The sequence below is a fragment of the Calypte anna genome, chromosome 1, assembly GCF_003957555.1.
Source record: "Calypte anna isolate BGI_N300 chromosome 1, bCalAnn1_v1.p, whole genome shotgun sequence".
Lineage (NCBI taxonomy): Eukaryota > Metazoa > Chordata > Aves > Apodiformes > Trochilidae > Calypte > Calypte anna.
Genome location: NC_044244.1, coordinates 6,813,409 through 6,878,414, shown reverse-complemented (window position 1 = coordinate 6,878,414; position 65,006 = coordinate 6,813,409). Strand labels below are relative to the sequence as shown.

Sequence of the window (65,006 nt, the reverse complement as noted above, 5' to 3'; positions counted from 1 at the left end):
TGAGGTTTAACCTTTTTTTGGATGAAGCTTCAACACCACCTGAAGCTTCATAAGCAAGGGGAGGTAAATTGTCCTGTGTGTGAGACTCTGCTCTCCCTGCCTGGCAGAACAGGGTTGTGTTTGTAAACTCCTTAAAATGAATGGGAAGTCTCCTTCGTGTCTGCTTTCCCTGTCAGGTGTTGGGAGGAGTCTCCTTTCTCTGCAGCAATGGTTCCATTCTCTGTTGTGCTTGAGTGTATTTTCCCTAATTTAAATCCCAGATAACTACTCCTGCTCCAGCAGCAGCTCATGGTAAAGTTCTTATTTCAGTAAATTGTATCATTTCCTACAAAAATAAAAAAATAAACTTATAATTTCAATCCCTATTTAATTTTCCCTATTTTGTTTCTGCTGTGAGGAGGCTTCTCACTGATTCTCCCTCAGATGCTGTCTGGAGCTGCTGATTCCTGGCATGGCACTGTCCTGTCAGGTCCCACTGATTCTGGAAACAAATGAAGTTATTTCATTAAGAGTGTGTTTTAATTTAGTCCCAGCTTGGAGGGATAAATTTCTTATTGCTCTGTTTGCTGTAGATGGTCGGGTTCACACACTGGGGGGTATGTGTGTGCCCCCTAAATTGTAGTGCTGTTATAGCTAATTGCATGGGACATCTAGAAAAATTATTTCCAACTAATTTAGTGTGTTTCTGCAGTTTAGATCTTTGCACTATGTTCACTGTCCCTCAACTGTTTCTTTTTTTAAAGCAGAATTCACATTTAAAAAAGAAGGATGCAAAATAAGACCCAGTTGCTTGCCCAGCTATCTGCACTTGGGTAAAACCTCACTGGTTAAGAAACTTTTTTTTTAAGGCTTGACATTTCACATGTGTTGAAACCAAATGCTTCTTGGAGCTGGGTGGAAGACAATAAATACAGAGAAGATGCTTTGGACTGAGTTTGTGTGCTATTTTCCAGACTAACAGCTCAGAAATACCAAATTTAGTCTGACTCCTGACCTTGCTGACAGTGGTTGCATGCTCAGTGCTTTGATATGAAGACACTTGAATAGGTGCCAAAGGAAAGATTTTGAATCCTGGCTTTGGCTTCTAGTGCTGCAGATCATAATCTGACTTCATACAAGAGAAGTAGGGGGGAAGCAAGTTTAATTAACTACACTGTAGTTTTTCCAAGTTGATTTGACTCTTCATAAGCTCTTTCCTACTCCGAGGCATCCAGCTTCTGCTCAGGCACAGAGTATACTGAGTAATTAAAACATTCAGTTTGCTCATGGCATCCCCAAAACTCTACAGAGCAGCTGTGGATCTGAGGATCATGTCTGGGCTCTTCCTGTGCCCTTAGAGAGAGATTTAAACTCATTTGGCCTCAGAACTGAGTGCCAGGAAGGAGCATGCTTAGAGGCAGTGCTTCATCTCCAGCTTTGGAGCACCTTCTGGGGATGCCTGACTACCATAAGTGATGTGAGGTTGCCCAAAACAATTCTGTGTCAGATCTAAAGTGCACCAAGTGTCTTTTTCAGTGCAGCCACCCACATTCCCTGTGTCTCAGATAACCCAAGCTCTGCTTCCCCTTCCAGCCTGTGGCTCCCATCATGTGCTCCTGGGCCACATGGAGAGGGGTGACCAGGGCAGTAGCTGTGGTTGTGCAGCCAGGGACATGTGAGGAGCCCCTGAAGCCTCACAGCTTCCCAAAGTGGGAAGCAGGGGTGTTTGGGGAGGGTGTGGATCAGGGGGCCACATTTTGGCTAGGGGTACATTCTAACATGGTCAGTGTCTGAAAAATTACTGTTACAAACTGGGTTTTGTTCACACCTATCATTTTTTTGTTAACACCCTTGTTTTGCTATCCTGGTGAATTCTGAAGATGCTTTCACCTTCTATGAATTCATTCCTGCCAGGCAAACATTTTTATTTTCTTGTAAAACTGCATGATAAACAGTTGACCAAAATTTAATTTCAAGACATTATTTTTCTCTGGTGATGACTGTCCTTGGAGCAGGAGTCTGGACTTGACACCCCAGAAGTGGCATCAGGCAACACTTGTGGAGCTCCCCTGTGCTCTTCAGTCTTTCCAGTGGAGAGAAGTTTTTAATGGTTTGAATTCAGCTTTTGAAAGAAGATGAAGAACATTTTAGTTGTGAGATGGGGATTTCTAACAGGGGGTTGCAGGTCAAAAGAGAAGGTGAGCAGAAAATTTCTATTTTATGTGCTATGTGAGGTGCAACTGAGGAAGCTGAACCATCAGCATCTCTTCTCTTACACTGAGAAACCAGTTTTGTTCTAATTTTACTGAATTATTTCAACTTTTCCTTGGTTTCCTGAGTCCACCCATCAAACTTTTCCATGGGCTGCTGGATTATGAATCCCAGGGTTCACCTTGTCATGGAGAAGGCAGACACAATGTTCTCCCATCCCCTGCTGATTCATGGCTCCAGAGCAAACAAGAGATCAGATTTCTGAGAAGTGGGAAACCACCTCCAGATACAGCTGTCAATATTTATTTAGCTGCTAAGCCCCACCAAAGCCTTCTTAACTAAGATCTAGTTGCAAAATAAGTGGCTTGATGCAACTGTCTGGATGCAGAGTAAGAACTGTGATGAACACACACTCACCTGACTTCTCTGCTTCCCACTCTGATTGCTGGTAATCTGAGATCAAACTGAAGTATTGCTCTAAGTCACAAGTATCCATGATCCAGGATATTTGAGCTGTTTTCCACTGGCCATTCCTAATCAATGTGGTAATGAGTGCTGCCCAGGTTCCTCACCCAGAGAGTAAACTCTCACTGCTGCTCCACTGGCGCTGAGGACATGACCCAAGAGCACCTAGAAAAAAGAAGTGGCTGAAGTTGGACACACAAAAAATATGCAGTGACTTCTGCTTCAAACCTGGCAGCAATGCTAAATCATGACCTTACCTTGTAAGTAGGAAGAATTTTTGGCCTTTTTTTTTTGCTGATTAGGCTGCTTCTTGCTGCCTGCCTGCCCTCACTCTCCAGACAGCTTCTTCACTCCCCTGGAAAACTGCAGAGGAGCTCTGCAAGCTCCTCCTCCAGCTCTTCTTATTGCAATTCCCACCTCACAGATGCCAAAATTGATTTAATCCACACACCTTGCCACCCTTCAGTGCAAAGCAGCCCAGCCAGGGCCAAGTGACACCTGCAGCTGTTTAGATGAATCCAACTGAATATTCATGAACAGGAGCAAAGTTTATCCAGCACCCATCTGTGGTGTCCTCTGTGCACAATACATTGATCTAGTGAGCCCTTTGGCTTATTTAAAGTCTAGTTTTGTGTGTGGGGATTTGTAGCTTTTTATTTGAGTTAGTGTTGGTTCTACTTTCCAGCTGGAGGCTTTGAAGAGACAATGGGTTAATGGGTATTTTTATGAACACGTGGCCAAATGGATGAACTTATGCCAGGAATCTGCAGGAAACACTGTGTCCAAAGACAGTGGTTTTGAAGTATTTTTTGTTTGGTTGGTTGGTATTAATTTATTTGGGGTTTTTGGTTTTTGTTTGTTTGTTTGTTTGGTTGGTTGGTTTTTTTTTGTTTGTTTGTTTTTGTTGTGTTTTTTTTGTTTGGTTGTTTTTTTTTTTTTTTTTTTTGTTTTTTTTTTTTGTTGCTTTTTTTTATTAATGCAAGCTGTTTGGAAGAAGCAAGCAAAGATCATGCAAAGAAAAAGAATTAATCTTTAAAGTGGCCTCTGCAGACCAGGATGGAAAACTTGTGCCTGACCATCAGCTTCTGAGGAGCCAAATTCGTGTTCTTTTGGCCCTCTATGCAAGAAGCTGTCCCAAATGCTGCATTACAAAATCACTTTCAGCTAATACAAAATAGTTGCACTGGAGCTGAACAGCTGATGTACTTCAAAAAAACCCCTGACCTACAAAAACAGATTTGCTGTGCTTATTTTAAGTAATCAAAGAAAAATGATGATGAGAGATGTGCTTTACTTCTTGATTATTTTGTTCTAATCTCTCTCTTGATATACTTTCTGGCTGATGCTCTATTAATGTAAGGTTATTAATAATCTTAATAGAATCATTATTATAGATGAAATTAATTAATCTATTTTAATAAGATTCAATGCATGATTATGTTTTTAAGGCTTCTAACATTCTTTTTTCATGCTTCACTGAAGCAGAGTCATGGCCATTCCCATTGCAGCAGGTGCCCCTCAAAAGTTTCCCATTTTGGGATGGAGAGCAGAAGTTTTGCCAGGTCCATGTGTGCCCACAGGGCTTGGTTGCATTTTTTGGCTCTGATGGCTGCTGTAGTTCACAGGTGCTCCAAATTATATTGACCCCATTGCCCCTCTTGTGATTTTGATTATATTTGGTAGTGTCTAGGGTATGGACTTTTTTTTCTTAAAGATTCAATTCCAGAAATTCTCTGGTTCACATGAGGATTTCAAGAATTAGAAAAAAAATGGGAAACCAAAATGCTACCTGCAGTGTTTTGAAATATTTAAGTTTGTGTCCTGGTTTGGGCTAGGATAAAGGTGATTTTCTGTCTTGTACTTTTGCTTTTAGCTAAGTCTCTTTAAGTAGTTGCACTTGCTGAAATTAACAGCAAGTTTCTCAGACAGTGTGTGCTTCTAGGACTGATAACACTTGATGTTTATAGTTACTGCTAGAGACTGGTATGCAGAGCCAAGGACACTGCTCAGCTCTGAGGAAAACATTTTACCATCCAGGAGGATACAGAGGTCCCACCTGAGCCCTCCTTTGGGAAGGAACAGACAAGATAGATGCCAGAATTGACCAAACAGAGTATTCCATCCCATATACGTCACACTCAGTATAAATTTGAGGCATCACGAGGGCCGAGCCAGATCTTTTCCGGATTTCCCGATTTCCTGCTTCCCTTCCTTCTCTCGGCATCCTGGAAGGATCCCGTCCGTTCGTCTGCCTGTGGTCCTGTTCCATGCCAGCCCATATCTGTGTGTTCCTGCCTCCGGTTCCCGACTGCTGCCGACTCCAGGAGTCCAGCCTGGACTTTCCCAGGGCTGCCCTGCAGCCTCGGTGGTGACGTGAGAGTTATTGGGGGAGAGAGGGGAGGAATGTGGTTTCCATTTTCCTGTATATTTGTATATATTTAGTAATTTTATCTATTTATCATTACTGTTTCATTAAAGTTGTGTAGTTTAGTTTCCAACCCATAAGTCTCTCTCCTTTATTCTCTCTCCTTTCTCTATCAAGGAGAGAGAGATTAATAGAGAGCGTCTGTTATTCGGTTTAATTGCCGGGCCAGAGTTAAACCGTGACAGTTTGAAAAAGCAGGACCCACCCTCAGAAAAAAGAAAAGTAAAATTTGGATTCTAAAACTTCAAAACTATGAGAGGGAAATGAAAAAAAAGAATCCCCTTTCATTTTAGTTTTAGCCCTTGTGATTCTTCAGGCTGGTTTAATTGATGTGGTGAGGTCCATTCATAATATTCAGCACTTGACAAAGCTGCTGCTGGATGATTTTGTTGACAAGAAACATGCACCCTCTGATATCTAACCATGTGCTTTGGCTTGGGACCTTTCCAGATGTTCAACTTCAGTCTTCAGCAATTGTTTCTATTGCTGTGTGAAACAGGATTTCCTCAAAGAGTTATTCCATGCTTTATCTGAAAACTAAGGAAATATTCAGGTCACCTTTTCCAGAAATCTCCCTTGCAGGCTGAGACCTGGCACGGGGAATTCCCCCCCAAAAACTGACTTTTCAAAAGCAGGGGAAAAAAAAAAAAAAAAAAAAAGAGAGAGAGAGAAAGCATTTATTGCCACAGTTCCCAAGTGATTTCTGGGCAGAGACCCCACACTGAACTGCAACCTTCTCTTAAGAGCAGAGCAGCAGTTTCAGGGATGAAAGAGCACTGAGGTGTTGGGGAGGGCTTTATGCAGACTCACCCAGTCTAACCACAGCTTTCAGGTACTTTATCACCACTTTTATCAATCTCCTCATGCCAAGTAAACCAGACTGACAGCATCAGGCAGGCTTAGCACACAGGTCATACAAGTGCTGTCATGCGCTGGCAACTAAATGATGCCTTCATTTTAGGAATTAAAACCTGTGGCACATGCGTGCTGCTGGTGCAAAGGGTGGGCTCAGCCACAGGAGCACCAGGTGTCATGATTTGCCCATCATGGGCTCCCATCCAGCCCTGGACCTCCTTTAAGTCTCCCTGTTTACTCCAGCTCTCTTGAGAGGAGGAAGCTGCTAATTTTATGCTCATTTATGTTTGGTGTCACATGTCCTGTCCTAAAATCAGCACAGCCAGCATGTGCCAAGTGATCTGGAGCACAACACAGCTGCTCACCTGGTCAGCACACCCTGTTGGCACTGCAGCCTGCACTGAGGTCACTTATTGCATGTTTTCACATCTTTGCTACCCCCCATGCTTCTCCCAGCCCCTGCCTTGGATTACCAGCCCAGACCCATCTGTCCTCCAACCTTTAGCTGCTCTGGGGAGAAAGAAGGAGCAGTTACCTTTTCCTCTCCTTTCTCTTGATTACTCTCCTAACCCTTGTCTGTGCAAGTGGTGTGGGTACCTCAGAACCAGAGCTGCTCCTCTCTTGCCCTGCAGTCTATGAAGACAGAACAGAAAAATAGAATATGAGCAGTTGTGCTGAGAAGGAAGACATGGAGCACATTGATAGAGCAGCAAGTTGGGCTGCCAGGGCTGAGCTGTCAGGCAGCCTGCAAACAGGGCAAGTAGGAAAGTCTAAAAAAATAATCTAACAGCAAGGTGCAAACTTAGCAGTGGAAATAATTGTCCTGGGGAAGCCAGGTCCTGAGAGACATTAGGGATTTCCTTTCCCTCTGCATTTGCTGGTTATCCTAAAGCTCAGTTTTTGCATTTTTGGCTAAGGAACCATGGACAAAGGTTATTTTGCCATGTCTGAGCCACTGTCTCATAAAAAGAAATGAGCACTGATCATCCAGGCTGTTTTTTCATCTAGCAGTGCAGGACCCCCAGTACTTCCTGCATGGGCATCTGAGGGCTGTTTTCAGGGCAAAATGATGTGTAATCTGCAACACAGCTTTGCACTGGAAATCAGAAGGAAAGTTTTACCTGCGCTCTTGTTCCACACACATTTAATTTTGGGAGGGAAAAGCCAGGCAACAAGTGGGTTGGGAATAATAAAATGATGTGAAGTGGCTGGGTGAACCTCACTTGTTGGGGCACCAGCAGGTGACAGGCCAGGAAGCTGTTGCACAGGCTCTGCTCTGAAAATCTGACAGGAAAAATAGGAAGGTCCTTTATTAGCACATTTATTGTGAGAGGGTATTAAGCTTTCATTAAGCTGGCTTTACTTAAGCATTAATTAACCTAACCTGCTTAGTGCAGAGAGAAAATGCTAAAGGTTTAATTTTTTCCTGTAAGTGTTTGTTGAATCCAAGGAAAGATAAAGTGTAGCAGCAGGGTGAGGTGCACTAAATTAACACCTCAGCAGTAGCTGAGGGCTGAAGACAGTCAGGATGCTTAATGTACCTAAAACCCAACCCTGACTTCGTAGGAGGCTATTATGAGGGAAGCTGGATATTTTCCTGCCCATTTTCATATCTACACAAGGCACTTTGTAGCTAGAGAAGCAGCCTTGCAGACAGAACATTTCCTGGCTGGGGAACAGGCTGATTTACTAGCTTACTACTCTGCAAATCTTAATAATGGCTCTGAGAATGCACTTTCAGCACTATATTTCCAGTGCAGTTTTGCTTAATGATTTAGGGCACATGGCAGCACTGCTGGCTTGATTCACCAACTGTGCTAACAAGTGCTGGCAGTGGTTTCTGCAATCCTAATCCAACTCAATGCTTTACACCTAATGGTGGTGTTAGGGCAGACTCACACCCCTCAGCTTGCTGAGTGCCCTCTTGCCAACACAGCCTGGCAACCAGTTGGACCTCTTTGGTGCAAGGTTGGAGGTCTTTACATCGTGTTCCCAAAATTGGGACAGCTTAAGTGACAGCACAGGTACAGCTGGGTTTGTCAGGTCATGCCTGAGCTGCTTCTCATGGGTGTCTGCCTCTGCTTTTGTCCCCAGGTATTGGTGGAAATGGATTACTAGCTCTGTATGGGCTGAAGACCCTGCAGGCTGCTTTGGCACAGTGCACTCACATGGCAGCATCTCCCAGCAGGTAACTCCTCCCCTGCCTGCTTCTGCTGGGCTGGAGCCATCTCTGGAACAACATTATGTCCAAGAGTAGACTGAGGGACATAAACCCCACCACAATCTCCCTCTCTCCTCGTTTACTGCTGGGGTTTAAACAAAGCAATGAGCCTTCATTCCTTCATCCTGTTCCAGAATCACACAATTGTCAGAGTTGGAAGGGAGCTCTAAGTCCATCAAGTCCAACTCTCCCACTCAGGTAGGATCACCTAGAGCACATTTTTGCAGACAAGAATGAATTTAGCATCTTGCTTCCTAGGCTCCCATAGAGGCTCCATCATTCCTACATAGCACAGCTCTGTGGGTATTTATGAAGAAAAAGCATTGCCTCACCTTGGACAGTTTAATTTTTGCTCCTTTTCACTGGCCAAAGAGATAGGAACTGGAAATAGCCTGAAGGTGCCAGCTGAAGGCTGATCCTGATGTGGAATTTCCTGCTGGTTTTGTGGACTCTGAGTGGGAAACTCCTGTTGGAAAAATGTGTGGCAGGCAGAGTTATGGACCACAAACCAATTCCTTTTGGTGATTCAGTACTGAGCTCTTTGGAAAATGAAGGTGTTGGGCAAGCAACTCATCTTCTTCCTCAGAGAAACGATAGCATACAGATCTGGGCAGGACTTTATTGTACACTGTATTTATTCTGAATGAGGAATCAACAGGAGACATGGCCAAGCAATGCCACAGTTACAAATTCAGTCACCTACCAGTGACACCCCACTCATCAAATGCTATCAGCATGGAACTGAGACAGATGTAACATGCCAAGCAAAGTTGCCCAGCAAAAGCACCAGTAGATGAGGTAAATTACTGAGGTAAATCTGTCCCACTGCTTCAAATGAAGTAACATTTCTTTTCCATCCCCTGTGCAGGCAAACAAAAGAGGTATCTGCAAGGCCACTGGGACATGCAAGAGTGTTGGTGGTAGTTTCATGAAATCACTGAGGTATTGGAGGGTCTAGGCACTTAAAAATATCCTGTGATCCTACTGGGCACAAGGTAGGGGCAGCAGATGGATCAGGTCCAGGAAAAGCTGGACAATTGCCACAGGTATCCCTACAGAGATATGTTTTCAGTAAAACATCTGTATGAAGACAGTCAGCCCTTGGAGATGGAGTCCTGCTTGGTCTGAGATGGCAGCTGTGCCAGCAGCCAAGGTTGACATGGCAATGACTGGGAGAGATTTCAGAAAAATTTAAAATGCCAGGAAAAGGGTAAAAAGTTATTAAATGTAACCACTCAGCTCTTTAAATCTATTCACAAAACGGTGCCAGGTTCATTAAAATGCTTTCCAAAGTAGGAGCTGCAGGTCTGGAGCCATAAAGGTGCTGTGGTGTGGAGGGTGCTGGGAACCTGGTGTGGGCTGTCAGAAGAGGGCTGCCCAAAGACCTCCTGTGCTGGTCTGCAGGGTGGACACTGCTGATTCACAATGCCAAAGCCACTGAAGGGTTTTTTTTAAACATATGCCAAGGAGGTAATTCAGGAACCATTTAACATCTGTTCTGAAGGTTTCAAAGTGAGTAATTCTGGAGCAAACAACAACTGCTTTGTGGCTACAGTCCTCTACCACCCCTTTTCAGCTAACAGCGGAGAAACCTTGACAGGCTGTCACTTAGGCACCACAGCATGAACTTCACAAGTGCTTATGGAGTCTACAGTGCTCACAGTTCATGATGATTTGTCACATAAAATTCTGGTGAAGTCACCCTGCACCAGCCTTTGAACATAAATTGTGGGATTGTTAGGATATCTTGGTACAAATTCCTTCCTACACACCTCATTTCTAGGTTAAATCTTGCAAACAAGTTGTTACTAAGAAAGAGCAGGCATGAATATGTATTTTATATACAGCCTTATTCAGTCAATTTTAAAAAAGATCAAAGCTGAATATCCGTTCAATGATCTGCTGGAGACTTTGTAGATGTCCTTCTCATCAGGAATTGATTCCCCTGCTCATTCATCCCCAGGCCCAGAATCCTCTTGACATTCCAGAAAAGAAATGTGTGTTTCAGACACAAAAATCTATCTATAAGTTGTGAAAAAAATCAACTCCAGGTCACTTAAGACTATTGAGAAATTTTGGTTGTTCCTCTCCTCTTGGTAAAAGTGTTTCCCCACCAATCTTCGGACCTTTTTTCTCCTAGAAACAGGAACCATGAAGAAGATAAAATAAATGTGTTGCAAGATGTCTCCCAAACATTGCTTTGACAGAAGTTGTGGCAGGGCTAAATTACTTGATTAAATACTGACAGGCACTCTAGGAACGTTGACATTTGGAATTTTTACAGCTTTGGTCCAAAGCAAATTCCCCACAGAAAAATAAAACAAAGCTTCAAGAACAGAAGGCAAGAAAAGTCTACTAAAACACACAGCCTGCAGGTACCTGTGTGTCCCTGACAAAATGCAGAGCTGCTTGGTTTTGCTGGCAGCTGTCAGGGCACTAAAGCAATGCTTAGAAGAAAAGCACCAAGAGAAGCAGAGTGCTGAGGAACCCAGAAGCTGCTGGCTCACACTTACCTTCAGCATCCCATCCCGCTCCCACTTGAAGAGACCACAGGTACTGAAAGACGAAGACATGAGGTGAGGGTCACTGTGGGGTGTGTTTGCTGCACAGTATGAGGGGGGTCCAAAACTAATCCCATGCCTTTCCCACACTGCTTAGCACAAGGGCTAAGGTTCCCACTTCAGGACATGGTTATGTGACTCCCAACAGAGCAGAAAAGCCCCTGTCACCATTGCACGAGGTTCATCTCTTACCTGCAGGGCTTTTTTGGGAGCCTGTCAAGGGAAATAGTTCTGTTTCCACAAGGACATTTGAAAAATCTCTTGATGGCATCGTGCCAGTGGTAGTCATGGTTTTCCTGCACACATGTCTCCAGAGGTTTGAAATAGGTGTAATTACACTGTCAGGGAGGATAGAGAGCTGTGAGTGCTTCCCCAGCACCTGAGACTGGAAGAAAGCACCTCTGCCTTCTCCCATCCTGAGGAGCCCCGCCCAGTCTGAGCCCACCACCCCAGGCTTTGCTACTCTTCCTTCTAATGCCATCCTCCTCTTGGCCATCACCCTGTGGACCAGCTCCCAGCACCTCCTGGGACACAGAGTGGGACACACAGTGCAGCTCCAAAAGAGATAGGAAAGGCAGCAAGAGTGAATGTCCAGCAGGGGCTGAGCCTCTGGAAATGGGAGATAATCCCTCCCCTCCTCCCAGCACGTTTAGGATAGTAACAAAGCTCCACTCCTTCTCTGATGACAAACTCCCTGGGAAAGGCAGATAGAGGAACCCCATCCAGTGCAGTGTTATCAAGGCACTTCACTTCTTTTGTCATGTAATATGAGAAACTGAGGCACAGGGCACTTCAGGGAAGAATCTGATAAATGTTTTCAGGACACCAAGACCCAAAGAACCCACTGCCATAAACATCAAGGTGAGGTGTTCACCCCAGCACTGCCTTGCCAGTGCCTTCATGTCACTCAGGGCTTGGGGCTGCTCTCAGCAACAGCTGTAAGGAACAAAAACATCTCCATTTGATACCTGCATTGGACTATGGCCAAAAGAGTGACTAATGGGCAGTCTGCAGGATGCTCCAGCAGCATTTTAAGCAGCACATGGCTCTACTCCCCTTCTGTCTGTCACCCTGGGTCCCCTTTGCTCACCGTTTTACAAGTCACAACTCGACACTTCAGCTCTTTAATGCTCCTCATCTTGTCTTCCATTTCCTCCTTTTTCACCAGGGGCTGAAAGTATTGTTCCTGCAGTTCAGCCTCAGCCTGTGGGGGCAAAAAAAAATGGGAGAGAAGCCACTCCATAAATATCCTTAAGGAAAATTATTACTGGCCATGCTTGAAGTAGAGGGCTGTCTGGGAGCCAGAGAACCTAAGGGCATCACAGAAGAAGGTGGCAGCTGTCTTCATGTGGCCAAAATGTCAAGAAATGAGGGACAAAATAAGGACATGGCTGATTTGGTTTTAAGGCAAAAGGATTTCTTTGATCATCCTCTAAGCAGGAAGCTTCACTGATTGTTCCAAACACAGCAAAACCAGGCAATGGCAGCTTGACCTCACCATGGCTGTGGCAATAATGCTGACTTGCAGGCTGCCCTGGTTTGGGCCACGTTAAACCACGACACAGGCACCGTGCCCTGTGTGCTCAGAGACCCCTGGCTCTGGTCATCAGGACAGGCTGGTGCCTGGGACATGTTTGGGTACCTGCTCATAGCTGACATCATCATGAGCAGCCCAGGCAGTTCCTTAGTTCTGAGCCCTCAGTCATGGCTGGAACAAGGCCATACCTCTTTCAGGACACCTGTGTGCTTGGACTTAGCATTGAGGATCTTCTGGAACTCTTCTGACTCCAGATAGGCCAGCTGCCCACGTTGTTTCTTTTGAGCAGGCTCCAGTTCATCCATATCTAGGGAGACAAAAAGCCTCAGTCCTACACAGATCAAGCTTGAGATCTCTAAGTGTGATCCCTGAAGGAGATTTTGGAAGTCCTGGTTTCTTTCAGGCAGATGTTCAAGCCAAGGGGCAGTCTTTCATAGTTCAGGAGAAAATGAAACCAAGTTCAAATACAGCTTTAGTAAAACAAAAAGCATTTTTAAAAACAACATTTTATCTTCTTTCAAAGTCCCATACAGGAATTTTCACATCACTCTCAAAGTAGTAAACAGTGCTGCATCCCTAACACATGGAAAAGCCTTAAAGGGAATTTAAAAATTAATCCAAAATCACACATTAAATAAGCAGGAAAAACTCAAGTTCCCTCAGAAAATTGAGATACCTTCATAGGTGGGACTACTTCTTGGTTTCCCTTGGTTAAATCAGCCCTGCATTACAGATGCTAGAGGAAAGGGACGAGAGATGAGGACAGGGAGTTACTACAGATTACATCTCACACTCTCTCCACCACAAGGTTAGAGTATGCTTGGCCTTGGCATCAAACCTTTGAAGTTCAAAACTGACCTAACTCAGCCTCCCTTAGGCACAGCAATTAAGTCCTTAATCCAGCAACTACTGCTCTGTTCATCAGAACATAATCAGATTTTCTCTGTTCTAGAAGCAAACATCACATACCATACAGTACAATACACACAAACATTCCTTGCTTCTGTACCTTGTGGCTGAGCAACATTTTTCTCAACTCTTTCAACAATTTCTAGGACATCATCAACATCAGCTCTCTTCCTCTTGACACTGTTGGGATCAGTTTTAGCAAGAACCTGGCCTTTTGCTCGTAGTCTGTGTATTGCAGCCAGCTGGAAAAAAGGGAAGAGCAATGAATGTGCTGGTGACCAGAGCAATGAATGTGCTGGTGACCAGCTTGGCTCCCATGTTCCTACTTGCAGAAGTAGCAGATGAAGTCTGTCAAAAGGAGGAGACAAGATCCACTGGCATGAACATAGTGCTGGCTAAAGAGAAGCTCAACAAAATTCCCAGCTCTGCTGTACATCTGAATCACCACCTCACCCAAACCACAAAACTCACTTCTCCAGGGGTGTTCCCAGGCTTGTTATCTCCTCAGCTGTGCTTTAACTGCTTAAAAAAACCCAGTAAGTTTTGCAGAGGAATCAAAGCACTTGAGATTTCCATATAAAATGGTAATGATTTGGAACAAATAGAAAATTGCATACAACTCTTCCTTTACATAGTCCCAAAATGCTGAGACTCCTTTGTTGCTGGAAGAAAAAATTTTCTTTGACAGACATATGAGCAGATTTATGCCAAGGGAAGGCACAGTCTGCTCTGGGTAAACACCAACCTTGTCCCAACTCATGGCACAACATAACTAAACCAGTTTAACTCCCTGTTGCTGGCAGGCAGAAAACACTGACAAGACACAGCAATAGCAATGCAAAAGAACAAATGTGCACAGTTTAGCACTTAAAATGTCCAAAACACAAGGGCAAAAGAGCAGCCACTGGTGGACAGAGAAGCATGAAGAACAGAGTACAAGGACAGCCATGCAACTTCTCCAAACTGCTTCTCCAAAGGGTGACAGACCATGTCAGGTCATGAAGAATGGAGTCAGATCTACACAGACAGGCTGCCAGCATGAAGAAGTGTTTCTTCACTTAAAGGATTAGCATCAGGTTCATGACTTAAATGAGATCTCCCCATCTCCTTTTCCCCAGTCCCATCTCAAAAGTCTGCTCTGTCCCCTGTCCATGCTCAGTTGACATTTGCTGACATTGCCAGTTTTATCAGAGGCTTCAGTGACATTTTCCTTCACAGAAGATCCAAGAGTGACCTCATGAGCATCACACACAAAGATAGATCACAGCAACTCACTTCTGACCCATCCAGGTGGATTTTTAACAAGGAAGAGACATCAGTTCCTGTGTCCAGAAGTTACACACACAGCCCCCTCCTTAGCAGCTGTTCCACTGCTCTGGAGGTTGACTACAAACCTCAGTAGCACAAACCTCAGTACTAAGAGCTGTCAGGAACTGCAGGTCTACTGTGTACTGTATGTAACACAGGCCAGTCTGACCCCACAAATCAGAAACTTCACCAACATCAGAACTGAGCTGGCCTAATCTGATCAAAGACTTCTCTACTACCACAAAACAAAATTCCCTTAACCTCCCCTTCTGAATACTTAAATGATTCAAGTTGCTGTTACCTTTTTGGCTTCTGCCAAGCTGTCTAGCTTTGGTGCTGGAGGTGGAGACCCATCAAAGAAGAGGATATCTTCTCCTTCTGAGAAGCCTGTGCCCAGCCTGGGCCTTTGAGGATTTGACTTTTTTGCAGCTTTGGGAAACTCAGCTCCGGGCACCGGGGAATGGAGCGAGGGCTGTCTGGAGGAGGATGGGAGAGCAGGACTGCCAGATTTACTTGTGTTTTGGAGAAACCTTGTAAGAGAAGAAAAAACTGAAATGGGGACACAAGCCTAAGAGACAGAAAGGTCAGAGAAACAAATAGGAGTGGAAGGGATGCAGACTGTTTGGTCACTAATTGGCTTTTTATTGCTAGAAAACCATGCAGAAATTTAGGCATTGAGAGGAGTAAGACAAGGCTGGTAAGGAACTCATTGGATTGCTATCAAAACTAAAATCAGAGAGAAATATCAAATGAAGCTGTTAAGTGTGAACTGAAAGCACTTGGCTTCTTTGCAGAACAGATTCTTAAGCAGGGGGACTCCTTGTCACAGAGTCATATAAATGTTCCTGCTTACACAGGTCACAACAGAGACTGGACAGGTTCATAGTAAAAAAGAAAATCCTTTCAGATATTGTAGCAGACACCACCTTTAGCTTGGAAAGCCCCTGAAATACACTGTTCCAGGCTAGAAAATTATCTTGGGGGAAATGTCATCATGCCTGTGACTAGCATTATTTTCCTTCAGGTTCTGTTTTGGCTCCAGTTGAGTCTTTTGAGGCTACTTGGCTACACAAACCTGTCTTACCCAAGGTGGCCTTTAGGAGCTTCTCCTTTTTCTTAAAAAGATACACACAAAACACTTGGCAAACCTTAAAGTTCAGCAGAACCACATAAGCCAGCAATGAACCAAACCAAGAATCCTGATCTCAGTTTCCTACTGTAATCAGCCTCTTCCCATCATACTTTTCAGCTGCTGGCCACTGTGCTGGAGCATTTGGTTCTCTGCTGAACACTGGGGTATTTCTATACAAATGAACTTTTTATTAGAACAGCAAAGCACCTCCCACAGTTACCCTTAGGTCATAATAAAGGAACCCTTCCTGGGAATCTCAGAGTGCATTTACCTCCTCTGAATCTCTTCAGATCGCTTTTTTCTGGCCTCCAGCAATTTCTGTTTCTGTTGCTTGAGCAATGCTGAAGCAGAGAGAGACTGGAAACTGGCCCCTTGCTTCTTTTCAGCATCTGGGAAAAAAAACAACAAAACAAAACCAAAATTAAAGCTACTCATCTTTGCTCAGAAGGAGCTTGAGTGGCTTCTCCTTCAGGCAGAAGGGCAATACCTGCTTTGGTCCAGTGTTTGCAGAGGTTTCGTGCTCCAAAGGTTGGCTGTGCCAGCAGTTCCTTGAATTCCTCAGAACATGGCATGGGTCTCTTTGCTGGACCTGGAGCAGAAAAGGCAAAGATCCAACAGGTTTGGGGCTGGGAAGGAACACAGGCTGGGCTTCAGAGTAGGTTGGATTAAACCTCTGCAGGCCACCACCAAAAGCAGGGCCAATTTCTAGGCTGTATTTGGTTGCCCAAGGCCTTGCCCTCACAGAACACATCACACAGACATTTCTACCCCTTCAGCAATTTAATCAGTTGGTCAGTCAGTTCACCAATAGTCTTGGCTGTCTGTGGTGCTCCCAGAGTTCCCATTTGCAGCTACCACACCTTATGTCTGGGGAATTATGAAGAGCTGCAAGCTAGAGACAGGACACACTATGCCATCTGAAATGGAGGTGAGTAAGAGAACTGAAAAATGTGAATTAAGGCATCCAGGAGGCATCTAGAGCACATAGTTTGAATAATTTGTTATCTGCTCTCTACCAAGCATGAAGAGGGAGTAATATGAATTGCTTTACAAAACCAAAATGGAGGCAGAGATCAGTGATGTCCCAAAGGCTATGGAAAGAATTTGCTTTGGAGATCACAAAAGAAAAGCACTAGAAACAGGTCAGGTACTCAGGATGTCCCCTGCATTGCAGACCTGACTGATTTATACTTAGTATTCCTTGGAAGATTTCAAGACTGGCAGAAGTAATTTATTTCAATTAAAAAAAAAAATTGCTGGTTGAAAGTTCTAAAAACTTCCAATTCCCATTAATCTGGCAAAGATCTTCTGTCACTGTCCAGAGACAGAACAGGAGACTTAATTCAGGGGCACTGATGAAAAAAGATGCATGGAGGTTGCTTAGTTACATTTTCCTTGCAGCTGTAAGAGAAGAAAGAAGGAAGAGAAGTTTTGATCAATTGAGAAAGCAGCCTGCAAATGGTATCTCTGTAGCAAATCAATTGCCAGATTAATTCAGTGGGTATCAGGGTCCTGGGACACAGCTACACATCAAGATGGCATTATCTGGGAGGTGAAGAGACTGCATTCATAGTTAAGTACCAATTTTCTGCCTGGTTTCCTGGACAATTGCATCAACTCCTCTCACAACCAGATTGGAGAGAGTGGTTTGAATCTTCTTTTTTGGTACTGCAGCTGCTGCACTAGAAAGAGGAAACAAAAACAGAATATCAGAGGTTTCCCATGCTTAGAGCAAGGACAGGAGCTTAAAACACCCAGTGCTTCAACAAATCCCTAGCCACTCTTTATTTAATCCAAACTGGTGCCTCTCTGCTGTCATCTGCTGGGAAGGATGTTGATCTAAATCGAAATTCTAACACAATGCTCGGGATCTTCCATTTTTCCTGGGTTGAGATACATATTTCCCATACATTGGGAGAACACTGAACATCAGTCACAGCTCAGTCACTTCCAGGCATGGAGAAGAGGCTGGAACTGTTTCATTATTGTGGAGTCACAGCAGTGACCAGAGGGCAGTAATAAGGGCATGAAAGCTGTGTGCAAGCACAGGGGCTGATCCAGCTGTGACTCCAAGGCTTTCCACAGCTGTCTTCAGGGCAATTTGTATGAAGGATCTGCCCCCTCCTTGATAGTTATGAGATACACACTGGCCTAGGTCATTTCATAATACACAGGGTGTACAACTTCTTCTTTATTAACACACACAGACAGTGACTCAAAACACTTGGGATCTCACAAGAAAGTTCCCCTCATCTACTAAAACACAGTGCTGCCTGGCTTCACAGCGCACTGTGAGGTTCATTGAGAGGTTCAAAACATCCCTTACCATATCTTGGTAGCAATTGTTAAAAACTTTCCTGTCAAATAACAGTTCTGCTACACCATGGGGCCAGGAGAATCACACCAAACACAGGACAATTATTTCTATTTGGTGAGTGCAGTGAAGTGAAAGGGCTCTCTAACTAAATTCAGAATTTAAAAGATGTGCAGATGCAGTGCTTAAGGAATGTGGTCCAACCATTACCCTAACAGCTGAGTCCAGTGCTAAACCATATCCCAAGAGCAGAATAAAGATTTTAAGTTTTCTGTACTGCATTTTGATACTAGAAATCATCACTTGGGGTTTAAGTGCTACATTAATGATATTTAGCATACAAGGTTATACAAAACTGAATTTACACCTGCGAGTCATCAAATACAAAAGCTGTTTTCTACAGGTTTGTAGAACCTGAAACACATCTGAAAACAGTGCAAACGTGTAACACAGCTGTCCCTAGACTGGATGTAGGTCTGTAATTAATTTGAGGACCTCTTCTCATACCACAACACTCAGGAAGAGCTTTTCCAACCGGAACAATGCTGGGATTCTGTAAATAGACCCCTCTAGAGATAGCTCCAGGCTGACTCGTATGAATGTGAAATTCTGCTGATGAGCAAGGGAAATAAATCTTACACTGAGGCTGCATATGCTGCTGAAGAGACACCTCCATAGTAAAACCCATCTTGACACAGCCTCTCTTTCAAACTGGGATTTTTCCGACCAAATTTTTTGGGGATGCGGCCCCCGGAGAAGGTCGACTGGAGGTCAGCCCGCTTTGAGCTGAGCTTCTTGTACTGGGACTGCACATGATACTGACAATATTCACAGTCATTCTGGAAAGAAAAGGGAGAAGACTGTTGCAGAACACAAGCCATCACAATTTATTTATTTATTCCCCTCACTCACAAACAGGCCCATGCTCCAGCAATGAAAAACAAAACTAAAACTGTCCATGCTAATCACTGGGGAAAAAAAACCAAAAAAAAAATCTGTGTCAAGCACTTTTGGTATCCCAGAAATTTTAAGGCCATTCCTTGGCTTGAGTCAATTGATGCCCCAGATCCTCTTGGCCAGATTCTGTACTCTTGGCTCTGAACTGTATGCAATTTCCTTACTGGTGTGAACACAAAGGAAATTTAACACCAGAGCAATATATTTCATGCACTCACTTCAATTAATTAATTAGGTTTCAGAGTCAATTCAGGGGAGTTTGGAACTGAACTTAAGTGAGCCTGCCAGTCAGATAGCAGTGCCATAAGCACACTCACTCAGGGTGTTATCTTTTTACAAAAAAAGAAAAATAACCCCATTCTCATTGATATTAATTTGCCCCAGCTTTGTATAACTACAATTATCCCATAAACATCTTTTGTTAACAATTAAACTGACAGCCAGTTGTTTTATCAGGTTCTTCTGCCAGACAGCTACCTATGGTTTTTCCAGGTGGCACTGGAACATCTCCCTGACACTGAAAGCCCTGTGCACAGCCACCTCCTGGAGTGGATCTGCAATCACAAACTTGTTTTGCCACAGGTATCTTCTGTATTTGTCTTCCTTCCAGTCTACACACTTTGAGTTCCTCCCCAGTTCTTCATTTCTTCATTTTATTTCCTCTTGCTAAGTGCTACCATCCTAACTATAACCCTTCCTACTTAGACAGGATTCCTCTCAGGTACTGTAACATCACCAGGGCCATGAAATGACACACTCCACATGGCTCAAACTAGTACAGGCCAGTACTGTCCTTAAAAGAAGAATCCCAAAACATTTTCATCTTTATCACCTCCAGTGCCCTACATTCAGGTTTAAATATTGTAGCAGTTTGTGGGAACACTGGATGAGGGAACCCACTGGGTTAAAATAATCTCCAAAACCCACAACCATGCCCAAGAAAATCCTCCTATTGTTTTATCTGGGACAAACTACCCAGTGCAGTGCATGGAAGACTGCAACAGCAAAAAAGAGAGTGAAAGGGTGTGGAGACAGTGACAGTCATGGGTCAAGGCCACCTCTTTCCACTCCACCACCAGCTTTGCATTTAGGAAACTACTGTGCTGCTGCTAGAGTGCTGTCACAGAAGCAGCTTCCCTGGATTTAATTTCTCAGCTTCACCACCCACTTTAAATAGTTACAAGTCAGAATTCAGAAACAAGTCAAAGAGTCAGAGCATCAGTACAAAATCAGCAGCCACATTTTTACTGGCAGCTAAAGGATGCCCTAACTACTGGGATACACACCAGGTTCACAATCTGTGCACAAGGATCACCATTCTTCTTCCTGGCTTTGCAGGTGCCCATGTCCAGAGCCTCACCCATGAGGAGGATCTTCTGGGGATGGTCAACAGACAAACACACCTAGGGGGAAAATAAAAAATAAAAAATAAGTCAGAAAATGCCACATGCCTGGATGGGCTTCTCTCTAGATGTCACTGATACTTTTGGTGTTAACAACAGTTTCAAAATGCAAGCTTAGTTTAAGAAAGCTACATGTCCTGCTTAGATGGAGAAAAGGCTTGGTTAAAAAGTAAAAAAGAAAAGATAAATTGCTTTCCCACAGCGAGATGCAGGACATGGTATTTCTATGCTCAGAGCCCTTAGGAAACCAAGGACCAGTGAAGGCAGACCCAGATGTGCTATAAATGAGGGTCCCATCCAACTGCTTGGGTCTGACACCATCATGGCAACCACACTTGGCAGTGGACAGGAAGAAATGTTCTCAAGTTCTCTGACACTCTCCATATGTCTAGGTCCAACAAAAACTGATGTCTGTGATACAGTAAGTGTCATCTTCACACCACCCAAAGATACTGGGACTTGTATCTGTACTTGAGAATACTTTGAGAAGTCAGTTTTAATGTGATTCTACATGTGGATACTTGGCAAAGAAAAATCACTCTTAACAGCAAGACACAGCCTTGACATTAAATCTGGTGTGCCTTTCTACTTATCACAGGACTTCCTATTGCTTGTTCATGTTAATTTAAGCAATTATACAGCTTAATAGACAATTGATAAGACATTTAATTTTTCCATTTGGAGAATTTATAATGCAGAACACTATCACCAGTTAGTAGAAATTCCACCAGACAAAATTCAGTAAAAACGGTGTTCATACCAGTGTAATTAAAAAGACATTAAAAAATTAATTTATTAGCAAAATGAAGCCACCTTAAATGCTTTGATACATACAGAAAAGCAATTCATCATGCTGTATTTTTTCAGTAATTGATTAAACAAGTGAACCAACTTACTATACATAATATATCACTTGTTTAATAAATCAAATACTGCTTCTTCTCAGTTATGATATTGGAACCAGGAAGCTTTTTGCAGTCACATCTCATGCTAAAACTAGAATAGAGAAATTAGCTTCCCCACCTTTTTCACCTTTGAGGCTGAAATAGGGACTGCACTGAAGTGACAGAATAAGCAGAAACAAAAATACACTCCCTATACCTCTGGAAGAGCCAACTGCTACCAACAGTAAATACTTGACTAAACTCTGGCTTAAGATGGCACCTCTTGAAGTTCTGCTATCCAGAAGGCCAGGAGCAAATACAAACCCTGCAAACATTTGAATGCAGTTCAAACTGTCTAGGCAGACTGTTGCAATTTCAACCTCAACATGTGTTATGAAGATAAATCTCCAGCAAACTGGAAAAAGTTCAGCTATGGGGCTTTTTATACAGTTTATGAGCAAGTGAAAAATCCTCTCACCTCATCTGAGCCTTCCTTAGGCTTCATAGGATTGGCATTGAGCAGCCCAATGACTGTGCCTTGGTCTGTCTTCCAGTGCTCTTTGTGGACATCACCAAACAAGAAGAGTGAGACACACTGAGTGAGATCTCGCAGGTCGTTCAGCCGCCAGATACTGAAGGTTCTGCCCTGGAACAGACATTTTCTTTCCTTTCAGCTCTCAGCAAGGGGCCACTGCCTGCATCCCCTCTTCCTCTGGCTTTTAAATAGTTATTCTGATTTTTTTTCCCCTGGGTTTTCCTGATATAGGAAAGCACAGTTTGTAACCTCAGTAGAGGTTAGATATGGTATCTCACACCCCACCACACAGCCAGTTCTGGGATTCTGAAAGGCCAAAACAACACGCTAATATTGCTGCCATCCATCTTCCTCAGATTAAAGCTGGACAGCACTCTTGCTTGCTGCATAAAGAGATTTTTTTACCCCACTGAACAAACAAAATCAAGGCATGTCCAGATCTGTGTCATCCATGACTTTTTATAGGACACGTACACCATCTAAGGCAGAATGACCTCTAGGGAAATGATGGAAGAATGTGTTGGCACGTGTAAAACACAAGGGCTGGGTAGAAATACTGAGAGCCACATGCCTTTTTCTCACATTGCTTTTGACATGCAACTGTGAACGACAAAGATTTATGCCATGGTTACATTAGGCAATGCTGCTCTCTGGGACAGCTGCACCAGATCAGTACTTACCATGAGGAATAAAAGCAGCATTACTGCAGATGAGCCAAGACTTTAATACAGGAACTTTTCATTAACTACATGGAGTTGGCTGATTATGTTGAAGACCTATTCAGTTTTTTAGGAAAAGAAGACCAGCAGTTCACTTGAACTGAGCAAGGGACACAATAAAACCACTTACATTATTAGCACTTTGAGGAGTGACCTTCTTCACTATGACTCCAAATGTTACCCAGTCTATTTCCTCCAGATTTTCTGCAGCAAGTTTACTCTTCAGCTGGGAGAGTCTGATGAGCTTCCTGTTAGTCATTTTTCTGTCCATTTCAGCTGAAGACACACGAGGTTTTCTAGATGAAGCAAAAACATGTGAAAAAGAACATCCCTTGACCTAAATGGACAATCAAAACCATCCAGCACTCTCCTGGGCAGATGATGTCTTGCTGCCAAATGCCTCTGTGCATTATTGCACCCTGAAGTAATTTGAAACAAACTCCCTCAGTTCAGGAGTCTACAAATACCAGAAAGCTACTGATCACGCTGTGTTTTTGTCCAAATATCTTTACTGCAACTCAGCCCCAAGCCTGCACTAACTGCTTATTGCAGGAATATCAGTGTATGACTGCCTGAGCATGGTTTAGAAATCCAGCAGTTTCTGGTGAGGAAAGACACAGTGAGCATTCAGAGACCTCTCGTGGCCACATGGAGTATGGGGCTTGAGAGTAGAGCTGGAGGCTTCACAGTGTGGAGCAAAATCTGCTCAACTGGAGCAGTTGGGCTTTGCACATGCCCACTGCTTCCCTCCTCCTCCACCACTGAGGACATCCCAGGGAAGGCAGCACTAATGAAAAGGTGTTTTTTTGTTAGAAAAGAGTAAAGGTGAAAATAGAAACATAGTCATAAGCCAAAAGTCAATTTTGCCAGTTTACTGATCAGCCAACATTGTAGCTTTGTGTAACATTCCATAATGACAACTGACTAACCTGACATGGTTAAATAATGTATACACAGCAAATCATACAGGCAGTCCTCCATGCACCACTAGTGTGACTTGTATCACAGGACAGGGGGCTGATGGTTTTTTCTCTCCCATTACTGGGGATGGGATCACCCTCTGGTGATGTCCCCAGACAGAGCTCAGTGTTGGGCTGCTGACCTTAACCTCAGTCCTGAGAAGGTTTCCACAGACACCAGCTGAGTTGTTGCACTGGAACATGCAGGGGTATGAGGTGTCTTCTCTCTGGTCACCTTGCTGGGTTTGTTCCCTACAGCAGACTTGAGAGGCTGGAATGCCAGACTGAGGACTTGTTGTGGGGGAGGAGTCTTGTTCTCTTTAGCAGGAAAAAGAGCAAGGAAAAAAAAATCTTGATAATGAAAGAAAACTTCTAAATAAATCTTACACCTGACCAGAGACATGAGTCTAAGGAAACACACTAAAGAAAAAGGTGTAAACTGTCTTATTTGTAGTGACTGGGTTTCCCAGTCAGCTGGGCACTAACAGGCAGCTCCAGGTAAGTCACATGGAACTCAAGCAATGAGTTCTGCCTGGTGAGGAGATTCCCAGAGCTGCTGCCTATTTCCAGGCAAGCCAAACTGTGGGATATGAAGATGCAGGTGAGACTGTTGTCAGTGTCCAAGTTATCCATAGCAGTACAGAGCACAGCCCCCATTGCAAAGAACACAGTAATTAACTCTGTAGTGAGCTCTATTCTGCTGTGATCAGACTGCTACAGGTGCACTGACCAATGTAAAACTACCCTGGATGTGCCTACACCACTGCTGTGAACTTGACAGGCTTCTGACAAAAAGTCCAGTGTGTTTCAGTGAGAATGGTACCTGCTGAGGTTGCTTTTGATTTCTGGATTCCTCGCTTGGCTGGTGGTAAAGGATTGCTCAGCTGGGATGAAAAACATGGTGACTCTTGCAACTTCTGAACTTTCCTTTCCTTCAAGGGTGGACAGGAAGTTTTACCTGGCCAAGAAAATGAACAAACAAAAAAAAAGAAGTATTTGTGAGATCTCAGGATCTGGACTCAAAGAACTGCTCCAAATTAATTGTCTTGATAACAAAACTATATAAAAGACCTTCAGATAAACTTCCAGTAACTGAAATGCAACAGCTGAAAAAGCCCCAATGCCTCTTTCTCACACTGACAAAAAACTCTGGATGTCACTGATACCACAAAGCTGTGGAAATCAGGAACACTCCTTTGCTTTTCAGCTGTTCCATGTAGTTTCATTACTACACCCAACGTGCTACAGTAACAAGCATAGCTGTGTTTTCTGAGTGAACCAATGTCTGTCAATAAGAATGGACACTTCCAGCAGAAGACACTTTAATATTTGTTATGAAAGCTGCCCTTTGTAGAACTAACCCATGATGCAGATATCAGAACTGCAGCTCATTAATTTAGTCTGCAGCCAAAGGAAATAACCTGTGTGGGAATACACCAGCCTCAATTCCTCCTCACTGTTCTGTGCCCACTTAAGGATTATTTGGAGTATTGTCTATAAACTGCACATTAGTAGGCCAACAAATCATAAACCCATTTAATTAGACTCATTACCAGGGGTTTTCTTCTCAGGGCCTGAACTGGATTGCTGCCCAATAGCAGTCTTTTGCAACTGCTCCTGTAATGTCTTCATCTGTTCTTGCAATTTTCTCAGCTCAGCTAGGAAGGAGAGAAAAAATGACAATGAAAACAGTAGGAAGTCATTGCAAACAAGGATTTATGAGATCCCCAAAAGTCTGGGTTGTTTACTGCATCAGAGGAACCTAACAAATATTCAAGCAACAGTACAGATTTACTTCAGTCTACAATGAACAGACACTTTTTCATACAGCCTGGAGTTCACTCAAATATTTTATTTGGTATGATCCTTGCCATGTTGTAAGGAAAGGCCATGTTGTTGTGGCCTTTCCTACTGAACATGAGACAATTTAAATGGCTCATAACTGTACTCCTTCCTATAAGGAAATGCTTCCAATATAATGAAATATGTGGCCTGGACACAGAGAGGCTCAATGGCCAGCTCTGCTTCCACATGGTATGGTAGAACCTTCTGCTGGTAAATCCTAAAGGTGAAGGGACTGCCTGTCCAGGGTGACAGCCCTGAAGACTGAAGCTACATTTCTCTTTATCAGACAGGACACAGCAAAATAGCAACCTTTTCTGTCCTGCTCACCAGAGCTGGATTATTCTCCCTGGCTCAGTTCAGTCCTCTTTTTTCTGGGAAAACAGGCTTGGAGAATTTGGCTATTGAGCATAGAAAACCAGACTTAGAAACTTCAACAAGGTCCTTCTGTATTCCCCCTTCCAGGCACCATCCTGAAGTGAGAAGCAGCATGTCCTGCCTTCAGCCCTTTAGCTCTCTAGAGACAAAGTATTTATCATAAATCTGGTAAAATTTGCTGTTACAGATACCTTGCAGTTCCTGGTTGGTCTTCTCCTTTGCCTGACTGGGAGCTGAAGTGAGGACAGTTTCCTCAGCTGCCTCCTCTTCCAGCAGGTCATCTACATCTCCAAACAGCATAGCCAGGTTCTCCTTTTGCTCATCAATCACGCTGTCCTCAGCATCAACCTCCTCAGTGTAGGAATCATCATCTTCTGCATCAAAGAGTTCATCATATTCATCTGGTTCTCCCCTCTCATCCTTTGGAGCCTCCTCCTCAGGAGAATTGCTGTCCTCAGTTGCCTCATTTTCTTCCAGGAGGGAGGCCAACAGATCCAGGTCATCATCAGCTGAACAGAAATTAAACTCAGCATTATTTATCCACTTAGAAGAAAGCTGCCATAGAATAAAGCATACAAGCTACTCCAGTTACAATCAAAACTAAATCAGAGCAGCAAGTGGTATTTTTTTAAAAATTACTTCAGCTTTGGCTAAAGGAAGATAGAGCAGCTTTTTGCATTCTGGTCTGACAGAAATGTGGTTGCAGACCCTCTTGGATTGTGCTTCAGGCTGGCTAGTAAGCAGAAACCTTGCAGATCACTTAGTGCTGGCTTTTCCTCCTTTGCAGCTGCTTGTACAATAGCTGCTGTTAAAAAGAAAAGCTTTCAGATCTGTAAAGGTGCAGCCAGGAGCTCCACAAAGACACACAGTCTTTGCCAACTGAAGGTGAAGAGGAAGATACAAGGTAGGCAAAAAAGCTTATTGTCAGATAAGATGATTTGCTCAAGAAAGAGAATAAATAAACATGGACTGAAGGGACAAATATTGGAAAAAAAGAAAACCAAGTAGAGAGATGAATGAGACAGAGCAGAACTGAAATTCATACAAGCCAAGAAATTTATTTAGCTTTTGCTGGTAGAAGAAAACATACCCAAAGAGCAGCCTCACAGAAAGGTGACAATAATGAAGGTAAAGAGCAACCTCTAAGGCATTTTATCACTGCAAGTGAATCCAATGCAACGTGATTTCCTTTGCTAAAACATTTACCAAGTTTTCTTAACAAGTTTTTTTTTACTAATATATTGATCAGAAGACAACTTTCCTACTGAAGGTAGAAAAGTACTTTTCCCCTTACCATCCATGACTTCACCAGGATTTCATCCAGAGCCCCTCAAGGAAAAATATTCTCTGTTGTGGGGAGAACAACATTGACACTGTTAAAGTAGTTTGGAGCCTAACTAGAAATACACATTGGCTCCTTATTTGATGATTTGCAAACCACTTGCTTATTTTTCTTTAGAGCTGCAGCTGAAGATTCCACTAAATTTAAAATCCTCTTCTACACTTTCTTTATCTGAAGTTCTACCTATGCTGAACTCCCTGTAGCGTAAGGGCATTACTTTTAGAAAAAAGCCTTTAGGAGACACAGATTTTAAGAAATGCCTGCCTTGTTCTCCTAGTAATAGACTTTCACCTCATCAGTCCTACACTATCATCCTAATTACTATTTAACTAAAGCAAATGCTCTGAAATTGATCCAGTCTTCATCTTAAAGTGGAAGGAGGTAGCAAAGCTTTGCTCTCTCAATAGTTTTTATTATTAAAAGCACGTGTTTTACATTTCTTGCAGATCCTCCATTCCACAGACACAGGGCACGAAAAATAAACAGCACAGGCAGACACAAATGTCCAAGGAGAGAAATCCAGTGGGGATGGATTGCTCACGAACCCAAACTCTGGCTCTGTGCTTTGCAGGTCCTACATGCTGCAGGGACTTCTGTTTCACCCAAAAAACTCCACTTTTAACACTTCTCTTTTCTCGTGCTCCACATTTTCCACGAAAAGTGGTGTTCCAGGAAAGAACACCACTCAAAAAGCTCACACGAGCAGGCGCGGGCAGTGACCACCACACAGCTCCGGGCCCCCATGTCCCTCTGGGGACACCGGCCCAGGGCTCACCTCGCCACCCCCTGCCCCACTCCTGGCCGCCAGCCCGGGGCTCCCAAGGCCGGGCAGAGCAAACCCCGCAGACCCCTCCCTTCCCATGGGCCACAGCAGCCGCGGAATCCCTATCCCTGTCCCCAGAAGATCCCTGATTCTCCCCCGAGATGCTTCCCCCCCCTTCTTTCCACAGGGGGCTCCTCCTCCCCCTCACGGCCCCTCTCCCCTTCCCGCCCGCCTCCTTCACACAGGGGAACCCCGACCTCCTATACGGCTTCTCCGTGCGGATCTCCGATCCGTCAACCCCCACATCCTCCCATTCCCCATTCCCCATTCCCCATTCCCCATTCCCCATTCCCCATTCCCCATTCCCCATTCCCCATTCCCCATTCCCCATTCCCCTCTCACCGCTGCTCGCTCACTGCCCGGCACCCGCCAAAAATCCGAGTCGGCCCCGCCCCTTGGCGCGCATGCGCGGAGCGCTGCGGAGAGGGCTGCGCGCGTCCCCGCCATGGTTAGTCCTGGCAGGGAGACGCCGCCCGGCGCCATCTTGCTTGTGGGCGGGAAGCGGGGTTCAGGCCGGGGGATGGGACGATGGCGTGAGGTCACGGGTGTGAGGGTGATGACGTCATACCGCTGTTCCTGCTTGCGGTGGAGGGCAGTCCGGTGTCTGACCTATGGAGCAGCCCCGGGGGGTGAGGACCGCACAGCTCTGGCTGTAAGGAGCTGACCCGTGTCTGGTCAGGGTGACCTCCTCAGAGTAAGCATCTCATATAATAAAAATAATCTCTCGATAATAATCTCAGCAGTTGTGTTAAGCCAGCAGATTCAAACCCAGGTATTGATGTGCAGTCACCAGGATTTTGTAGTACGGTTCAGTACTGGTATGAGCAACCATGATTCTGTGAAAAATCGTATTTCTGAGTATTATTATCTGACTATTAGAGGTCATTGCTCAAGCCCTTTCTCCTTGTATCTATGATATGCAGAAATCACCCCAAAAATGCCAGAAAAAGAGAAGGATTTGAATTCAAATCTCAAGGCTCTTGCAGTAAGTCCCTCTTCCAAGTCTGTCCGTATTTATGCTATTTAAAGACCAATAGTACCAGTACTGGGTCAGTAAAGATAAATTAGGGGCAGAAATTCTTCACTATGAGGGTGGTGAGACACTGGCACAGGTTGCCCAGGGAAGCTGTGGATGTCCCATCCCTGGAAGTGTTCAAGGCCAGGTTGGATGGGGCTTGGAGCAGCCTGGGCTGGTGGGAGGTGTCCCTGCCCATGCAGGAGGGGTGGAATTAGATGATCTTTAAAGTCCCTTCCAACCTAAACCAACCTGTGATTCTGCAGTAGTTGGAGGAATAACTAGATGGCAAGAAAAAGTTCAAGATCCATTCAGATATCCAAAGCAAAGAGAAATGCTTTGCTGAGCAGCTGAAATGCTCTTCAACAGAGTTGTCAGCCGGGATCTTCTGTGTGTGTCATGTTCTTACTTTTGGGTTTTCTCCCCAAAACCACGTGCCTAGGCCAGGCATTCCAGGCTAACTCTTTCTGGGTGCACCCATCTCTGTAGTGCTCCTTCCAAAGGTGTTTCAGGGGAGCTGGGAATAATGACAGGAGCTCGGGAGGGGTGCATGGGCACTGAGAGCCCAAGGCAGCTCCTCCGTATTGCTGCTCATCCAGGGTGGCAGTGAAGAAACACCTTTTGCTCCACCCTGGCAAGGTAGGCATTGGGACACTGTGTTTTTCATATTTTCCACCTGTCTGGCTCCTAATTGCCTTTGTGATTAATCTTTGCCAGATTAATCACACAGCATCACCAAATGCCCCTACCCTCCTGATCGAAGTAATTCCCACTCCCGTGACTTGAGCCTTGCAAATTCAGGGACACCTTCCTGCTCACAAACTTCAAGCCCATCCCAACCCCACTGCTCTGGGCCCTTCCCAGTCTGGATTTCTAAAATCTAAAGTGGTTTGAAATGTTTCTGGCTTCTGTCCTACACTGAGTAGGTACTGCACTGGGTATCTACATTGGGTGTTGGTTGAAGGACACTCTGCTACACCAGGAAAGTCCTTTTTTAAGAACAGAGATAAATGGATGGCATTTCATGGCCATGAAGTATCTACTGATTTTGGAACACAAGTACATTTTATCTTTTATCTAAGGGAAAACAAAGGGGTTGAACTCTTAAACCTGTGGTAATGAGCATCTACTGGCTGTGGCCACCTGCCATGATAGCAGCTCTGTCCTCTGGACTGAGGTAATGGTGACAATGACAAACAGTCCTGGCTGTATGAACAGGTTTAAATCCATTGTGGTTTTATTCTTTGCAGTTCCTTGTCCCTCCTGATATGCATTATCACACAGAGTATCTTATCTTTCTGTGAAGACCTCTGTAGCTAATGCCCATGTCCTCCTGTTAATATTCCTGTCCTAAGTTCACTTTTCTTTCTGAAGCCTCTTAAAATGATTAATTTTGTCTTGATGGGCACACAAGTAATTCCTCCTTTGGCTTTTACATTGATTTGCTGTGTTTTCATTAATTCTGCTCAGATGAAATCAGCTCTGCTACCATTCTATTAGTTTGATTTTGGCCTTGCATCATTTCCATCAGATTCTGATCATTGCAGAATCCATAACTATCACAAAACTCCCATAATAAAATTGGATTCAGGAAAAGAAGCCCATAAACCCTACTGTCACAAGGAACCAATTAAAAGCCAGTAAAAGATTCCATCTGCTGGGAGTACTTGTAATTTATGAAAAAGGTGGCAACCAAGCTGATGAATACCTCTTCAAACGGATTTCAGTCAGCTCTTGTATTACCTGAAATTATGGGAGATGCTTTATGAGAATATGAGCTATAGCCAACAAAAAAACAAGAATCCAGAGTCTACAAGAGATAATTAGAACAGTGATAACCAGCAAAATAAAACCAATTCCTCACTTTAATTACAAAGGCAAAAAAAAAAAAAAAAAAAAAAAATTTCTCTTGGTTTTGGTAGCTGAGAATTCAGTGACAGCAAGACATGAAAAACACACCAAAGGAGTATTTTCTTCTTCTAGCCCAAAATATATCTGCAGGATTTTCCTTTTGTATTTTTTAACAATACTCATCTGCTGAGAGTGAAACATCAATATTACACTTTTTAGGCCTGTGTTTTGAATGAATCAGCCCTGGAGTAGTTTCTATTTCAGGTTTGAAGCAAAACATTGGGTAAAGTACTGAGTCACCAATTTTTAAATTTCCAATTCTATTACTGATCTGCTCAGTGTATTTTCTCCTCTGTGATTTGGATCTTCATCCACAGGACAATTTGGAAAAACACTTATTTAGGGAAGTAAATTGATGGGAGAACTTGTCATGTGCAAGTGCCAAGTATCTGCTGTAGCTCTGCCTGTGCAGTTGTGGTATCCACCATCCCAAGGCTTTGTCCTCTGTCCTTAGCTCAACATCACAATGTGACATAAGCTATACCTATTAATTTTACTGCACAAGCACCTCTCTCTCACAGGTTGTACCATCCTTTAAACGTGAGGAATAAACTTCAGAGTACCAAAACATGTTGATGATGTGACTTAATCTTTACCTTCAGTTGGAAGAAAAGCATTCTTTCCCCTGCACCTGAAAAGCTGTGCTGCTCTCCATTAGCTGATGAAGCAGAAAAGCTTGGACTCATACTAGAGCTCAACTTCTTTTCCTTGGGCATGGTCTGCATTACCCTCCCCAAACCAGAAACCTCTTCCAGGTTCATCACTGTGCCTGTACTACTCAGTAATCAAAGCACTGAGCTGGGATCTGTTCACAGACCCCATGAACACAATGGGAACAAGCAATGACAAAAATGGATGCTTCCTTTAGCTGATCTCTCTCAAAACTGGAATCCATTGATTCTGGCAGTGAAACCCCTCCTAGACATAAGTCAGCAGTAAAGGCCACAGACCAGACAGTTGCTGTTGCTCACAGAGTAATCTTGGATTTCTTACAGAAAGGTGACACAGCCTGCACACCATGTGGTGGAGCACACAACTCCTTCACAGAGGCAGAGATGGGTCAGGAGATCTGTTTGAACACTGGATCTTACTGCCCAGGTGTAGTGCCTGTGGGGAAGGGACTGTGCTTTTGTAGCTCAACAGTGACAAGTGCTTTCACCATTTCTGGTGCATGTGGAAACTGAGAAACCTCAGCTTTAGGACTAAAACCATTGCTGATTGTAATTGTACCATAATTTGTCCTGACATACAAGGCCTTTCAAGACATATTCTGACTGAATTATGTGATTATCTGCAAGCAGGTTAGGGTTTTTTTCAAATTTCAATGACAAAAATATCACATTGATGGGGATCTTGTAAGCCCTGTGCTCATCTTACTCTGTCTCACCTCCTTTGGCTCTCACCAGGTTTACTACATCTAACCTGCAATGGGACACAGTAAATACTGTTACAGTAGCTGTCACTCTTCTGTTTAGAAATTCCCAGTTTGGAACTACTTGGTTGGTGAATAATTGTTACAAGAGTCTTTTACCCTGATCTACTGCGTTCTGAGTAAAATTCATGTGCCTTTAAATTAACTTTTTTACCATTTTATTAGACTAACCCTGATAAGCTGTCATGTTGATCAGGCTGCCCAACAGTAGCAGTTTGTGATGATCCTGGCACTGCCCTAGTGAAGCTGAATACCTGAAGGGATCAAATCACTTTCACTCACACTGGTTCTGTCAGAAGCTTCTGTTACCTGAAGTTTTGGGACTAGGGCACCATTTTTTCTTAAAATCATTACAAATGTACAAACAAAAACTAATTATAACTTTGCCCTTTACATACACCTACTCCAGGGTAGGTACTTTCCTTACAAACTGCACCTCATCTTCCAGAGGGCTAAGTATTTCTGCAGAGTATTTCTGCCTACACATGGAGGAGGATCCAGGCTTCCTAACTGGCAACTATGGTGCCAAACCAGGAAACATTCAGGCTTATTACAGTGTGAACTTGGAAGTTCAAGGGTGAGCCAAGAAGTAATAAAGTGCTACTGAAAACACTTTAATATGCCAGTTATGTGACCATCCCACCCACATCCTTCTGAACACTCAGCTCATAATTCTGGCAGTCAGAGTAAAGTGGGCTGGGCACAAACAAATCTTATTGGCGCTCCTCAGTGAACCTAACAAACCTACCATGGAGCATGATGGATCAGATTTAACTCCTGGGTTGTAGTGAGTCCTGGAGTATTTGCTTCCAGAATTTCCATTTTGAACAGTGGAGGGAAAAAAACAAAAACCTCTCCCTGTATCAAAGTTGACAGATCAGTCCAAAATCACCTGGAGGCTTCCAACTGGGCAGTTAACACCTTCCAACTTGGGCAGAAGACACCAACATTTTCTTTTCTTCATCAGGAAGATGATGCCATAAGGAGACACCACTGTAGCTGCTCACAGGTTTTTATGCATCAATTTCATTTCTCTTCCCTCTCAGTTTCCTATAGTGCAACTGTCAGCTATTTGCAAAAGACATTCAATTCATTTGCATGGATCCCATCAATTTGGTTGAGTTGTTTCCTGCCACTCATGCTGCTTCATTTTTTTTTTAAGGGCTGTATGTTTCCCTTTCATATAAAATGTCAAGAACTGGTTTTTGTTTGGATAATAAAAACACCAGTAAGGACAGGAACAGATCTAATACACAACAGTTCTATCTACATGAGCTTTTCAGCCATAGGTATTTGCAATCGTGTTTCAGACTCCAAATATCCACAGGCAGAGATAACTTTATCCTTGCAATATATTTATTTTGAGACGTGAAAATCCATTATATTTTTTAAATTAGGTTACATCTATCTTGTCTCTTTCTAGCACAATACTGTACAGGTTCAAAAGAATTTATTATAATAAAGTAGAATCAACACAACACCTTAAAAATTAACAGTCCTATAAAAACCAAGTGACTTAGGTACACCAGAAGCTACATATATCAGATCTAAATGATCTGTTTTGAACCTTACCCACATCTGGCTAAAGCAAGAAGATATATTAACAACCAAAAAAATTAACATCAGTTTAGTACTGCCACAAGGACAGCAATAAAACTGCCATTTGGTGAAACTGGGGTTCATTTCAAATGCTTGATGAATAAAGCACTACTCCATTTTGCTTCTCAAGCAGCTTTTTAAAATGTATGTTTCCTGATATATAGTATATGAGAGATGAAGTATTTACAGGATCATAGTACTTTAACTGGTCAGTACATCTCCCTTCTGACTTTAGTGATTCAGCCCCACCCTGTGAGATGGCCACAAAAGCAGAGCACATCAGGGGAATGTTCCTTAGAGATTTTATAGCAGCAGACACACTGGGAGTTCACCCATGTTGTTACCCTATGAAAATTATTTTTCTAAAGTAGATTAAAACAAGATTTGTGATTAGGCAAGGTAGGAGTTTTACCCCTTCCCCATCGGATTAATGAAAAAACCCCTGAAAACCTCCTCCTTGTGATGTAGAGTTGAGCATTATTCAAACAGGAAGAAAAAAGGTTGTTGTGTTTTAGTTGGTGAAACTCCAGAAGATGAAGAATTGGAGAGCATCACTCACTTAATGCAGTCCATAACATGAATCTGCAGTGTGTCCAAATCAGGTAGAATTTCTTGACATTTGGGACATGAATACATTGAGATATTCCTCTGTTCTGGCCAGTCATGACTACCAGTGCCTGCAAGCAGAGAAGATACATTATTCCCTATTACATTACTTCATTATTCCACTTTTTTTTTTTTTTCATGGAGTGGTTGAAAGTGGACAGGTGGCTTTCTCCTAACAGCCAGAGAGTCAGGCTCCCTGCAGCTACTCAGATGCCAGAACAATCACAGGGCAGCTGCCTGCAGCCAGGCAAAGCTGTTGCAAACTGAACACTGCAGAGTCCAACCCCAGAGCTGGAGAGGTGGCTTACAGTACCTCTTTGGACAAGGTGAGGAGAATGTTCCTGGTCTGGTGCCCTGGCCCCGTGGCGATTCTGCATCTCTGCCAAAGAGTTTCTGTGGAGAAGAAATAAGTCAAAGGCTCTGAAAAAAGGACTCAGCAAAAAGGTATCTTCCCTTTGTCTCCAGGAAAGGTAGGAGGACTCAAAATGAATTAAGGGATTTGCAAGTTAATGGTGACAACTGGTCATGCATTTAGTTCACAACTGCTGCTCAGAAACAGGACCCAGAAACACTGCCACTTTGTGAGATCATGCCAGGGTCCTGCTGAAAGCAGTGGCATACAGCTGACACTGATACCTACACAGGGATCTGGGGCACACTCCTCTAAAAAACTCCAAGGACTCTCAGGTATTCAGGGCAAACTGCAAATCTGATTAATGTAGAAAAGTAAGTTAAGAAAGTTAAGTTAAGAAAGTTAAGTTAAGAAAGTTAAGTTAAGAAAGTTAAGTTAAGAAAGTTAAGTTAAGAAAGTTAAGTTAAGAAAGTTAAGTTAAGAAAGTTAAGAAAGTTAAGTTAAGAAAGTTAAGTTAAGAAAGTTAAGTTAAGAAAGTTAAGAAAGTTAAGTTAAGAAAGTTAAGTTAAGAAAGTTAAGAAAGTTAAGTTAAGAAAGTTAAGTTAAGAAAGTTAAGAAAGTTAAGTTAAGAAAGTTAAGAAAGTTAAGAAAGTTAAGTTAAGAAAGTTAAGAAAGTTAAGAAAGTTAAGAAAGTTAAGAAAGTTAAGAAAGTTAAGAAAGTTAAGAAAGTTAAGAAAGTTAAGAAAGTTAAGAAAGTTAAGAAAGTTAAGAAAGTTAAGAAAGTTAAGAAAGTTAAGTTAAGAAAGTTAAGTTAAGAAAGTTAAGTTAAGAAAGTTAAGTTAAGAAAGTTAAGTTAAGAAAGTTAAGTTAAGAAAGTTAAGTTAAGAAAGTTAAGTTAAGAAAGTTAAGTTAAGAAAGTTAAGTTAAGAAAGTTAAGTTAAGAAAGTTAAGTTAAGAAAGTTAAGTTAAGAAAGTTAAGTTAAGAAAGTTAAGTTAAAAGTTAAGAAAAAGGGTTCAGTGCACAGTTAAGGAGAAATGTAACTTCATTCTTCAAATTCTGGGCACTCCTCTTATACCCACGGCTTCCACAAGATGAGTGGAGGACTCTTTTACAGCTGACAGTGCTCAATGGTGCCATTTCAGTTTATCACAGTACTCAGAGCTAGGAGTACTCAGCACTATGACCTGGAGAAGCAGCAAATATCCCTGGCACTCATGCAGCAAGCTTAGCAAAAAAATCACCACTAAAATTGAGGCTAGAACCCAAAGAACCATCAGGGAGCATTTAACAAGTATGACTCATCCAAAGTGGAGTCTTGCTAAGGCACCCAAGTAAGAACCAAGTTGCCTTACAGAGATTTCATTGTAAAATTAAAATGAGAAGTCAGCCAACTCTCTTCCCCCCCTTTTTAAAATTCAAATTACACAAGAAATAAGAGTCTGCAGAGTTGTTTCCCTTTCTACATAGATGCTACAGAGACAATGTTGGTCAACTCCAGCACACAGAGTAACAAGACAATTCAAAGGCAGCTCAGCCAAAGTCTCTTCTCACCGGCCAAGATCTTCAAGGTTTTGTTGCTCTTTCAGCAGGTATGCCAGCTGGACAGCCAACTGCTCCTTCTCCTCGTGGATCTTCTCCCTTGCTGCCCTCTCAGCATGGAAATCAGAACAATAAACCTCCATCTGATCAGAGAAATTAAACCATGCTGAGAATTTGTAACTTGTATGCCAAAACAACAAGTCTGTTTCATAGTCTGCATCAACTTAAAAAGACTCCCACAGCACCTACACACTACACAGTGAAGACCTGCACTACTTAAAAGGTGAAGAAGACTCAGTAGTTTCTGGATTCTGTACAAGACATTTCAGTTGTCTTACGTGGGAAAGTGCAACTGCACTCTGGTGTACAGAGGCAGAAATGAGGTATAAAAAGCAGTGAGGAGGTGACCTGACTGGTGACACAGACCTATCTGGCACAGTCAAACTGGACCAGGATGCCAGCCCTGTGCCTTAAATGTGAGGCAGACCCTTTTTAGTCACTGTTTGCACACCCCCTGGCTTGAGTAAAATCATCCCTGAAACATATGCAGTGATTCTTAAGCATGGTGGTTTTGTATACACAAACACATCCATTGCCAGCTTTTGTTTGTTGTGCCAGACTCCTGCACACACAGTTACTCCTACAGAGCCACAGGATATAGTGGTAAAGGTTCTGCAGGGATCTGCAAAACAGGCTGAGTAAGGGAATTATGCTTGGAACTGAGAAAACAGAAAACTCAGTATTCCAGAATGAGGCAGATAGCTCCTCCTGGTTGCTGGACACTGGGTGGGGGAACTTGCCAATCTCTGGAGAAGAGCTGATACCTGAGCACGGAGCACAGCCATGGTTTCAAGGTCCTCCTCTTGCTTAGCAATTATCTGCTTCATTTCATCTATTTGGAGCTGCTTTGCAGCAAGGGCTTGTTCTGCCAACTCCACCTTTGCATTCAGTTGTTCCACCACAACTTTATCCACTCTATTCAGCTGTAAGGAAGAACTATGATTATGACATGAACTTTGAATATGACACTGCTTGAAGTTAAAATTAGCATCTTATTCCTCCTGCCCTTGGAAAGTGGTGATCACCACCAGCAGTGGTGACTGATATATTCATTTAAAGATTACAATGATTACATTATTTTAATTTAAGATTATAAAAATGTTTAGAAGTCTGCTTTCCCATATTTACAAATTATGTTGCAGGAACACCTATCTGCCTTTGCACACCAACGACTTGCATATCAATGATCTCTAAGGACTGGGCTCCATGCTGCACTGCTGATCAGACCTGATCCACAAAACACCACAGAATGTGTGGATCAAGTTGTCTCTGATTGACAGAACAGGATGTATGTTTGTTTCCTGCCTGAAATTGGACATATTCTCCCATCCCTTCTGCTCCCCCCTAACTAATTAGAATTTCTTCTTGTGGTGAGTTTACCTCTTTGAGTTTCATTTCATCAACTGTTCTCTTTGCCTCAGTGAGTTCAGAAAGGAGTTTGCTGTATGCATCCTGCAAGGCACTATATCTTGTCCTGTTCATGACAAGAAAAGAGGTGAAAGTTTGGAACACTTAAAAATTCCTTGAAGTCTAAATAATCTGTTAGAATTCAGAAAAAAATCAAAACACATCACCAGCTCCTTAAAAATAAATCTGCATTTCTGATGAGAAAAAAATCACACTCCATGTCTCAGCATCCCTCTTTCAGTGAGTTGTGGGCTGCTCTACCCCCCAAAAAATGTCCTTATTGATTGTTTGCATTTCAGACTGAAGAATCTATCCCCCAATATTTTATATAAAGCTCGAAAATTCTGTTAAAAGTCTTACAAAGACACCAAAGTCCCAATTCAGAGACTTCAAGTGAAGGAGAATGCATCAGAAGAAGAACCAGACACAGACTCCAAGGTACTAAGCAGCTGAAGACAGGTTCTCCAGGCAGCTCAGCCTCTCTGTACAGCTGGGACTGACATTTTCACACTCATTCCATGGATTGTACAAGAAAGGGAGCTGGGAGCCAGAGCAAACAGTGGGTCTCTCTACTTCAGCTTCACTGCACACTCACCTCTTAGTTGCAAACATTTGGTAGAGACCATAGAACTCTTCATTAAGATCACTTTCTCATGGTTGTCACCACCTGACTTGTCACTACCCTCTAAGCTGTGGACACATTTACTGCTGCTAATCAGTGGGGCTGCTGTTGTCACTTCCTGCTTCCTCTGCTTGTTTATTACCCTATTCCACTTTGACTTTATGACAGAACACAAAACTCTTATTTCAGGCCCAATTCCCCTTTGGCCAGGTTCTCTTGTACTTCCCTATCTCACCAACAATACCTCCCCATAATATAAAATGAAGTCACACTCACTTTTCTTCATGTGTCTTGGCTTGTTCCAGCTTGACCTCTGTCTGCATGCTCTCCAACTGAAGTTCCAGTTTCTTGACAGTGTACATTAGCTGCTGCATCTCCTCCAAGTCTGCTGCTGCTGAGCTTTTTCTTTCCAGCCCTTGGCACCTGACACAACAAGGAAAAAAGGTTGATCTCTCCTGACCACTTTTTCCTGACTGATTTGTCACACTAGGCATAAAAAAAATTTGTGTGGTTCACTTTAAAAGCTTATTCTGATGAAGAAAAAGCACAAAAATTCATCTATACACAGCTATCAGAAACAGAACTTATGAAACCAAAGCTTATGAATCTCAAAGAACTGGAATTTGACAGACAACTTAGACAAATAAAGTGAGGCTCTTGTAATCACTTTGTATAACCCACATGATTGGTCTGCAAAAGAACAGACAGTTCATGTGAAGGGGGCCATGACCAGGTCCCCTAGCTTCTTCACCTAAAGCTAGAACAGGGATTGATCATGTGAAGCAGAAAACAGGAAAGATTTGGCTTTATATCAGAAGAATTTAAAAGCTAAATCTTAAAATTCAAGGCATTGGGGTTGTATTTGTAGAACTAGGCTGGCAGCTCAGATTTTCTGACAATGACTGTATTTCTCTACTTTCATCTCCACTTACAAAGAAACTGCAATCTTTTACAGCATTTCTATGCAATAGTTATTTAGTTGATATTTGCAGAACTGGTGAGTTTCCCGTGGTGGGAGCTGTCATACAGATATATACTGGGTGTCAAGGTAGAACTTTTGCTCTTCTGAACCTTACTTTTCTTGAAGCTTCTTCTGAATCAACTCTGCTTCTTTTAACTTCTCGTGAGCTTCCTGAAGCTCTTTAAACAGAGCACAAACTTGCAAATTCAGGGTTTCTACTTCACTGCCAACCTTTAAGAGAAAAAATAGGGGAAAATTACATATGGACAATTCAAGATAGGAAATCTGCAGGCTAACTAGGAGATCTAACCTAGAAATGTTCTTTTTCTAGAGTAGATAGCATCAGTCAGTATGCATCATTATATTCTGTAATCAATAGCAAGGCCCTGTCCACAAGAGTTCACAATTACCAATTATTCCTAAATATAGCAGAACCCCATTTTGACTTAAAAGTTTCATAAATTCTGAGTGACTCAAAGCCAACACTATTATTGACCTTCCAATGTTGGCACAATCCACCTCATGCAGCTGGGAAACAGACCCACATTTTCATTCTCAGAGTTCCCAGTTGAAAATACAGGAGCAAAGCATCAGGCTCAGTGATTACTGCCACTCCTCTGAGCTACAGTAACACTCTGTCAAGGAAAAATAAACAAATAAACTACCCCTAGGTAGGCGAGCTCTTTAGAAAGAGGTGTGGCAGCAGATGGAGAACAGAAGCAGCAGTTTCCAAGTAGATGAAGCAGACTAAAACCTGAAGACTTTCTCTTCCCAGTTACATTCTGCACTGGCACCACCCCCTCCACTCTAGTTTTCTGCATTTTTTTTTCAGGCAGAAAGCAGAGAACAAAGCAGCTTTTATGCATTGTTATTTATTTCAGTGGCACATGAAACTCTTAAAGCCAACTGGCACTCTCCCTACACAAATCAGTCACAGTCATGAGTTCCACAGGTCAGAAAGACTTCAGTTCTTGACTTTTGAAGGAGAAAATTCAACCCCAAACTGTAACTCCATTACCACGACTTTATGAATCAACATTGAGAATCAAAAAGATGATTTCTAGTAAAACTGCATTCAGTGATGCTGTGAGTTGCTGCCCCTTTTATTTTGCCTTCAGACCACAGGAAAATCACTGAGGGATCCTAAAGACAGGCAAAAAAAATAAGAGGAGGAAAGAAACAACAGCTCTGGTCTCATCCAACTCAAGACACAAAGGACACCTCTGAGTTTCAGTTCTTATAATATATACCCACACTCTAGAAGACATGAAACCTTTGAATCCTACTGGTTTGTACTGTCTGAAGGTACCTGATAGAGCTTTTCTATAGAAATATCTGAATCTCATCCATCATTCCAGCATCAGTTTAATTGTGCCTAGTACCATAATGTTAATTGATAATGCCTTAGCTCATTAAATTAACTGGAAGTCTCCAGTCCAACTTGGGAATGAGCTGGATGCCTGTGGCTAAAAAGATACTGGGTGTTATGAAGAGCATGCTGTGCCCTAATTCCTTGAAGAAAAGCTCCAGTTTTCCAACTGGGAAAGTCCACCCCTTCCCCAGGCCAACTGACACAGCAAAAGGGGTTCATCCATGAGGACCTGTGAACACTTTCAACTTTCACCTCAGGACAGAAGTGTGGGACACAGCCAGTGTGACAGACAGAATGCAATTATCTACCGACAGATCATAGAATCATAGAACTGTCTGGGTTGGAAGGGACCTCAGAGATCATCAAGTCCAACCCTTGAACCACCGTTGCGGTTGCTAGACTATGGCACTGAGTGCCACATCCAGTCTCTTTTTAAATATCTCCAGGGACAGAGAATCCACTACTTCCCTGGGCAGCCCATTCCAATGTCTGATCACCCTCTCAGCAAAGAAATTCTTTCTAATGTCCAACCTAAACCTCCCCTGGCACAACTTAAGACCCTGTCCTCTTGTCTTGTTGAAAGTCGTCTGGGAAAAGAGACCAACCTCCCCCTGGCTCCAACCTCCTTTCAGGGAGTTGTAGAGAGTGATGAGGTCTCCCCTGAGCCTCCTCTTCTCCAGGCTGAACACCCCCAGCTTCCTCAGCCTCTCCTCATAGGGTCTGTGCTCGAGTCCCTTCACCAGCCCAGTTGCCTCCTTTGGACCTGCTCCAGGACCTCAATATCCTTCCTGAACTGAGGGGCCCAGAACTGGACACAGGACTCGAGGTGTGGCCTCACCAGGGCTGAGTACAGGGGCAGATGCTGCTGAGGAGAAACTCCATAAGCTGCCCAAGCTGACATCATTCACCAGTCATGCCCAGCAAAAGAGATTGAATATGATTGTGTAAAGACTCACAGAGCACGTTGCACTACAGTTTTTCTATCTCAGAAGCAATAAGAAATATTTCTGCTATCATAGCTGCATAACAAGCCACAAAATTATTTTATGCAGCAATCCAACTAATTCAATCACACTCAAAGATCAAAGCACTCATTTTTGGAAGGTGATGGCAATTCAATTTGCAGAAAACTAGACAGCAGTAGAAACTGCCTTAACAGGAAATGTATCAACAAATGAAACTGTATATCACTGGCAAGAGTCTGACTTCTAATAGAGCTGGAGTGTGAATTCTTGGGCCCTGCTGAAAGCCATCATAATTCAATATATTTTACTTAATTGAAACACAATCAATCCATGCTTCTGGAAAGCAAGTCTGGCAGCCTCACTGGAAGAAAAGGCTAACCTGACTCAAAAAAATGCCACCAGACAGTACAGAATGCTTTCCCCCAATATCCATTTTTTAGCCTAACTGGAAAAGGAGCCCAAATCACCTACAACACCTAAAGCTTCCTTCCTCTCTGCTTTTGGGAAGCCTGCAAGAAGTCTTCCAGGGAAAGTAGAGCAGTAACTGCAGTGGTGCTTTAAGATGCCTCATCACAGGAGGTTAGTGCCCAGATGCTGTTTGGCAGAGATTGTGTTATGGTGTTTTCTTCCCCAGCCACTCCTCACTCTCCAAGCACAGCCAAAGTAGGGTTGAAAAAACTTTTCCTTCTCTTCCAGGATGTCTTCAAGTGCAGAGCCCTCCAAAGGGCCACAATGCACCCCCCATTTTTTCAGTAAAGATCTACATTTTACAATAGAGGGAGATAACAAGAGCTCTGCTGACAAGAGCCCTCTGAAGAAAACAAGCAGCATATAAATGGAAATGATTGCCATCACAAGAATGTAGCTATGCTGACCTCAGTATCAGTACTTAGATGAGGAGCATCTGGCTCAAGCTGTAACTCAGGCAAAGTTGAGATAAAAATACTGGAAAGAATTAACTGAGGCATCATCTGCTTTCCTTAGAAAGGCCATCTCTTGGCTTGACCACAAACTGGCCTTGTTTAACTAAGGCAGCCCAGCCCTAAAATACTTGACCTGTCCTCCAGAAGGGCACATGTCTCTAGCAGACCCCACAGCATATTTGCTGTCCCCCTGCTATCTCAGATAACCTACACTGCCTCACATACAGGCATTCTTTGTTGCCTGAGTTATGCAGCTGCACTGAACCTGAATGCATCTCCCCTGCTACGGGAGCTTAGACCCTTATCTCACACAGACACCTACAATGGCAGGCAAAATTTAGGTGTCTGAATCAGGAGCTGAATCCAAACCCCAACATCCATTCAAACCTTTATTAAAAACAACAGGACTGATTTAGCTGAAACTTTGTCTTAATCCCAAATCACTGTAATGCATCTCAACAAAAACATGGAAAAAGCCAATCCAAGTGGCATGTGAGCACAACATTTAAGTTTTGCTTTACAGGCTGTCATTGGGTTCTGATCCAAAATCTGACCTAGCCAGCAGTGAGGAAATTCACCCAGCCTTGAAGACTTTTGGAGCTTGGAACCATCACATCTCTGATGTGGGCATGGCCAGGGCAATGAGGTATTCCTGCTGTTGTGTCATGTTTCCTTAATTCTTGGCTACTAATTCACCACTTTTGGGTGTCTGATGTAATATGGAATCCCCTCTAAGATATGGATTGGAGTTCAAAATTCACTTCCATACCCTGTGCAGGATAATTGCTCCCTGAGTACAAGTAAAAATCTAGGCAGTGAGGTAAGCTGTATGCAGTTAAATCTCAGCTCAGGAGGAAAGGTACTTACAGCCTCTGAACTCTCCTCTTTCTCCTGCTCAGTTTGTGTCCCAGTCTCCAGGCAATTGCTGGTCTCCTTCTCCAGCTCTATCAGTCTGGAAAACAGAAGTAATCCAATCCAAACAATGGATTTGATCTATATTTAAAGTGAAATTGTGACTACTCGAGGATTTCACACCAATGATGTTCTCTTTTTTATAACATCATAGCCACAAACAAGAGACAGAATTGAAAGCACAGGCATGTAATAAAGCCTGAACAACCATGGGAGACCCTGCAGAGCACAGGACACCCAGCATGTATATTGAATTCATAGGGATATGTAAGTCTGCAGGTGTGTTAAAGGACAGTGACATTCAGCCTACAGTGATCCATCTTTGGTGCAGTCCATAACTGCTAATCCTTTAGAAATGGGTTGCTCTGTTCACTGAATCCAATAATGAATATTACCTCTATTTTCTTTTGATATTTTCAGAGGCTGAGATTTCCAAGAATCATTTGGCTATGGTTCATTACCTCTTCTAGGAAGACACAAAGAAGCAATTAACCATGACACCAACCTTTCACAGTAGGCCAAGTCCAGGAAGCCTGACTCTGCCTCAGCAAAGTGGGGATTTGCAATCAGCTACATCAGCTACAGCTTTGGCAATTTTCCATGCCTGATCAGTTGTGCTGCTTTAGAGCAAGATAACTGAGCTCAGATGGATGCCTGTGCAACTCTCTCTTAGACAAGTTTGGAATTAAACTTATTTTAGACATTTCTAAGGAGCTTTTCTGAGCTCACAAATTGCTAAATGTAGTCTGGCAATATCACAAAGAAGACTGTGATCCCTGTTTTATACACTGTGATTTGCATTAGGCCATACATGCAGATGATTCACACAAAACCAAAAGAACTATGGAGGAGTGAATAGAGAGAATGTTCTCAACCAGTCATGATATCTTCTGACACAATCTGGGGAAAGCTTGAACCCAAGAGGAAATGGGAACTTTTTTTGTGATCAGTGGTGCTGTAAGGAATATTAATAGACCGTGGAAACTCTTTTGCCTGTGGAAAAGAACCTGTGGTTTCTCCCTGTTAGGACTACCACAAAAATAAGTTATTAATACTGAGAGCTTGGGAAATTCCCTATCCAGGTCATGCTGATATCACAGCTTGTCTCTCATCACTCACAGACCTGGTAACTGCAGAAGTCCTGAAATAAAGCATCTCCAAATGTGCATACCTCTCTTTGGTATCCTGAAGCTCCTTCTCAAGCTTTTCCCTCTTCTGTGTTTCATTTCTAAGGCAGCACAGCAAGTGGCTCACAGTCAGATCCTCAGACTCCAAATTCTTTGATCCATCTACAGATTTGCTCCTGCTTCAAACCAAACCAGAAGTAAGTTACAACAGCTATGATTTTACTGGATCACTCCCTTATCCCTAATTCTGGGATCCACCCTGAGAGGCCATATCAGACAGTACTGAAAACCAAAGTTCTGAGCACAGGGCTAATTCCCAAGAATCAAGACTTACCCACAAGCCACTAACCACAGCCCCTGCCTGTGCAAGTGCAGTCTTTACTTTGCACAGTGTTCAGAATGTCCCCTTCAAGCTGGGGGAACAATTTATTACATAAGCAAGGAAAACAAAAGCAGACAAGATAATACAAAACCCAGTGCATTTATTCTGGCCTACTTTGCAGCCACTTCTGCAACGTGTTGCTCTCTGTTCCCAAAATAAGATTTTTTTTCCCAGTGAAACGTGCAACTGTTCTTATATCTGTCTCATTCCTTTCCAGGAAAAGAAGGCATGTTCCACTAAAAATGGTCATCAGAAATTGCTTTCTTTTTCAGAAAAAGTATCTTCAAAATTTTAGCTCCCTCATAATTTATAGGTCTTTTCAAAAACCCATTATGCTACTGTAGAAGTGAACACAAAAGAAACACCAAAATTAACTGAAAAATAAGGTAATTTACTAGTGATACAATAATGTATTCTACTCCCTCCATTTGTCCAGCTAGACAGAAAGTCCCCTAACTACTCAGTGAGGCAGGTGGGCTACATACGCTGAACATTTCAGAGGCTGAGCTGTAAAACATCATGTGTTTAAAAATCTGCTTTCGTAGTTCAGAACAGAAAGCAGGGCTCCTGTGTTCTCCTGAGAGCTCCAAGTCCTTTGTGACCAAAATTCAATAGCCCAAAGACAGTGTTCAGCCAAGATATTTTAAGTAATTAACTTTTATCAGGGGACTTTCAGTGCACTGTTCTACTCTTACAGAAATAAACCTGCCCAGTGTGGATCACATTTCTGTGAACTTGTTAAGTGCACCAGTCTAAAGTTTCAGTGCTGCACAAAGACACATGGTGACACAAGAAATATTTTAAAAGGTACAGATACACCCTGTTCCTGTAGATATGGCTCAGTTACTCATCAAAAGGTAAACTACTCCCCAAAAGAATGCCTTCTTTTAATCAGTGTTCTTACAAGCCACAGCTAGTGACAAGCTGAACATCTGCAGACCAGCCTGTGGTCATCATCTCTCTGTTGCATCTCTCTGTTTTTCCTTCAGCTTCTTAACTGCTTGCTGAGAGACAATTTTTCTGTCATTACATTAAAACATTGTTCTCCCTTCCAGTTACATAGGGACTGGCAGGGTCTAAGGGAACACCTGTCCAGGGAGCACAGGTCTCCTGTGCCCTTAGCATTTTTCATGTCCTTTCCTTCCAAAAGCAAAGGCCACAAAGTAAATAAGAGAGTTCAGCCACAACCATCTAGCTGCTCAACTGGGCAGTATCCAAAACACAAAGTTTAAAAGTATCAGCTCTCTCTGTGCACGAGGAGTAAAGGTTCAGCTAGGGGCAAGGAAGTCCCTTCTGCTCTGGAGCTGGTAAAGATCAAATTTTGAGAAAGAGAAGCTACTGCAGTGGCATGCAAGGCCACAGAAAGCCACAATTCTCTAGTGCATTCCTCACAGAGAAAAATTCCCCCACACTGAAAACAAAACATTGCAAAAATCTGAAACAAAAACATCACAGAAGAACACATACATGTAGAAAGCAATGTTACTGGGCATTTCACCACTACTCTCTTGATGTTCCTTTGCAGTTCTATTTATTTCTCCTTCCTAGGAAAGAAAGAAACAGTGTTAGCTTGGTATTTAGACTAAACAGAACACACTTTTATTTACTTGAGTTAAAGAAGGAAGAAAATCAAGAGGAAGTACTATCCTGGCCATACAAATAAATAAAAGACAAAACTTCTACAGGATCAACTTCATGTTTGGAAATTCTTAAACACTTCACATGCCTTTCCCTATATCTTTTCTAGGCTGATCAGAAAAGAGGAACAACAATGAGATAGGACCTTCTCATTTCATCAACAAATGCCATGGCCACTCTGCCCTATAAATATGAGTGGCCACCACACAGCAACAGCCAACAACACTGCACATGACTTAAATGTAGGACTCTTTGTGGCAAAAAAAGAAGTACACATCTTTAAAGGTTTCCTGCAATCTGAAGTGTTCTTCAACAACTCCAAACAAGTTTTAATTAAATTATCTTTTTTTTTTTTCCTACACTTGTACTTTTCAGAGAGGTATCTGCTACCAGGGCAATAGCAGAAACTCACATTTTCACATTTTGCCAGTGAATGTTTTCTAGATAGGAAGAACAGTAGAAAAAGTACATTTTCTATTTAGGGAAATGTAGAAAGGGAACAATCCACAGCTTTGCACTTAGTTTTGTTTGCCTTCATCTTTACACCTCTCAGTAGAAAGTGAGCTCCATTCTCAAAAGAAAATGCCCCCTTCAACACATGGGCATTGACCCTTAAGAAAACATATCACAGATATTCCCAGGAATTCCAGCTAAGATAAGTCTCTTAATACCATGAATTAGTCAGATATCTCTGGGTGGAAAATATTGTTTTTTCCTCGGAATATTTCTAATGCAATACAGGCTACCTATGGAATTAATTTACTTAGAAGATCAAACTGGATAAATAATAATAATAACAAATTATGTAAGTAAATAAATTCCAAGTCTTTTACCACTACATCTTGTAACACACAAATGCTTCGTGTCAGGCAGTCTTAGAGACGATGCAACTCTTCTCCCCAAATCCACTATGCCTCTATCTCATGTTACTGCTGCTGTTGGCAGTTTGCTGTTTCTTCACAAAGAGGCACAAAGGCTTTTCATTAACATGGGTACAGATTCACCCTTTCTACTGAAGAAGAATAGGGTGCTAAATACCTCACTGTAGAATGTCAACAAGTAAACACTGTCACTGTAATTACACTCAAGACCTAACCTCCTCATCCTTTAGTCTAATTTAGATGAAACTGTCTGAAAATAAAAGGACCAAGCTGGAACCAGTTTCTGGCTGCAGGTCGTGGTGTTCTTTTTATTCCCCTCACTTACATTCATCCCAATCTCCACAAATGAATCATCTGCTGAGGAGATGTTCAGCTTGACTTGCAGTTCTGAAATGATGGCTAGCAGATCTGCTTTCTCAGCCTGGAGCCTCTGCACCTGGGATTTCAGCTGCCTCACTGCCTTCTCAGGAGCCTCCTGGGATAACAAATTCTGCATTAGCAAAACAAAAGGAATCATCAACCAAAAGACACAGAGTCTGAACATAATAATAGGGTACTGCATCCTGTTTTCTGTCTACATTTGCCTGGAAACAAACATTGTACAGATCCTTAAACTATGTTTTAGTCCACTAGAGAGAAAGAAGTCTGAACTGTGAAGGTAGGGTAATGAAAGGATGATCATTGTGCTTCTGAAACACATGGCCTGTGTGCTCTGAATACACAGAAAATTAGGATGCAAATCTTTGCCTGATTCTGTGCCTTTCACTACCACACAGTTCTCAGCCAACCTACACAATTCTTGTCCAGAATTGTATTTTTTCACCTGTATCTTTTCCCAAATCTACCTAAGATTCTGGGGAGAAAAGACCAGCAGGCAGAGTTTTTCCATACACCTCGCTTTCAGCCTCTCCCCACCATACAACTCCACTCTGCCTCATCTCCATGTATAGATCTCTCCCTATATTTCTTCCCTCCCACAAAGCCTCTGTCCCTCAGAGATTCTCCCCAAACTTAATCTCTCCTTTCAGTCAGGACTGTCACCTTCACTTCGGCCTCTTTGTTTTCCCCGGGATCCTCAAATCAGTCTCTTAACCCTCTACATAACCAGGAAGCCTCACTGCTCTCCCCATTACGAAACTTGCTCTGTGAGTTTTGTTTCCTTCTCATTTTGCAGTCCAAGTCCAAGCCAATACCTCCTGGTATTGCCTTTATTTAACCACATACCATTAATGTAAATTCTACACAATTCCTGGAGTCTGCATTACATTCTAATCCATCATTCATGCTAACTCTCCAACTTCTTGCTACACTGACAGTGTCTCTCATCCCACAGCACCACCCCACCCACTTGACTTGCTGCTGTCCCTGATTTTGTGCTTAGGCTGCAAGAGGCTGCAATTAGAGTTGGCTCCAGTGGAGAGGGCTTTACAGGGTGAACAGAAGTACAGTTTTGAGAGAAACCCTCCTATGTATGCTGCTTTACCACTAAGGGAGGCAATACAATATAGTTGTTATTTGCTTTGAGTGAAACAGAGATGTTACTAGCCAGGGACTACAATCTGTCTCAATTAATAGTAAAACAAAGAGGTGAGAGGAATTTCAATTAGTTTTTTTCTTTTAGAGGCATCTTTGTCATGCTCTTTTAAAAAAAAAAAGAATCAAAGTAGAACTAAAGCATTCAAGAGAGAAGGTAACTTTGGATTGCTCAAGCAGGTTGGATCATTCAGTCAATAATATACTTGTACATATTCAAAGTACAAGAAGTTCTAAAACAGGCAGAGGCAGAATAAATTGTTTACTTTCCCATGAAAAGTATTCAAGATCTATTAAATTTTGAGTTTCCTTGACAAGCCTGAAATACAACTTTTAGCCTGTAAATAACACACAATCATACTATTTACAGATTACTTTCTCCCTCCTTGTAACTTCTGAACTCGTTGACCAATTTTGATTTACATGCTCAAAATTTTTTCAGCGTTCCATCAAACAGGCAGCCAGGAGGGAAAAGGAGAGTGAATTCCTGTCTCCATTGAGAAAAAGGATAATACACTCATCCTTCATTGGGCAATAGAAAATCCTCATTGGTCCTGGAGGTGCCAGACACCAGGATGCACCAGTTTGGCTCTGCATGAAACTTCTGGTTAAACACCTCTTCCCATAACCACATGGGACACAAAGCAGGGTTTGTTTTAATAGGCTTTTTTCATAGATATTTTTGCTATTACCTGTAAATTGATGTTGCCTGGCTACTAAGCCACCACCTACAACATTAAAATGATGTGTTACAAGGCCAAAGGTAAGACAGGAGGACACTCAGACTACAACGGGGCAGAAAAAGAAGTACAGATATAATCTGACCTCACTAAAAGAGTGTTCATGAAAGAATGATACAAAAAAATAGATGGATATTTTTTTCCCTAACATCTCAACTTTTTGCCTGGAAACACAAAGCAAATGATCAAGAGAGGCAGATAATCTAATGAGCAAGGGGAGAGACAAAGTCAAAAGTCAACACGCAGCAAAATAAAGAATGAAAAGTCAGCAAGAAGTGTTAATTTCTTAATAATGTTATTTTTTATTGTTAATTAAATGTTAATTATAAAGCAAATTTTCTCAGATGTGTCATAACTACTACACTCTGAGAAGACTTACTTTATAAACTAAATCAAGCAAACACCTCTTGGTAAAGCATAAAACCAGAGATGTTAACAAATATCCAAACCCCTGAAGACACAAATGCTCCAGACTTTCAATTTAAAATGTCAATACAACCAATTCCTAATTTACCATTTCAGCCACTTCTTCTCTTTCCTTTAAGCTCTGAAGTTGTTGCTGTAGCTGTTCATTTTCAATACACTTGGCTTCCAAGCACTGCTTAGCTTCCTTGAACTTTAATTCATAAAATTCTCGTTCTTCTTTCTGCTTCTCCCTCCAGGCAGAAAGCTCCTCATATCTGTCCTTCATGGCTTGGTTATGAACCTTCATGGCTTCTAAATGACAGCCAGAGACAAGACATGGATTCACATTAATACACTGACAATGAAGCAGCAGATTTCCCCTACACTGAGCTCAGCATTCTTCAGTGGGTTAGAAATAATTCAGTACAAAACGTGAACGTCCTCAACTATCTTAAATACCAAATTAAAATTAAACAGTTTGTTAGCACTACAATAAATAGCATTAAATCCATTGCTAAAACCACATGCACACACCCTCTCACTTCCTGGCTTATTCTCTAACCAAAAAGTACAAGCAGTAAGTCTTGCTCAGGAGAGAACCCTGGTATCTTGCTGCATGTGTTATTTACACAATCAACACAAGTGAAACTTCTGAACTGAAATTCTGATACTGAGTCACAGTAGGGAAAACAGACATCCCAGACCAGTAAATTACTGCATGAAAATGGATGCTATCAAACTGAAAGTCTCAAACATACCCAGCAATGTTCTACTTAAACATCTGGTGAAGATTTGATTGAAAACATTGAAAAAATGTGGCCAACACATTAAAGTCCATCCACCCTAGCTGGGAGGCCATGCATATGTAACAAAGTAGCAAAATGCTTACAAGATTTTTAGGAAGAGTCGAAGTATTTCAGACTTTGCTTTTTTAAAGCAAAAAAATAAAAGCCAGTTTCTTGAAAACCTTTTATACACTGTATTTTCCAATACAATGTATGTTTTCCAACTCCAGTGTAACTTCTATTACGTCCTGATGTCTATTATAAACTGCCAAGAAATCCCTCAGGTTGTGCAATGTAGCTCTGGAGAATGATTCTGCAAGGTATGAGTTACAGCAGCTATGAATATGGCCCCCAAACATTATTTTATATGATGTAGGACCTTTTAGCAAAATACCAGAGGCATTTCTAGAAACAACTTTCCTGGCAGATACCCATGGGACTCCAAGACAAAGAACTTGGACCAGGTCCAGAAATGACTGGGGTGGAATTTAAACACTTGTCTAAAATCACAGCACACTGATGCGACTTCATGCTCTGCTGCCATGTAAACATGAGGTACCTCTATCATTTACACAGAAAATTCCCAAATCCCTTGGGTTTTGCTGTATACATATTCCAAAAAAGTGCATACCCCATACACCTAAACTCCAGAAGCAAATCTCTCTCACCTGGAAGGCTCAAGACATTAGGCATTTCTAGGGAAACTCATAGGTTTCTCCCACACAGACCCTTGTGTGTCTGTGTGACCCATGACTGTCACTTCCTTCTGAAGTAGAGATGCTGCCACATCTAAACATTCATAGTGTAAGACAGCCTGCTCCAATTCCCCTCTCTGTCCAAGAGGATGCAGCTCTTTTCAGAGACTATCCCACTAATATAGTACCCACCCCTCCTGATGCAACTATGGCACAGTGTTATTCTGTCTGTAATGGAGCTGCCCAACAGTCCTAAAATACAAACCATCACAGCTTTTAGAGGCTCGTGAGCAAAGAACATATCAGAGAAAGATTTTTTCATCTCACCTCCTAAAATACACAGTGCTATGCTGCTTTTATATGTGTAATTATGAAGCAAATAAGTCACCCATAAATTGGGCTGGTCTGCTTCTAACTTCCCACACTGACTCAATTTGATGTGTCAACTCAAACTGGCCCTGCCACTTGCAGAGGCGCTTACAGAACAAATGCTACACAGGTATAAAATATTATCCAGCATGGAGCACAGAATTCCTATGAGTAGGACATACAAAAAGCCCCACAGAAGAGACTCAGGGCTTTTACATTTCAAGACCAGTTCACACACATATTCACCTTTTAACTCATTGTTCTCAGTGATCAGTTCTTTCATCTGTTGTACCATCTCTTCTGGGGTGTAGGTACTAAGGACGGGGGCTGCCATACTGTCTGTTCCATTTTCCATTTTACTCCTGGCATGCTCTCCATTTTCAGCAGGACGGCTCTTCGACTTGCTGGACATCTCTGAAGCATCTACTATAAAGTCGGCAGAGAGAAAACTCTCGAGTTCTCCCCCAATACACGTTTGTAAACACAACGCAATAACTCGTTTATTTCAGACAGGCCACTCCTTTCCTCACAGGCACCTTCCGCCCCCTCTGACCCTGCTGCACCTGGCTACCCCCGAGGCTCTCCAGATGCCATTAAACCCTCAGAGGACTGCACGAATAAATCAACTGATCCCCTTCATGGGGAGCCCTGTCCCCGGGGGATGACACAACACGAGTCCCTGTCTCACCCACCCAACCTCCCGGGCCTGACCGCCGCCAGCTCCCGGCCCTGACGAGCGCGGCCTCCGACACCGCTCGGTCCTGACAGGGCCCGGGACGACACCAGCACCACTGCCGCCGCCTCCCTCCGCCCTGCTCGGCCCCAGCGCGCCCCGACGTCGCGTTTTACGCCGAAAATCTATTTCCGCTGACTTTTAAACTTTCATTTTCGCTTTCTCGTCCCCTTTCTCCTTCACCGCACGCACGACGCAGGACCGGGGGAGAGCTGAGGCGCCCTCTGCCCAGTCACGGCCGCTCCGTCCCGCCGCAGCCCTCACCTTCCCTCCCTCCCGGGGACGGCCTCCGAGAGCCGCAAACCGGCGTTTCCCCGCTCGCCCTTCCCCGGCGCGGCTCGCCCTCCCCGCAGGCCCACTCCGGATCCGCCGAGTCACCGGGCGAGCCCGCCCACGGCCACGGGCGAACGCAAATCGGCCTCCGCCCGCCGTGTCCCTGCGCCGGGCTCGCCTCAGGGGCAGCCCCCGCCCCGCGCCTCTCCCCGCTCACCCCCCTCACGGCGAGCCCATGGCAGCGGCCCGGCTCAGCTGACTGCCCTTCCCCGCCTCCTCCTCCCCGGGGACTTCCCGAGCTTTGAGCTTCCCGCCCACCGCTGGCTGCGGGCATCCAGCCCTCGGGTGCCGGGGTCATCCTGCAGTGCCGGGTCATCCTCCGGTGCTGGGCCTCCTTCCTTCCCTCCGGTGCCGGTCTCCTCCCCAGCTCCCTCGGCTTCATCTTCACATCGTGTCTCCCTTCCGTCACACCCCCCCCCGCTTCCCGCCCCTGTTACCCCGGCGGGAAGGGAAGGAAAATGCCGCAAGGAGACGCGAGGTCGTGTGGGGAACCCGCTGCCTGTCAGGGGTGGGGAGATCGCGGGTCTGCACAGGGAAAGAGGGAAAGGTTGGAAGCTGGAGTGGAGCAGAGAACAATGTCCAGGGGGATGGTTAGGTGAGGAAGTTCCGCGGAGGATTAAGGACAACACGTGGTCACCAGTATGGTTAAATGAAGTCGTTTATTCACTATTCATGCTTGGTTTTATATCATTTGCCCACAGCTATGCCTGCCTCGTTAGTATTTAATTGGTTAAAGCACCTGTCCAGGCGGCAATCATGCACCTTAACAATTAACTTGATTGGTTATCACGTATACGTCACAATCTGCTTCATCATGCTTGTTAAAAACTCTGACTCGATGTTTCAACAGTAAAACTTTTTATTGAGAGAGATACAAGTAAAGCAGCAGCGGCCGGAGAGGAGCAGCTCCACCCAGGGCTCGCAAGTTCAGTAATGTAAAACCCGTTCTTTTCTACTTTTCGTAAACCCCTTCCCTTTAGTCCCTTATCAGTTTATCATTGGTTCTCGTTTCGCAGGATCTCCCAGCATTGGTTCTTGTTTCGCGGGCTTCATTCTGTTGCTGAGGGGAATGGTCTCAAGACGTCCGTGTTTCTCGGGCCCCCGCGGTCGGCTCCTCCTCCTATTTTTCTGATTTTTCTTATAAGTACGCTTAAACATACACCCCAAAACAACAGGACACAACATGCTATCTCAACAAACAGCCCAAGCAAACATTATTAAATTGAAAGACACGCTCAACAAAACAATAAATTACAATTTTAAACCCTTATTTTTCACAATGCTGATACCTGTTTTTTAACATCCTGGAGTTGTTTGTCTCCAGCAGTTACTTCCTAATTTCTAACCACTTGTCGACCTTTAATGTCCTTGTTTCAAGGCCTATTGTTCAGGCTTTGACTACTACCAGATACTGGATTGCTCATGCCAATCAGTGCGTGACCACGCTCGTTCAGATATTCCTCTTCCACAGTTAGGAAAGGGTTTTCCTTGCCTAAAAGGCCTAAAAGACGGAATCAGGCGGCAGGTGTGAGGTGAAGGAACAGGAACCCTTCCCGCCAAGGCACTAATGGCATTTTAGAGATCAAATAATTTCGGATGGGGTTTGCCATGCTATGGGGATGCATCCCCTTAGCACCTACCAAATGGCAGGGTTGGGTGCAATGTCCAGCCTGGGAAGTCTTTAGGTGCTGGGGTGCCAGGGATGGAGTTAGTTGGGGCACTTCATCCCACATAGCCCTGGTGCTTCCGGACTGCCCTGAGCAGGGATGCCGGGCTGCAGTTACCTCATGGTGCCTGCTATAGGGTTATAGGGCCAGCTATTATACTTTCATTGCTTTATTTTCAGTGGGGAAAAAGGTCATTTTAGCTAAAATGTCAGCTTTCTATGTGAAAAATACAATTTTTTCCCCCAAAAATATCTACCTGACTTGAAAGTAAGCTCTTCTGATGTGAAAGTCTAGCTTTGATATATCCCAGGAGCTGTGAACTATCTTCCATTTAATGAAGTTTTGCCTTTCTGTGAAGGGTCTCCCCAGCTGCTCTCCAGGTGCTGCAGCCAGGGGCTTGCCAGGATGAGGGAGAGAAGAGAGGTGCACAGTGGATGGTGAGCAGAAGCAGGGAGCAATCCATTTATTTATAGCTGAGCAACTTCAGCTTTTGAACTGAGGGTGTAGGTTACAAATCCCTCTAAAAACAAACCAGCCAACATTTGGGTCTGCTTGCTGGGTAATGAACACATTTGATAGCAGGTTTATGAATGCTGAGCCCCTAATCCATGTGCTTTCTGCTAACACTGCTAACAAAGGGAATCCAGCTCCTGGCAGCTCCAGGAGACCTTCTCTGCCTCTCAGTAATATCTCTCAATTACTGTTGTCTCCCACCACAGCATCCATGGCTGGTATGTTAGGAGCATGGGAGTTAGAGGAGCAATACAGAAAGCTTCTGGGAGAATGAGGAGAAAAATTACTAGCAGCTCATTGTTTGAACTTGCAGCTCTTTATCTGAACTGGTAGCTAAATTCTTGTAGACTGCAGGACCTTTTTGTGTGTGCAGCAAGAGGCAAAACAAGAGCAACAAACTTTACTTGTCATAGCAATTCAAAGAAGCATTTGCTATTTTATTGTGCACTGATAGTTGTATTCTCCCACAGTAACCCAAGATCTGGCTTTAGTACCCAGAATTCATTTTTGGTAACAGATCTTATTTAGGCAGCAAATATCTGAGTTTTGGGGGAGCAATTTAGCATTTTGATGTGTGCTTCACTGCCAGTAAAAGGTACGTGCCTCACCATTCTTTGAAGAGATTCAAATGCAGGAACAGCCCTTGCTTGCACTTGTAAAATGGAGTGGGTTTTCTTGGGAATCAGAAGTGATGTATCTGATTCTAACTGGAATTAAACATTTTGCTTTTCAAAAGTCGAAGAAAAATTGAAGTCAATCAAATTGAGTAAGCAGGAAAGGAGAGAGATCACCTTGTGAAAAATTAAAAAATGAGGCAATTCAAGTTTTTTTAATAAAGGGAAATTACTTTTACCTAAGGAACATATAAGTGTTTGCACAAAACTCGTTACATATTAACACTGTGGAAAAAGGAGAAAGAAATCGTTTGGGCTCACCTGTTTTATTGAGATCTTTTTTTTCCACCACCATCTTTTTTTTTCACATTATGTGAAAAATATGAGAATATTTTTTCACATAATATTCTCATTATTATGTGATAATTTTCATATTATTATCATGTGAATAATTTGTTTTGTCCATTTCTGCAGGTCATGGGTAACACACAGGAGTGGAGTGTCTTGACTCAATGAAGGAAGGAAACTTGTTCTAACTCTCATAATGAGAGGTCTGAGCTCCTGGGCTGAGTAATGAGAAGCCTATCTATCTATCATAGAATCATAGAATCATAGAATTGGCTGGGTTGGAAGGGACCTCAGAGATCATCGATTCCAACCCTTGAACCACCATTGTGGTTGCTAGACCATGGCACTGAGTGCCACATCCAGTCTCTTTTTAAATATCTCCAGGGATGGAGAATCCACTACTTCCCTGGGCAGCCCATTCCAATGCTTGATCACTCTCTCCGTAAAGAAATTCTTTCTAATGTCCAACCCAAACTTCCACTGGCACAACTTAAGACCATGCCCTCTTGTCTTGTTGAAAGTCGTCTGGGAAAAGAGCCCAACCCCCCCCCTGGCCACAGCCTCCTTTCAGGGAGTTGTAGAGAGTGATGAGGTCTCCTCTGAGCCTCCTCTTCTTCAGGCTGAACACCCCCAGCTCCCTCAGCCTCTCCTCATAGGATCTGTGCTCGAGTCCCTTCACCAGCCTGGTTGCCCTCCTTTGGACCTGCTCCAGGACCTCAATATCCTTCCTGAACTGAGGGGCCCAGAACTGGACACAGTACTCGAGGTGTATCTATCTATCTATCTATCTATCTATCTATCTATCTATCCTGTACTGCACAGATGGTACATATTTGTCAGCAAGAGGTATCGAAGTATCTAGCTTTCCCCAGGCCACTCCATAACAATTGTTTGCAAAAACAGATATTCATCAGCTCTGGGTCTGAGGGTTCAGGTTCAGTCAAGTTACTTAAGAAATTCCCTTGTGATAGCTGAGCCACAGAAACAGTTTTTGTGTACAGCCTTACTCCCTAGCAAATGTGAGATAACACAGCTTAGCTTAGTCTGAAACTATGGGGAGGTTGTGCTGAGTTATCTTCCCATCTCCCTGGGCTAAAAGCTTGGATACTGTTTTTGCAGTTGTCCAGGAACTGAGCCCTGAGACTCTAACACAGCTGAGACAAAGGTCTAAACTTCAGGAAGCTTTGATACAGAAAACAGCTCTCTACGTTTATACACATAGGGCTTAAGTTTTATATGTCTGCCTATCTGTCTTATTTCATATGGAACTCACAATGCCTTTGGCTCTCTTATATTGGCTCTGTTCTTTCTGCCTTTCTTGCCTCAGCATTGCCTTTTCTCTTCTACCTTCTGCCTTCTGCATGTTACCATTGCAGCTGCTGGAAACTCCTGATTTTGGCCAGGATCCCAGAGACACTGTGCAGATGCAGCTCAAAGACTGACTTCTCTCTCAGGACACTGTGAATATACACTACAGCAGATTGGATTGCTTCCTCTGAGCAGCTCAGGTTCTTAAAGAGGTTTTGCTTTATTCTGTCCACAGATATCCATGGAAGAACTACTACCTTTGATTAATACCTGGGCTTCTTGCCAATGTAAATGCTGGAGTGTTTGCTGTGACTTTAGATTTGCTGATGAAGCTTCATTTCCAATTGGCAGGTAGTTTGAAAACACCATAAGGATATGTTCTTTGTGGGCTTTAAGCAGATTAAGTGGGGGAGAGGGGATGTTATGAAGTGCGTCCAACTTCTGCAGTCAGCAGTACTGGGTGATGAATGTCACCATAACCTAGAGAGAAGTAAGATAATGAAATGCATTCATTTCTTCCAACAATTAAGTGCTACCATGGCCTGGAGAGGGCTGAGAGCCAGCTGGTAAAATTTACGTTAACAATGTCAGGCCCTAGATTATAATCTACAGTAAAACAACTACAAAAAACATGAAAGTCAGATGTATGATCTAAATGTCTATCTGCCCTTAAGAGATGGTATGGTATATCAGATTTAGGATCATCATGGATTTTGGATTCCCAGTCCAGTATTGAACGTATTGTTATCAATACTGTTATTACCTTCAAAGGGAGAATCATCAAATGTGAAGTAAAGGAAGCCAAAAGATGACAGAAATGAAATAATACAAAGTGACTCAAGATCATGTTTTCAGCCTGATAACCCTGTTGTGAGCAGGATATGTGAAGCAAAGGTAGTGCCAAAGAATGTGTCTTAACTAATTGCTTTTGGCCCATTCTGTGCAGTTTAATGCAGTATCTCATATATCACTTTCTCTCCCACATGCAGCCAAATGGATAGCTTCTTTTACAACTGCAATTATATAACATCCCTGTGCAATGGCAGAGCAGTAAAAATAACACCTCTAGTACAGCCTTTAGATTGTCTAATTCTGAGCTTACTGTTGAGTGAAGAAATTGTAACAGTTTTCCTTTTCAGCTTTTTCCTGCCTCCTGTGAGTTGCATTGTGATTGTGTCAAGTTGCTGGAATTCCTCACCATCAGCTCTGATTTCTTGCTTGAAACTTATTCTGTCACCAGTCAAAAATATTATCTATAATCTTTTTCTCTAACAAATTCAGTGGTTTAAGTCCTACTGGCAAACATGTCCCACTTATTCTCAGTCTAGCAAGACCAGGAGCAATGAAAAGTACTCCCCACTGTTTTGTCTAGGTTCATAGCCCTGGGTTAGGGGCCCTGATGACAAAGTAATTCTCTGCCTGTAAGTAAGGTGTTTAGACTTCTTGCTGAGAAGAAAAGCAAAGCGTTAACCAAAAGCATGGTGGTTTTGTTATTCTGTCTCTGGCTGTTCAGAAGATGTGAACTAACTGGTGATGGCAGCATAACTATCACTGAGAGTCCTACAGCATCCTTGTCCAGGCTGTCTTCTCATTTCTTGACCACTCCAGAGGTACTGGTGTCCACTCAGGGAGCAGGCAGGTGTTGCTGTTTCTGTCCTTACACCCTTGGTGGTAAAGGAGAGGAAACAATAAAATGGATTTATCGATGATCTTCAGAGGTGACTTCCAACCCCTGACATTCTGTGATTCTGTGTAAATGTGCAGAAAAACCTAAAAGCCAACCTGACAACTGTCCTTGTTTTCTCTTTCCGATAGATGGCACCAGTTCTCCTTCCAGATCGTCGTCTGTTGAACAGCACAAGTATACGGAATAGCACAAGTGTTTAAAAACACAGGCATCTTTGCCCTTTTCTTTTGCTCTTTCTGAGTGTGAAATTCGGACCAAGAAGGCAGCAGACTGAGAAAATGTTTGAAGCCCTTGGAATGTGGCACTGCTGCCAACTTCAGCTATGCCAGGAAAACACAGGCAAATCAGCCAGCAAATGTGACCCAGGGCTAGGAAGTTTACTTTTGCCTAAGGTTAGTCAAAAGTAAAAGTGGAACTATTTTAGGGAATTATTGAGAAGGAATTGGAGAGAGGAGAATGAGACATGAGGGTTCCAGGTCAGATGGGGAAGTCTTGGACAGCTACAGAGAAATGACAGCACTCTGCTGAGGGAGAGCAATCCCACACAGGATGCTCCCCTTGTAAGTAGTGACTCCTCAATGTTTCCATGTAGGGGAGATCTGCTGTGCTTCCATAAAGCTCAAGGAGAAATTAAGTCAGAACATGGCTTGAGGAAGGCTCTGTACTGAAAGTTCTGTAGCAGAAATCTCTCTCAGATAATGCTGTTTTATCTTGAAATGCACCCACGTTCATCATTAAAAGAGAATGATGTCTGCAGCTCCCTACTACCATATTGGCCCTGAGGAGAGATGAGCCAGGCTCCCATCATTCATTATAAAGCAAATATTGCTTCCTAGCTGCAAAGAGATGGTCAAAACAAAAATATTTGGGTGGAAGCATAGCTATATTTTAAAAGGCACAGCTCTCAACTGAAGCCCGGAGGCTTCATTAACTTTACAGCTTAAATCCTTCTGAAAATGCCTTTATAATATTTTCAGGCATACGTGCCACTTATTTCATTTTTACTTCAAGTGTCTTGCAATGATTTTTAGTTGAAGGGCTCTTTGGCTCCACAACTGCTTTCCTGCTAAGTGTGGGAAATATGGTGGGATTTGTAAGTGCACTCATCAGTGTTTCCTGTTTACACAATCCAGAGGAGGGAAGTAGCTGCTATTGGAGTGAACTGAGCTGCACTGGCCTTTTTCATGGGATGCAGCAAAGACCCTATCAGGTGTTACCAACCAGTAAGAGAAAAACAACAGCAACATCAGGGAGGCTGTGACAGTATGGAATTTCCCAGTGAGGGACCTTGGTCAGCCCATGGTAGGAACTAGCTGTGTTTTTTTCCTGCTTGATATTCTGTCTTTGCAAGCTGTGAACCATCAGCAGCACTCCAGAGGGCTGTGTACCAGTGTGAGACTGTATCCTTGTCTTGCTCTTGAGATATTGTGGCTGCTACTGAGTGGAAATAAAGCTTGAAAGCCCATCTCACAAATTTCTATATTCTTCTGATCAATTAGGGGACCTTCTCATGTTGCAGCCCTAGCTTGTCACTATGATGATGGTACAGACAGCATACCTTGGAGTGGACCTCCTGTGAAGAGGCTTGAAATGAACAGTTTATGTGGTGTTTAATCTTTCTTTAAAAGAAGTGCAATTGTACAGAGAGCCAGATCAGAGTGAACAGGACCAGAGGTTTTAATCTGGATCAGTTTTTAACTGAATCTGCTTCCCTTGTGCTCATTCACTACATGCTAACACAACTTCAGTGGAAGAAGTTGCATTTGGACCTGCTGGAACAGGTCCAGAGGAGGGTCATGAAAATGATCAGAGGGATGGAATGTCTCTGCTGTGAAGTGACATTCTCTGGCTGAGAGAGTTGGGGTTGTTCAGCCTGGAGAAGAGAAGACTCTGCAGAGACCTGCTTGAGGCCTTTCAGTATTTAATACTTTTGATACTGCTTACAATATCAAAAGGCAGTATTACAGTACAAAGACAGAGAAAGACTTTTTACCAGAACCTGTAGTGATAGGATGAGAGGCAAGAGTTTTAAACTAAAAAAGGGTAGGTTGAGGTTGGACATAAGGAAGAAATTCCTTACTACGAAGGTGGTGAGACACTGGAACAGGTTGCACAAGGCATTTGTAGATAACCCATCTCTGGAAATGTTCATGGTCATGCTGGATGGAGCTTTGAACAACCTGAGCCAACGCGAGATGTTCCTGCACTAGCAGGGGGTTGGACTGGATGGGCTTCAAAGGTCCCTTCCAACCCAGCCCATTCTGTGCTTCTGTGACAGAGGTGAAGAAGGGCTGATGGTTTCAGCAGCTGTGCTGGTTTATATTGGCACTAATTCTGCATGAAACTACAATGTGTTTGAGAACCTTGAATCCCAAGGGATTCATGGGATCAAGAGATGATGTTATCATAAAGGGGACAGAGAGTGAGAGGCCTGCAGTGGATGCCTGCCCTGAAAACCCCAGTGAGTGCCCCAGCTCTCTGTGATGCCCTGCATCCCCAGGAGATGCCATCCGCAGCCCCCCAGCACTTCTGCATTGCCTCCTGGGCACAACAGGGCTCCTCTGCCCTGCTTGGTGGCAAACATTCAGCACCCACCCTCTGCAAAACAGGTCAGAAACCCAAAGCCTGCCATTGCACTGTCACTGGGAGAGTGGTGAATACCGGGGAGAGGGTGGTTTGCAAGAGAAAGAAGGAGAATTTTTCGAAGCTCTTCAAGGCAGTAAGCAGACTTCAGATTATGGCAGAAAACAAATTGCTTTTCAGACAGCTGAGGGCGCTCAGCACTTCTTGAAATGAGCTCGGTGTTTTTCAGGTTTGAGCCTTAAGATGACTAAACTAAAATGCACTGATGCTTGAATCAGAGATAGTGCTGCTGGTGAGCAAAGCCTCAGCAGGGGCTTAGGCTCTACCACTGCCAACAGCTGGGAAGTAAAAGACCCAGAGCTGGCTAAATACCTGCTTCTGTGCTTTAGTAAAAGCACCTTTAATGCCTTAATTTTAATGGCACCTTGAAAGAACTCTTTGATCACAGATTTTCCCTTCTGAAGCAGCAGGGTATTATTTATTTATTATGATTCCAAGTATCTCCATCAAAGTGGAACTGGAGAAAGAAGTTATAATATGCCTGGGTATTTATCTTTTTGCAGTATTCTGATATCCTGGATTAATCCTTATCTATGGGATCTGCTTCTTGGCATGATGCAGCTCTGCCAGAATCTGTATCTGCCCCAAATTCCATGAGAAAAGGACTTCTCTTGTGGTTGGTTCTGTGTCGTGGACACGTCTGTTCAGTTCTGGAAAGAGAAACACTGACCTCATTTCACCCAGACCTCTTTCCATGACTGTTTTAAGGGAATTTTATTACAAACTAGATTAGTCTGGGTTCTCATTTCTCTTCTGTTGATTTCTGTAGCTTGTTCAAACTTCTTAAAATCCTTCTGTGATTTTTGTTCATTCACCACTCTATTAGCAAATCCTTAGTTCCTTAGTGCTTCTAAAGCTCCTCAGAACATAAAGAAATCCTTCTTATTTGTTAACCATTATTATTGCCACTAATAACATCAATAAAAAATAGTGCATATTTGCTGAAATACACTTAATACAAATACTTACTATATTTAAGTCAAGTGATTATTGTTATTAAAGTCTTGTTAGTTGGATACCTCAGGTCCTTGAGAAAAAAGATTAATTTAGTTATGATCACAAGTATTTCTATACTCATCTCAGGTCTACTGGGACATTTTAGCTTAGAAAGGATTTTTATTTCAGTCAGTTGCCATGATTTTCATTCACAGAGACTTTTGCTGGGGTTTTCAAGCACTGGTGATTAAATTAAAGGCCCTGTCACTTGCAAGACCAGTTGACATTGGGCATCTAGCTCATCTCTGCAAGGCACATATGTGCATGGTGAGTTTCCCCCATGTGGAAATAAATTGTCTGAATTTAGGTTCTGCGTATGACATGGCATGGACTTGTTCATTTGCTTTGTTAAGGTGACTCTACATCTTGTCATGAAATAAATGTCTTTCTCTCTGTGTCTTGCAGGATGGGTACAACCACACATCCAGGTTTCAGCTGGAGTGGGGCTTTAAAAAAAAAAAAAATTTCCCTTTCACCCCTGAGCATGGGACTTGGCTCCTGAGCTGCCTGACTCCAGGGTTTGCCCACTGCAGGCTGAAGCAGAGTGATGCAGAGAAATGGCAAAGCACTTCTTTCTTGTCCAGCTGCTCTCTTCACAGAGAAAACATCATTTCTCAGTGCTCCTAATTTTGGAATTCCCAACCCATTTCAGCATTTCCAGTGAGACACAAAGTGACTTGAGTGACACGTAAGTTCCTCATGGCACAGCCAGGCAGCACAGTAACCATCTGTCTTCTGCACAGGGGATGTACCTGGGCATTAAAGGGGAAGACATCAGTGCATGCAGAAATCAGGTCCAGCTTCCTGATGAGATGCAGACAGATACCCAGATGTCCAGGCCCTTTGTTGAATCCAGTTTCTGCCTGCCAACTCTTCTTGGGTGATTGAGACTGGATTTCTCAAGGGATACCCTGTGGTCGTCTCCAGCAGGAAGTGCTTCCTCTCAGGTATCTCATACTTCATATATTGTCCATCCTTGGCCTTCAGGTGCCTTGGATAACAAGTCCAGAAAGCTGTTTGAAGGGCACCCACTTCTGTGCAGTTCAGTATCTCACAGCTGTGACCTGTGTGGACCATGGAATGCCAGAAGACAGAGATATTTCATCCCTTCTGCCAGCTTTCTGATTCCTTCCACAACTTCAATATTCTCTTTTCAGCTAGGAGCAGATCCAGGTGGGGTTAATGGCTGGAGGTTCTGTGACTAGATGTCCTCAGCTGCTCCATGGGAGCCAGGCTGCACTTCCCAAACCAAGCAGTGCTAGTGCCAAACCAGGGAGAAGACTGATGCTGCAGATGGCCACTGCTCTACATCCTCACTGCTTTTGAAAGAGAGAGCCAGCCAAGGAACAAAGCAGATGAGGGAGCAGATGTTATAATCAGGTTTACAAGTTTATCAATTATTATCATAGCTGCAATAAGCTAGTTACAGAGATGAGAACAAGCTGATGTTATAGAAAGCCAGCTATAAAATACGGGTTTCTAGACATGCTGAGTCCTGTGAGGACAAAGAAGCAACCTTTTAAAACATCTTGTTAACCCATAGTTTGCAGCATCAAAGCTGATGCTTTCTTATGTCTTATATATTGCTCCTTTTTCATGTATGTATTCCCATGCTTTCTTGTCTAAGGAAATACTGTTTTCTTGGTAGATTATCAGAGAATACAGACAGCAGGAACTAAACACATGTGGTTACTTCTGTTTGCTAAGCTTCCCTGAGGTACATAATGAGGACCCCAATGGGAACCTTGGGCAGATTCTTTGCATTTATTTCTATAGTACTCACTGTTTCACTCACAGCCACCTCTTTCCTTTCTCCCTGGCTGCCTGATTCTTCTGACTGGCCACTGGGCTAGAGGGTACAAAGGAGAAGGTGTACCTGGCCTCAGCTGTTTGTCCTGCAGAGAAAGAAAAGTCAGGTTTACAGTTGATTGCATTACATCATAGCTTTTGTCTATTAAAAGAGGATTATGAATGAAACAGACACTGAAAGGGAAAGGAAATGTAATGATTTTTAGGGACCTTCACTTATTGAAGAGTTTAGATACTCATTTAAGATATTATTAGTTTGACATATTATTTCTACCATATGCACTTGGTAGCACTTCAGTGTCAAAGCAGGGCCCAAGTGACACAGTTCCTATTTGGGTCTCATTGCTTTGCTTCAGCCTGTTCT

At 43.1% G+C, this 65,006-nt stretch overlaps 2 protein-coding genes across 15 annotated transcripts; both read right to left on the bottom strand.

Annotated features, from left to right (window-relative positions):
* Window positions 1–10,140: 10,140 nt before the first annotated feature.
* On the bottom strand, window positions 10,141–26,941 carry MCM10 (minichromosome maintenance 10 replication initiation factor). The gene is made up of 19 exons (XM_008493124.2): window positions 26,889–26,941; window positions 25,786–26,103; window positions 24,928–25,032; window positions 24,198–24,332; window positions 23,518–23,692; window positions 22,546–22,711; window positions 21,640–21,807; window positions 20,161–20,277; window positions 18,557–18,756; window positions 17,185–17,285; window positions 16,091–16,192; window positions 15,875–15,992; window positions 14,773–15,001; window positions 13,264–13,405; window positions 12,443–12,561; window positions 11,808–11,921; window positions 10,910–11,055; window positions 10,670–10,712; window positions 10,141–10,292 (listed from the first exon to the last, which is right to left on the bottom strand). The coding sequence occupies exons 1-19, from the start codon at window positions 26,893–26,895 to the stop codon at window positions 10,209–10,211; spliced, it is 2,589 nt and encodes an 862-aa protein (XP_008491346.2). The 5' UTR covers window positions 26,896–26,941; the 3' UTR covers window positions 10,141–10,208.
* Window positions 26,942–32,715: 5,774 nt separating this feature from the next.
* Window positions 32,716–53,467, bottom strand: OPTN (optineurin). 14 transcript variants are annotated; one of them, XM_030453398.1, is made up of 14 exons: window positions 53,316–53,467; window positions 52,238–52,417; window positions 50,252–50,454; window positions 47,790–47,939; window positions 46,413–46,489; window positions 44,608–44,739; window positions 43,392–43,476; window positions 39,380–39,495; window positions 38,580–38,726; window positions 37,655–37,748; window positions 37,039–37,197; window positions 36,227–36,357; window positions 34,636–34,715; window positions 32,716–34,393 (listed from the first exon to the last, which is right to left on the bottom strand). In XM_030453398.1, exons 1-14 carry the CDS (start codon window positions 53,437–53,439, stop codon window positions 34,272–34,274), a joined length of 1,800 nt encoding a protein of 599 aa, XP_030309258.1. In that variant the 5' UTR covers window positions 53,440–53,467; the 3' UTR covers window positions 32,716–34,271. The 14 variants fall into 14 exon arrangements, with proteins under 14 accessions (XP_030309258.1, XP_030309243.1, XP_030309226.1 ...); XM_030453383.1 differs by having other exon boundaries at window positions 47,790–47,954; window positions 52,238–52,414; window positions 53,316–53,461; XM_030453366.1 differs by having other exon boundaries at window positions 44,608–44,742; window positions 47,790–47,954; window positions 53,316–53,454.
* Window positions 53,468–65,006: the final 11,539 nt, after the last annotated feature.

Bases quoted from the DNA above. Each gene is read 5' to 3' on its own strand.
- OPTN (XM_030453366.1), bottom strand. From the start codon at position 53,439: ATGAAGCCGAGGGAGCTGGGGAGGAGACCGGCACCGGAGGGAAGGAAG. The intron at 44,743-46,412 runs GTATGTGTTCTT...TTTGGTTTGAAG, and splicing joins AGTAACATTGCTTTCTACAT to CAGGAGCAAATCTGTAGATG. The intron at 34,716-36,226 runs GTGAGAAGAGAC...TCTTCTCCACAG, and splicing joins AACCTTGAAGATCTTGGCCG to AAACTCTTTGGCAGAGATGC.
- MCM10 (XM_008493124.2), bottom strand. The intron at 25,033-25,785 runs GTATCTGTAACA...TCTCCTTCCTAG, and splicing joins GACCAACCAGGAACTGCAAG to CTGAGCTGAGAAAATTGCAA. The intron at 21,808-22,545 runs GTAAGTGGTTTT...TGTCTGTTCCAG, and splicing joins CTCCTCAAAGTGCTAATAAT to GGCAGAACCTTCAGTATCTG.